At 38.5% G+C, this 72,089-nt stretch overlaps 1 protein-coding gene and 2 pseudogenes across 1 annotated transcript; all 3 read right to left on the bottom strand.

The window, feature by feature from the left end:
- Positions 1–20,839: 20,839 nt before the first annotated feature.
- LOC140859257 (uncharacterized) lies at positions 20,840–21,914 on the bottom strand (annotated as a pseudogene).
- Positions 21,915–23,374: 1,460 nt separating this feature from the next.
- On the bottom strand, positions 23,375–24,347 carry LOC140859199 (putative germin-like protein 2-1). The gene is made up of 2 exons (XM_073260834.1): positions 24,187–24,347; positions 23,375–24,068 (listed from the first exon to the last, which is right to left on the bottom strand). Exons 1-2 carry the CDS (start codon positions 24,296–24,298, stop codon positions 23,518–23,520), a joined length of 663 nt encoding a protein of 220 aa, XP_073116935.1. The 5' UTR covers positions 24,299–24,347; the 3' UTR covers positions 23,375–23,517.
- Positions 24,348–30,788: 6,441 nt separating this feature from the next.
- On the bottom strand, positions 30,789–31,798 carry LOC140859200 (putative germin-like protein 2-1; annotated as a pseudogene).
- Positions 31,799–72,089: the final 40,291 nt, after the last annotated feature.

Raw genomic sequence — 72,089 nt, forward strand, 5'->3', positions numbered from 1 at the left:
TGCCATTGATCCCCAATCATAGCTTCAAGTTGAGTGAGGTAAGTTCTCGAAATCCTCGCACTCCACTTCTTCCATGGAAGTCATCCCACTTCTATCTTGTTTATTATGTTCCATTAAACCTAGATGGGGTGTGGGCATGGAACATAGCACATGATGCAAGATTATGATGTGTATATGGTCTGGAGACTTGATATAAACTGATATAAATTTTTTAACGAATTGGTTAAGCCACTTATTTTGATCAACTCATTACAAATTAGTTGATATGTATGAATTGGGGTTATTTTGGTCAGTAAGAAACCATCCTATCACTGACTAGGTTTGGTGGTGCTTGCCACCACCTTCTCCTTACCACCTTTCCTCCCACCAACTGTCGGAGAGGCCACCACCTTTCCCTAATCACCTTCCACTCCCTATTTATACTGCTCGAGCATAGCCCTCCCTTATTGTTCACCTCTTCTCCCTCCATCTCTCTCCTCATCATTTTTCTCTCCTCCTCTTTTTCTTGGCATCTACGATTGCTAGGATTATTGAGCACTGCTACTTGATTAATGTCCATGCCTCCTCCTATTTCCATTTCTCTCAATCCTCTTTTTCTTTGCTTTTTGCCTAGTTGCTGAGACTGCTACTTCGCATTGGCATTGAGGGCCTTATAAGTGAGCCCGAATTCCTTTCTCCCCACTCTCTTCCCTTTGAGGTGTGCCAAAGACTTCTTTCCCTCTCGCCACTCAATCAGTGGATAGCATAGCCATCCCTTGTTTCCTGATTTGACCCCCTTTCTCTAGATCATTCTTTCTCCTTCCTCTTCCTCTCTCTCTCTCTTCCTTCTCTTCTCCCAAATGGATAGATCCAAGGCCTTGTTCTCCTCTTGCTCTCATTCTTCCCTTTTTCTCTCTTCTCCTCGATCTCTCTCTAACTCTTTCTTTACCTCTTTCTAAATCTCTTCCCCCATAACCCTTGAGTCTGGTAGGATTTGGTTCACATTCACCCTAGTATTGATCCTAGCAGAGGGTCATTCTCCACTTTACTCTTTCCCCTCTTTTTCAAGTTTAGGATTGACTTAACTATATAGGCGAATAGCAGTCAGAACCTCAAGAGGGAAAGCATGGGATCTCTTCCCAACCTATTAATTAAGGTAAAACATAGTCCATTAATTCCTTAAAATAATTATTTACTTTGATAGGAATGAACGATGAGAAATTAGTTTGGTTCATCAGAAGTAGAGGGTGGAAGAGGCAAGAAGAGGAGTCCTCTTGTTTGGTTGGAGTTTTAAGAGAAGAGAGAATGAAAAAATCTCTTATCATAGGAAAGCACTTTCCATATTTCATGAAGAGTAGAAATCTATAGGGGAGGTCCATTTTGGGACTTCCCATAGGATAGAAAGTGATGGCCCTTTTTTCTTTTTAAAAATATTTTGTTAAGATTTAAGACTTTTTAAAATATTAATAGATGGTTAAGATGAAATAGCGAATAGTGATATATTCTTAATATTTATATTAATATAACATAATATTTCTATTAATATAAATATTATAATATTTATAATATATTAATATTATTTTAATATTTATACTAATATAATATTTTTATTATATTAATATAATATTTATATAAATATATTAATATTTATAATTAACATAATATTATATTGAATATTATATTTATATCGATATTAATAATTTATTATATTAAAATATTAATATATTATTAATATATTAGTATTATATTAATATAATAAATTAATAAATTAATATTATATTTATATTAATTAAAGTCTGAAAGTAAAATGGTATGGTATTATATCTATTAAAGGTATAATAGATATTTTATATAATTTTTTAGAAAAATAGATGCACAACTGAATATAAGTCACTCTACAATAAGTCATTTTTCTATGGTCAATCAAAAATATTAAAATTATATCTCCAAGAAGTAACTTTCTAGAAAGTAACTTTACAGAAAGTTACCTCCTGAGAAGAAAAATTCTTCTCATGAATCAAATGAATCCTAGATTTTTGGAGCTGAGAAAATTGAACAATTAAGGCATAATTATTTAAGTTGATAACAAGGTTAGTTTCTAGATTTTGCAATGTCAAATATTGACTTTTAGCAAACCAGGTGCATTAGGTGTGGTGGGGGCCGAGTTGACACACTAGGTTGGATTTTGTTACAGATGGAGGTAATGATCTTAATTTGAATACGACCACTTGCATGATTATAGATATTTTGTATTATGTCTTAGTAATTATTAATATTTCATATTTACACATATCATAATATTATTCATTTTGAATATTTATGATATTATATATATTATGCTAAATTTTGCTAGATATATCGTGAATAAATAATTTATAGAAATAAAAGATAAAATCTTTGAAAGATTTAAAATTTGGGTATTTGGATTGGCCATGATATTGAACAAAGGCTTGCCATAAGAGAAGAAATATTACTATAGTTTGCTAGTCATGAGCTTGACTATATAATAGCTTCGCGGTGGATAGATATATACTTGGTACTATCATTTGCCAATCATGAATAAAGCGTAACCATGATTACTCCAAATATCGAAAAGTTGTATCCACTCCATACTAAACAAGAGATAATGATGATGATGAAAATCATGATGATGGCAATAATCATTAAAACAATAATAGTAACTATAATATAGTAATTCAACTAAATTGTGGCTAACTAGAGCTGCTGATATGCTGATATATTATTTGCATATCAAGAATGCTATTTTGACGATATATTGTACACATTTGAGTTTTTGTAAAGCTCGATGCGCATATTGGTTTGTTATAGGTGAAATATATGTATGCAATTGTTTTGTTATTAATTGTGGATGCATGAATCTTACTATTTTCTTAGTAGTTCTATATTTACTAAATATGGCTATCCTATTCATGTTGGTGCATGTGTGCGTGCAGAAAATTCTCAGCTATTAGCTCATATTATCAATTTATTTTTTTTAGAGATGCATGAAACTAAGTTTCATGGGATTAATCAGGGATTTTGGAGATAGCAGTGGTTAGGCTTTTGAATAGATATATCTAAAACCTACATTTTGGACAATCCTACTTATTAGTAATTAATGAAATCTTTTACTAATCTTAAATTTAATCTTCTGCTATTAAGTATTTTGGTTCTAAAGGTGCAAATGGGTCCAGTTGAATTGGGTCATGAGTGATCCCGACTTGACCCAATTCCTTGATAGGATCCTAATGTTGGATCCTGTTCCAACCCAATAAAAGATCGAATCAGGTTGGATCATATTCACAATTTCGACCCAATGGGTCACGAGGGTCAGGTCGAGTCGGGTTGGGTCCATATCTAATCAGGTCCCAACCTGAAAAATTTATGATCGGATTGGGTCTAGGATAGATCTGGTCAAACATATCTAACTACATTTTAATTATCATATAGTCAATTAAAATTAACTGCATAAAATAGATGATAAATAATGTTGCTCTCAAAATAAATTAATATATAAAAATAATTTTAAATCTATCTTTATGTTAAACACATTACTCATACAAGTCTTAAATCACAACTTAGAGGCTCAAATAGATTTGGATCCTAATGGTATGTTAGGTTTGGATCAGGTTGGGTCATAGAGTAAAAGATTCAAAATTGATTCAAAAATCTAATGGTTCAGATCTAGTCGAGTCAAATTCAATAAATTAACCCAGATGCGATCCAGAAAATAGAATGGTTCCAATTTTAGAATCCGACACAGCCATATGGATCCTTTAAAGTGGGTTTGGATTGGATCTAAGTGGGTCAAGTCGGGTCCGGTCATGGGTCAACCCGACCCATTTGTAGCCTTGTTTGGTTCAAATTATCTGGCCCTGCGGTTACATCCTAGGGTGTTGCTCCTTGAATTGATTTTGATGATTACAAAGTATTTGAGGGATTACTAATGATTCTGGCTTGGAAAAAGACTTATTACATTTCAGGGGCAAAATCGTAATTTTGTCAAGACCTGATTCAGAAGCCTCAAGAGCAAGAACTGAAGATGTACAATCTATTGGAGGAAATTTCAACATTTTTGGAAGTTATTTTGTAAGAAAATAGGTTTTTATTTTTGAGTCGACCTCATGAGTCGACTCATGGCTTAAAGGGCTGAACGGCACGCTAAAATTTTGGCTGGCACTCTCTGTGAGTCGACCCCATGGGTCGACCCTTTGGCATGAGTCGACCCTATGAGTCGACTTCTGCTGCTTTGCAGGCCAAAATTACAGAACAGTCATTTTCTGTTCTGTTCCACAGAGGTCGACCCTATGAGTCGACCCATGAGCATGAGTCGACCCTATGAGTCGACCTTGTGACGGAAAAGTTCCACAACGGCTAGTTTTTAACCCATTTCAATTGTATTTAATGCTCATTTAATGTGCTCTAACGGCTCTATTTCAGCCCAGATTACTCTCCACCATTATTTGAAGTTATATAAAGGGACTTAAAGGAGGAATAAAAAAAAAAAGGAGAGAGATTTTTGAAAAAGGTTCTTCAAGCATTCTTTACAACTCTAAGCAAGAACCCACTTAAAGCATTCAAGAAGCTTTTAATTTAAGTTCACCAACTCCTAAGTGCTCATTCAAGTCTCCAACCACCTTGAGAAATCAGAAAGGCTTTCTTCTAATTGTGTAAAGTATATTTAAAGCTTTATTCACTCATTAAAGGAGCTTCATCTGTATTTCTGTGCAATTAACTATAATACTCTTTTTGAGTTATTATTTTTATTTTGGAAAGGTTCCAAAATGTGGAAGGTTGATCCGAACCTTGAATCGGATTGTATTGGGTTGGCTTGTACCTGAAAAATAAGTGTTCTAGCTTGGAATAGCTAGAGTCGGAGATTCGACGAGTGTATTCAGGTTGAATACAATTTAGTGGATTGGAATTCTCAAGTAGGACCTTGGAGAGTGGATGTAGGTGCAAGGTTGGCACCGAACCACTATAAATCCTCTTGTTTGTATTGTGCTTAATTGCTCTCCTTTTAAACTTCTTTATTCTCTTGCATTCTTGCATCCAACCATTACCCTTGCATCAATTACACTCTCCTTACTTATCTTGCTATTGTTAAATATTCTTCATAAGTTGTAAGTTAAGTCTAAAATTTTTAAAGACCTAATTCACCGCCCCTCTTGGGTTGCATAGCTAGGCAACAAATGGTATCAGAGCCCGGTGCTCTAGCCCTACTTTGATTTAACCATCAAAGAGTTAAAGATCTATGGCAACTCAAGTTGGCACTTCTCTAGCTGAGGGGCAGTCCACTAACCGACCTTCACTTTTCAATGGGTCAAACTATACCTATTGGAAAGCTCGGATGAAAATCTTCATTCAAGCACTTGACTATGATATGTGGAGTATCATAGTAAACGGCCCTCACACACCCACTAAAATTATTGATGGTGTGGAATCAACCAAATCGAAAAAGAATGGGATGAGGTTGATAAGAAAATAGCTCAACTAAATGCTAAAGCCATGAATATTTTGTATTGTACCTTAGATGCTAATGAATTCAATCGTATTTCAACATGCATGTCTGCTAAGAAATATGGGATAGATTAGAAGTAACTCATGAAGGAACTAATCAAGTGAAAGAATCAAAATTAACATGCTCGTGCATAAATATGAACTTTTTAAAATGGAGCATGATGAATCTATAACTGAAATATTTACTCATTTTACTGATATTATAAATGGTCTGAAAAGTCTTGGTAAGTCTTATTCTAACAGTGACCTCGTGAGGAAGATTCTTAGGTCATTACCAAGAACTTGGAAGCCAAAGTGACCGCTATCCAAGAAGCCAAGAATTTGAACATCCTACCCTTGGAAGAGCTTCTAGGATCACTGATGACACATGAGTTGAGCATAAAACAACATCAAGAAGAAGAAGTCAAAAAGAAGAGGACAATCACCCTCAAATCCACAGCTCAACTTGATGAAGAAACTGATGATACGAAAAATGAAGAGCAGGATGAAGAAATGGCTCTCATTACTAGAAGGTTTAAGAAATTTTTGAGGAAAAGAAAATAAGAATGAGGAAGAGGCCACCCACAAAAAGAGAATATAGCAAAGAAAAGGATAAAGACCAACCCCTTATTTGCTACGAATGCAAGAAATCGAGATATTTTAAGTCTGAATGCCCACAACTGAAGAAGGATCCCAAGAAGTACAAGAAGAAGGCCATGATGGCTACTTGGAGTGGAAGTGATGAGTCAAGTTCTGAAAAAGAAGACTCAAATGAACAAGCCAACTTATGCCTTATGGCACATAAAAATGAGGTAAATTCTGAAACTCCTGTTGACTTTACCTTTGAAGAACTTCATGAAGCCTTTTATGATTTAATTGATGAACTAAAGAAGCTAGGGGTAAAGAACAAAGAGTTAAAATTAAAGAATCAATCTTTACTAAAACAAAATGAGAGCATTTCAAATGAAAAATCTACCCTGCTTCAAGAAAATCTAAACTTAAAGAATGAAATTGCCAAGCTAAAACCAATAGTTAAAAATTCACCTTAAGTTCTAATAAACTTAATATGATTCTTGAAAATCAAAAGGCTGTTTATGATAAGGCTGGTCTTGGTTACAACCCCTTAAAGAAATAAAAGTTTCTAAAAAATATCTATGTAAACTCTTCAAACAACAAGTTCTCAAACATTACTTACTTCAAATGTAGTAAAGTAGGTCACAAGTCATACATTTGTCTCTCTAACAATTTCTTAAATTCTAATGTGAAGAAAATATGGGTTCCAAAAGGAACCATTATGACTAACCAAAAAGGACCCAAGAAAGCTTGGGTACCTAAAGTAAAAACTTGACTTTTGCTTGCAGGTGTGTCTAGCATCCCAAGGAGCAAATCGAAAATGATATCTTGATAGCGGATGCTCGAGACACATGACTGGTGATGAATCTCAATTCATCACACTTGATGCTAAAAATGGAGGGATGGTCACCTTTGGAGACAATGGCAAAGGAAAGATCATCGGTATAGGTAACATTGGTATCACTCCCTCCAAGTACATTGAAAATATTTTATTAGTAGATGGTTTAAAATATAATTTATTAAGCATCAGTCAATTTTGTGATAAAGGATACAAAGTTATTTTTGAATCTTCTGTATGCATTGTAACTAGTCCTGTTAATGAAGGCATTAAATTTGTTGGGCATAGACATGGCAATATTTATATGATAGATTTGAATGATCTATCCAAAATAAACATGCAATGCCTAGTATCCTTAAATGCCAAGATTAATGAGACTAGTTGGCTTTGGCATCGTAGACTTGCACATATTAGCATGCACTCACTTTCAAAACTCATTAAGAAGGAATTGGTTATTGGTTTACCCAAATTGAACTTTGAAAAGGATAGAATTTGTGATGCATGCCAACTAGGTAAACAAACAAGAGTTTCATTCAAATCCAAAAATATTGTTTCAACTTCTAGGCTATTAGAACTATTGCATATGGATTTATTTGGACCTACTAGAACTACTAGTCTAGGAGAAAATGATATGGCTTTGTAATTATTGATGATTTCTCTCATTTTACATGGGTTTTCTTTTTGGCACACAAGGATGAAACTTTTCAAGTTTTTTCTAAATTTTATTGAGAAGTCACAAATGAGAAAGTTTTTCAATTCAAAATATCCGAAGTGATCATGGAACTGAATTTGAAAATTAAAATTTTGAAAAGTTTTGTGATGAAAAAGAAATTAACCATAATTTTTCAGCACCTAGGACACCCCAACAAAATGGAGTAGTAGAAAGAAAAAATAGAACCCTTGAAGAAATGGCCCGTACCATGCTATGTGAAAGCAACCTTCCAAGATACTTTTGGCGGAAGCAATTAACACAGCATGTTACATATTAAATCATGCTTTAATTAGATAAATTTTAAAGAAAACTCCTATGAGCTTTGGAAAGGAAGAAAACCAAACATTACATATTTTCATATTTTTGGTTGCCGATATTTTGTGTTAAATAATAGTAAAGAAAGACTAGAAAAATTTGATGCTAAATCCGATGAAGTAATTTTTCTTGGTTACTCTTTCTAGTAAAGCCTTTAGAGTTTTTAACAAAAGAACCTTAGTAGTAGAGGAGTCAATACATGTTGTCTTTGATGAAACTAACGATCTTCCTTCAAGAAAGAATGAATATTTTGATGATGCAGATCCTTTCATAGAAGGGATGAAGGAGATCACTCTAAAAGATTCAACAATTCAAGATGATGAAGAACATGAAGACAAACAAGATGAGGAAGGTGAAGAACGATAAGAACAACCTCAAGGTACAAACAATCTACCCAAAGAATGGAGGTATGATCACAATCACCCCAAGGAACTAATCATTGGTGATCCTACACATGGTGTAAGAACTCGTTCTTCTCTTAAAGATACATTCAATCATTGTACTTTTGTCTCTCATCTTGAACCTAAAACCATAGATGAAGCTGAAAAAATTTTAATTGGATTAATACAATGCAAGAAGAACTTAATCAATTTGAAAGAAATAATGTATGGACCTTAGTATCAAGACCTAAAAACTATTCAATAATTGACACAAAATGGGTATATAGGAATAAATTAGATGAATATGAAAATGTGATAAGAAATAAAGCAAGATTGGTTGCAAAAGGTTATAATCAAGAAGAAGGAATTGATTTTGATGAGACTTTTGCACCTGTTGCTAGATTAGAGGCAATTAGACTTCTACTTGCATATGCTTGCTTTATGAAATTTAAATTATTCCAAATGGATGTCAAAAGTGCCTTTTTGAATGGATATATTGCTGAAGAAGTTTATGTAGAACAACCCCAGGTTTTGAAAATCATGCTTTTCCTAATCATTTTTTAAATTAAATAAAGCTCTATATGGTTTGAAACAAGCACCCAGGGCTTGGTATGAAAGGCTAAGCAAATTTCTACTTAATAATGATTTTTCAAGAGAAAATGTAGACACAACTCTTTTCATTAAAAGAAATCAAGATGATATATTAATTATACAAATATATGTTGATGACATTATTTTTGGGTCTACTAATGAAACTCTTTGTCAAGATTTTGCAAAGCTCATGCAGGGGGAGTTCGAGATGAGCATGATGGGAGAACTCACATTCTTCCTCGGACTCCAAATCAAACAAACGAAGGAAGGAATCTCCATCACCCAAACCAAGTACACAAGAGAACTACTCAAAAGATTTGGAATGGAGAACTCCAAAGCAATTGGCACACCCATGAGCCCATCATGTAAGCTTGCCAAGGACGAAGAAGGTAAAAGTGTAGACTTAAAATTTTATAGAGACATGATTGGTTCTCTATTATACTTAACTGCTAGTAGACCTGATATTATGTTTAGTGTTTGCCTATGTGCTCATTTTCAATCAAATCCAAAAGAATCACACTTGAATGCAGTTAAAAGAATCCTTAGATATTTAAATGGTACACAAACTCTAGGATTATGGTATTCTAAGAACTCATTAATTGACTTAATAGGATATTCAGATGCTGATTTTGCTGGATGTAAATTAGATAGAAAAAGTACTAGTAAAACTTGCCAATTTTTTGGAGTTAACCTAATCTCTTGGTTTAGCAAGAAACAAAATTCGATAGCACTGTCTACAGTCGAGGCTGAATACATTGCAGTCGGAAGTTGTTGTGCTCAAATCTTGTGGATTAAGCAACAACTCGAAGACTTTGGTATCAAACTTAATGAAACTCTAATAAGATGTGATAACACTAGTGCTATAAATCTCACTAAAAATTCAATTCAATATTCTAGGTCAAAACATATTGAAATCAGGCATCATTTCATAAGAGAACATGTCCAAAATAAAGATATAATTCTTGACTATGTCTGTACTGAAAAATAATTAGCTGACATCTTTATCAAGGCCTTAAGTGAAGATAGATTTTATAAAATTAGGAGAGAACTTGAAATCCTTGATCCATCTGCTTAGGTGTCTCTCTGATTCTAAGGTATCAATGCCAAAAATTCTTTTAGCTTAATTCTCATCTTTTTTTTGTGCTCAAAAGCCCAAAATAAATATTCTCATGATCAATTTTTGGGTAAACATCTTTCTCCTAATATTTCAAATTTTTTTGAAATTGTTTCATCATTTTTCTGAATTTCTCTGTGCCATAAGTCGACCCCCAGAGTCGACCCTAGGGTAAACTTGTAATATTGACTAAATCCTTCGGGCGCTTTCTTTTTATTGGAAAACCTCCCGTGAGCTGACCCAACTCTTCATCTTCTTCCTTCCACCAAGCCAAAAGACTCCCTCTCTTCTTTCTCAAACCCAAGTTTTTCTCCAAAACTCTTCTCCCACCATCTCTCACCTCTCTAAATCGCCCTCTTGGAACCAAGCTCCTCCCTTTTCTCCTTCTTCATTTGGAAAAAGTCGAGCTTGCCCTAGACTCTACCCGTCTTCTCCAAATCGGCACTCCTCTTCTCCAAAATTCTTATCCTTCCCCTAAAAACCCTTTATCTCTCCCCACATTTGCTCACCTAAGTTCCTTGCTAGCTCTGCTTGTGCAAATGGCTCTGAAGATGAAGCTTCCACAGAGGAGGAAATCAGTTCGCAGGTTGGAAGAAAGTGTGCGTCGGAAGAAACAAGCAACCGAGACCACTTCAGCTTCAAACCCTACTCCTGCATCTGCTCCAGCTACATCTCAGTCTCCAATCAGCCCCAGTAAGGTACCCCTTTCCGATAGGAAGGTAGAGCCGGCAAAAACATTGATTTCAGATTTTTTGAAAGGGAAGGGTTCTCTATCGGATCAAAAATTAAGGATCAAGGTTGGAATTCTACTGCTCCCTAAAAGAAAATATTTATGTGGATCTTGTTAGAGAATTTTATTTGAACTTGGGTTACAGCAATGAAACAGTAAAATCCACAGTGAAGGGTGTAGAAATTAACCTAGATCCTATGCTCTTGGGGGAAATTCTTCATTTACCCTATGAGGGATACACAAACATGAAACTCCCAGTTAAGGAGGAGGGAATAAATGTTATTCTAGGGAGAACCTTCACTGGAAGCCTAAACAAATTAGAGGCTAAGATCCTTTCCATTGAGATGAGGCTGCTACACCAAATGGTAACTAAGTTATTTTTTCCTAGAAGTGGTAGACATGATCTTCTCTCTGGTCGGGACATCTGCATTATGTATCATGTTATTACTCAAACCCCCCTGAACCTCCCACATTGATGATTGAGGCTATGAGAGAAACCTTGAATAGGTCCAAGGCACATTTGCCTTTCGGTATGGCTCTCACTTTAGTATTTAGGAGGTTTGGAGTTAGCTTTGAGGGGGAGGCAGTAGCTAGGCTTTCTCACTCTGACACTATCAACCGCCATACTCTGCACCGCATGGATTTTCCAAGACTGATGGTGGTTGGACAAAAGGTGTGGAAGAGAGAGCTGAGGACAGAGCAGAGGAGGAAGGACCATCATCACCTCTCCGTGATCACAGGGCTATATCTTCAGATATTCAATTTGTTTCTGACCATGAGGCTGGGCCGTCAGAGTCTGTGAGGAGGCACACTTCAGTTCAGCAGTCGGACAGCAGAGCACATCCTTCAGAGATCAGATTGGCTGATGATCAGATAGAGATGATATCTTAGCGTGTAGCTTCCATACTATCTCGTCAGATGGGTACTTCAGCTTTTGCTCAGAGATCGACATCTCACGATGTATCTGATCAGACACTGATCCCCCACATCTCCACTGTGTTCCAGATGATTTCTGATCAGTCAGTACGCATCGAGCAGCTTGAGGGTTGTGTAGTGAGACTGACTGGCAGAGTATTTGACTTGCAGAGGTAAGTATTAGCTCTAGCCCATCCACAGCCACATGAGGACATCATTGAGGTCTCAGACCTATCTGCGGAGGCAGCCAGACTGCGAGGAGTCTTAGAGAGTGATTTTGACTTTTGAGGAGAGAGATCAGGGGCTCAAGTGAGCATGCTTCCACTCAATTCACTACATTGCTACAATCTATTTCGAGAGCCTTGAACCTTCTGGACACCATCAGACTCTCACTCGTAGCACAGTCCTTTGCTTCTTAGGCTTCAGGATCTTCTCACCCTTCCACTCGTGCTGGCACCTCTACCCGTGGCAGAGGCAGACACGGTCGAGGTCGAGCTCGTGGACATGATCCTTCATCTCCTCACTCTATCTCTGATTCATCAGACTCTGATCCATCCAGTCATGATATCTATTAGATCCAGTGTAGTCTGTCTTTTCTTTAGTTTTTGTCTAGGATCTCTTTTGTAGGTCATGTAATGCAATGTTGACTGATTGACTCTTGGATAGTTTCTATCCATATCTTTTGTACTCTAAGTCAACACTTATGTATTGAAACATCTTTGTACTCACTCATCTTTTGGATATATATATATATACTTTAACTTTCAATGAATATCTCTGATCAAATGGAGTTACTTTTAAAGTCCGAAATACTTGAATAGCAATATCTTTTCAATGAGCAAATTGATATATCTTTTACGATTGCTATATTGAGGGGGAGTAAAATAATAAGCAATAAAGAAACAAGCAATCAAAGAAGGAAGCTAAAGAAGTAAAATTGATCCCATCAAAAGGAAGGAATAGAGAAAATTATTCAAAAAAAAGGGGGAAGTAGAGAATCTCAATTGATGCTGTCAAAAAGGGGAGTAGAGAATCAAGATTGAGATTGAGCAATAAGAGCAATAAAGATTGAACATTAAGCAAAAATCCAAAAATCGAGATTGAGATTGAGCAATAAGAGCAATAAAGATTTAACAATAAGCAATAAATAAAGATTAAGAAATAAGCAATAAAGAATGAGCAATAAGTAATTTGTTAAGCAAATGGGCACATGTGTCATATGCCAAAAAATCAAAATCAGCTTTTTCTTTCCAGGCAAATGCACTTATAAGCAAATTTCAAATTTGTCTTTAAATTGCTTATGATGCATTTCGTTCCAATACTTGGCTATAATATTTAAGTGATGCATCTTCATAAATTTGAAATTCATGTTCAATGCTTTATATATGCTTTTGCTCAAGTATTTTGTCATCATCAAAAAGGGGAGATTGTTGCTCTTTGAATTGATTTTGATGATTACAAAGCATTTGAGGGGATTACTAATGATTCTGGCTTGGAAAAAGACTTATTGCATTTCAGGGGCAAAATCATAATTTTGTCAAGACCTGATTCAGAAGCCTCAAGAGCAAGAACTGAAGACGTACAATCTATTGGAAAAATTTCAATATTTTTGAAAGTGTATTTTGTAAGAAAACAGGTTTTTATTTTTGAGTCGACCCCATGAGTCGACTCATGGCTTAAAGGCTGAACGGCACGCTGAAATTTTGGCTGGCACTCTTTGTGAGTCGACCCATGGGTCGACCCCTTGGCATGAGTCGACCTTATGAGTCGACCTCTGTTGCTTTGCAGGCCAAAATTATAGAACAGTCATTTTCTGTTCTATTCCACAGAGGTCGACCCTATGAGTCGACCCATGAGCATGAGTCGACCTATGAGTCGACCCCTGTGACGGAAAAGTTCCACAATGGCTAGTTTTTAACCCATTTCAATTGCATTTAATGCTCATTTAATGTGCTCTAACAGCTCTATTTCAGCCAGATTACTCTCCACCATTATTTGAAGTTATATAAAGGACTTAAAGGAAGGAATCAAAAAAAAAAGGAGAGAGATTTTTGAAAAAGGTTCTTCAAGCATTCTTTACAACTCTAAGCAAGAGCCCACTTAAAGCATTCAAGAAGCTTTTAATTCAAGTTTACCAACTCCTCAAGTGCTCATTCAAGTCTCCAACCACCTTGAGAAAATCAGAAAGGGCTTTCTTCTAATTGTGTAAAGTGTATTTAAAGCTTTATTCGCTCATTAAAGGAGCTTCATCTGTATTTCTGTGCAATTAACTGTAATACTCTTTTTGAGTTATTATTTTTGTTTTGGAAAAGTTCCAAAATGTGGAAGGTTGATCCGAACCTTGAATCGGATTGTATTGGGTTGGCTTGTACCCGAAAAATAAGTGTTCTAGCTTGGAATAGCTAGAGTCGGAGGTTCCAACGAGTGTATTCAGGTTGAATACAATTTAGTGGATTAGAATTCCCAAGTAGGACCTTGGGAGTGGATGTAGGTGCAAGGTTGGCACCAAACCACTATAAATCCTCTTGTTTGTGTTGTGCTTAATTGCTCTCCTTTTAAACTTCTTTATTCTCTTGCATTCTTGCATCCAACCATTACCCTTGCATCAATTACACTCTCCTTACTTATCTTTCTATTGTTAAATATTCTTCATAAGTTGTAAGTTAAGTCTAAAATTTTTAGAAACCCAATTCACCCCCCCTCTTGGGTTGCATAGCTGGGCAACATAGGGTAATATGCAGCTATGCCATGTGCAAAGACCAAGTAATGAGTTTGGAATATGATACTTTCTTACTTCCAACCTTTGGTTATTTCCTTGTACAGAGGCTACCAACCAGCACCTTGTTTGTGATTATTCAAGATGGTTGGCACCCAAGAAATCCATGTAATGTGATAATGGGACAGACTCCCATGGGAGATGGATCCACCTAGCTAGCAGTAGGGCCAGCCAATGACCTCAAATCTGATAGGCCACCCGAAGAAGCATATACACCTCAACTTTCAAAGCTAGAATTCATTATGACTTCAAGAGGGCTCATGTGTGCAGGATTAAGAATTATGGTGAATTCAAGTATCTTGCAAATAGATCCTATGACCTCATTGTTGGTGCAATGGTGACACATTAATGATTCAAATTTCTTGCATCAACCTAACTGTTGGTCAATTGATTAAATGCATAAATTTCTGAGATTTCTCATGACATCATTCATGAAACCATGATAAGTAGGGGTAAAATCCATGCTTCACATGAATTCGTATAATTTAGGCATTAGGTATTTCATGTCTCATGAAGCTGAGTCCTATGGGGCATGCATGTCTAATGCGGCTACGGCCCTTTCTATCATGCCTCGCTCGTCGGGAATAAGAAATTTTTTGTTAATTTATTATTGGATTTGCATAATCCAAAAATTTTTGCATTAGATTTTAAATAGAAATTTCTTGCTTTATTAGTTATTAAATAGAAATTTCTGGGTGTTTTATGTTGGATTCATGTAATTCAAGCATCAAGTGAAGCAGACAAGTTTTACAAGATATGCATTTGTTTTTCACTTGCCTAGCTTATGTACAGCTTGAAAATTTCATTTCTCTTACTCTTGCATGTCACACCCCGAGCGTAATAGACACTGCATGCCTGCAAGGCGGACCCCACAAACATGCAAGGCAACCTAAAAAAATCTAACTATTTCATAATAATTTTAAATCAATCCCAAAACAATCTTAATCCTTACAAACTAAGATCTCTTAAATATTTCCTACAAACTAGCATGCTCCCCCAAATCCAGAATCTGAAAAATAAAGAAAGAATAATAATGAGACTAGCCTAGTAAATGACAAAGTACTTCAAGGTGGGTCAAAGCATGTTAATTTGCAATAAAACTAAACATATATAACTGATGGGACAAAATTCAATAATAACAAATATCAGAGAATAATGCTTTTTTTATTTTTCAAAGCATGCTTTCCATAAAATAATACTAGCTTTGATGTTTGGCTACGGCCATTTAATCCAACAGGCATGGGTCAGATAACTGATAATGGTGCCCAAATACCACTATTCTAATCATCGGTGGTACGGTATCGAAACTAATTTTTCAGATTTCAAGTCGAAAGATCTAACATATAATCCTCATTGGCGGGGCTAGAATAGATCATAGCCATGCGGAATATGCACAAAAGTAATTTCATAAGTTATCTAGTCACACTTTGTAGAATCATTATTTAGAATAGATTATATATCAAACTAATTTATTTATGGAGCTATCAAAATACATATTTAATTCATATTCAAAAAATAAAACTAACATGCTTGATCACTTAATCAGATAAATGTAAAAATTATTAAATTATTTATAAGTACATTGAGATGCATTACATCACTTACCTCGCAAATGGTAAGAATCAATATAAGTTTAATCTAGTGACACAGATGTTTCGAGTTCTGGCAATCCAAAACTGCACATGTACGTAGGTTTGTTCAATGATATGTCAATATTTCAAAATAATTTCTAAAATTTTCAAAGATCTGATCAATCTCTAATTTTCTATGGGGGAATGGATACCAATTTTACCTTGCTTCTTATCATAAGGTGTTAGGATTTGATGCCTCGAGATTCAGCCCACATTGAGCCTACAGCGAGGTTCGCGATGAAAAACAGAGTCCAACGAGATCAAGATCACCTGAAACGGAGCTCGGATGGAGGAGATACGAGCTTTTGAAGTCGGCATGAGATTCGAGGTGGCGGAGGACCACCGATGACCGGCGGCGAGCGGCAACGGTGCGGCCGCAGGCGGCGGCGCGCGGGATGCGCGACCCAGGCCCACGCGGGACGTGCGACCCACGCGGGCGGGTGGCCCAGGCGGGCACGCGGCCCAGCGGGCGCACGGCCCAGCCGAGCGCGCGGCCCAGGTGCGCGCAGGCCCTCGTGGGGGAGCGGGCCGGCCCAGGCCCAGCGGCCTGCTGGCCCTTTGCCCCGGTCCACCGTGGATCGGGTGGTTCACGGTTGGGTCTGTGGACCGCGCGGGCGTTTCCCACGCATTTTGCGCGGTCCACGGCACTATTCCGTGGACCGATCACGATCGGAGGGCATGGGTTGATCTGTTTTTTGATCCGACGGTTCAGAACCTGATTTGGGTTGATTAAGGACTCTTAAACCTAATCTAATTAGGTTTTAACCCTTTAAAAGGGCCTGTGGATGAACAGTAAAGAGGGTGGTTCGTTTTTCTGCTGAGGCCGTACGGAACCCGAGAAGAGGAAGAAGAGAGAGGCGGAAGCGCTGAGAGAGAAGGAGCAGGAGGCTCCTGGACAGCGGTCGCCAGGTACTTCAAGGTTCAGGGGGTCTTCCAAGAGAGAGAGAGCTTTTGTGAGGGGAACTTCTAGTGAGAGAGAATTGGGTGTACAAGGTTGAGGGTGAGGTCTCCTCTTATAAAATTTTTTTTTCATAGTGAAATTTGCATGCCCCGTGGAGGCGAGCCCTTTTGTGGCTGATCCACGTATTTTTGATTATTTTTCTTTTATTTTGTTTCTTCTTTCTTCCTCTGCATCACGTGGTACTGAAAGGATCTTGAGAGGTGGTGTCCTGGCCAGACATCCACCCAACAAGTGGTATCAGAGCAAGGCAGTACAAGGACGCAGATTGCAGTGGTGGTGAGCAAGACTGGAGATGGAGAAGACAGGAACAATAAAGATGGAGATCAATAAGTTTGATGGTAAGAGCAATTTCTCCTTGTGGCAGGCAAGGGTGAAGGACGTGCTCATCCAACAGGGGTTGATCGATGCTCTCTTGTGCGATGAGAAGCCGACCACCATGGAGGTGCGGGATTGAAAATGGCTACAGATGCAGGCGGTGAGTACCATCCGCATGTACCTGGCGGATGAGGTGGTGATCCATGTGCTGAGCGAGACTTCCCGACGGTGCTGTGGTCGAAGCTCAGGAGTTGTACATGGCGAAGTCTCTCACCAACACACTTTTCCTCTGGAGGCAGTTTTACCAACTACGGATGACTGAGGGACAGAGCGTGCAGGAGCATTTGAGCCACTTCCAGAAGATCCTCACCGACCTCCTCAGCGTTGGCGAGAACGTTGAGGAGAAGACCAGGGCGCTGGTTTTGCTGGCATTGCTTTCCCCTTCGTACGAGTCCTTGGTGACTGCTCTTCTAGTGGGAAGAGCACTATCAAGATGGACGAGGTCACCGCGGCGATACTCCAGAACGAGGTTCTCAGGAGGGAGAACCCAGCTTCGAGCTCAGGTGGCGATAGCTCAGCTTTGGTGGCTTCTGGAGGAGCAGGAGGCGGTAGACGGAGCGACAGGAGATCGCAACGAGGGCGGTCCAAGTCCAGGAGGGACTTGAGCAAAATCAGGTGTTACCGGTGTGAGGAGTTGGGGCATCTAGCCAGAGATTGCCCTCAACTCAAAAATCGGACGGTGGCTGCTGTAGCGACGCCGGCAGTGATTCAGATGGAGATGTCCTGGAGATATCTGACGAGGTATCTACTTCTTCCAGCAGTGGATATTAGATTCTGCATGCCTCTATCATGTGTGTTGCAGAGAGAAGCAGTTTGACTCCCTGGAGAACAGTGAGGGCACTGTATATCTGCGGATGGATCGAGCTGTGCGATCAAAGGCATTGGGACGGTCAGCTGGAGGACACATGACGGTGCAGTGAGGAGATTGGGGGAGGTCCGATACATACCCGATTTTAGGCAAATCTTATCTCACTTAGCAGACTGGATTCGAGAGGCTACAGGATGGTAGCTGGTGGAGGAATCTTGAGGGTGCTATGCGGCGATAGGATTGTGCTGGAGGGGAAGAAGGGGAGCAGAGGACATTATTACCTGCGGGGAGCCCAGTGCGAGGTGGAGCTTCAGGAGCCAGTGGAGCCCAGAGCGAGGTGGAGCTCCAGGAGGCGGATCGGGCACAAGACAGGAGACTCGGGAGGATGAGAGGTGACGTCGCAAGGTGAGATTCCTATTGCCGCAGGACAATCCCCGAGCAGGTCTCAGGTCAGGAGGAGCACAGTATACGACGAGATGGGATCGAGCAGCCTGGCTCGACTCCCATGTTTGCCTATCCATGATCAGCAGGCGATTGCCCCAGGGCATGGGGGCGAGGAGATCCAGAAGCTCTCGAGTCTGGAGGAGGCCGAATATCGAGTCGAGATAGAGATTGTTAGGATTTGACATCTCAAGATTCAGCCCATATTGAGCCCACAGCGAGGTTCGCAGTGAAAAATGGAGTCCAACGAGACCAAGATCACCTGAAACAGATCTCGGATGGAGGAGATACGAGCTTTTGAAGTCAGCACGAGATTCGAGGTGGTGGAGGACCACCGGCGACCGGCGGCGGGCGGCAACGGCCCGGCCGCAGGCGGCGGCGCTGGGATGCGCGACCCAGGCCCGCGCGGGATGCTCGACCCACGCGGGCGGGGCCCAGGCGGGCGAGCGGCCCAGCCGGGCGCGGGCCCAGGCGCGCCAGGCCCGCACGTGGGAGCGGGCCGGCCCAGGCCCAGCGGCCTGTTGGCCCTTTGCCCCGGATCCGCCACCGTGGACCGGGCGGTCCACGGCTGGGTTTGTGGACCGCGCGGGCATTTCCCACGCATTTCGCACGGTCCACGCACTATTCTGTGGACCGGTCGCGAATGGAGGGCGTGGGTTGATCTGTTTTTTGATCCGACAGTTCAGAACCTGATTTGGGTTGATTAAGGACTCTTAAACCTAATCTAATTAGGTTTTAACCCTTTAAAAGGGCCTGTGGACGAACAGTAAAGAGGGTGGTTCGTTTTTCTACTGAGGCCGCACGGAACCCGAGAAGAGGAAGAAGAGAGAGGCGGAAGCGCTGAGAGAGAAGGAGCAGGAGGCTCCTGGACAGCGGTCGCCAAGTACTTCAGGGGTTCAGGGGGTCTTCCAAGAGAGAGAGAGCTTTTGTGAGGGGAACTTCTAGTGAGAGAGAATTGGGTGTACAAGGGTTGAGGGTGAGGTCTCCTCTTGTAAAATTTCTTTTTCATAGTGAAGTTTGCATGCCCCGTGGAGGCGAGCCCTTTTGTGGCTGATCCATGTATTTTTGATTATTTTTCTTTTGTTTTGTTTCTTCTTTCTTCCTGCTGCATCGCGTGGTACTGAAAGGATCTTGGGAGGTGGTGTCCTTGCCAGACATCCACCCAACATAAGGTGGGAGTAGAAGTGACAAAGCCCCTCTGAGGCTCGCCTAGAGATGAAAAGGAGAGAGGTTTTTTGGGAGGGTGAGAATGTATGGGAGAGAGAAAGCGCATGACAGGGAGATATCTATGGGAGAAAAATGCAAGAGCGAGAAAGAGATTGGGGAAACAGAAGAAGATAGAGAACAAGAGGCCGCAGGTTGGGTCATACGTGATAAGGTGCAATCACCCCATTCGGCCCTCTATTTTTTCCCCCCTTAGCATGGCCTTGCGTGATAAGAATGCATGTCCACTCCCCCACGCCCACCACCACACACACCCCACCACCCCCTTCCTGCTGTTGTCCACATACCACCTAACAGGCGTTACCACCTTGGGATAAAGGCCTGGGCCCAAGTTCACTGGGTTCGGGCACGAGTATCACATCCTCCCCCTCCCCTTAATTAAATTTTATCCTCCAAATTTAGCATAACTTAATTATCAATGAATGCACACACATGCTAACACAACTATAAGTCATCTATCCAAATATCACATTCATCATTGATACTGCTTCAGGCAAACTTTAAAATAACTTAACCCATCATACTTCCATTACACACTCCAGTCTAACTCACAAAATTTCTTCAAGTTCTCTAAATAGTTTTTGACCACATATTATTCTACACTAAAACTAAGAAGATCCACAATTTCAACTTTATAATAGAACCCAAACAAAACTTTGAGTCTTTCTTCCTAACTTACCTCGAACATACCCCATCATAATTAACCTTTAAGTTTGTTATCATATTCAAAACTATTTCATAACTAAGTGCTATATTATAAACTAAGTTATTCGTAATTTTTGGCATTGGACGCATGTGTATCTTGCGAAATTAGTCATAGACACAGTACTAAGTGTGTGGTCTGCCCTCCTTCTGTTGCTTGTGAGAAATGTTTGAGCTACGTGAGTCTGTGCAGTAGGAATTTGAGCAGCCGAAGGTTGATATGATCGAGTCCTAAAACATTGTGGTCTCTAAATTGATTAAGACCCTAAAATATTCTATGGGCACTTGGCTATCTTATGGCCCTGTTAGCCACACTTGAAATAAGTTCCATTTGTTCTCCTGCATTTCTTGGTATTATAGATACTATCACACACAGCACACTTAAGCCTGTCTTGTTGGTTAACATTATCATAAAATCCTTGTTTCTCCCGATGGAAATCAGTTGAATATTCAGAACCTTCAGTTGCTCGAAATTTTATAGATCCCCTAAAATTCAATTTATTCTATCCAGCACAAGCCTCAAAATCTCTATCTCTTTTCTTTGGCTTTTCTTCTTCTATATTTTGGGTTTTCTTCCGGATAATTTCAATGCTCTTAGCCTTGTCTACTAGATCATCATAATTTGTTGAGTGCACTGTAGCAAGACCCCTTTGAATATATGGTATCAATCCCTCCTCAAACCTTCTCATCTTGGACTCATCATCCGCAACAAGGGTGAGAGCGAATCGGGATAGTTTGTCAAATTCTATCTCATATTTGTCGACAGCCATTCCTCCTTATGATAAATTAAGGAATTCTCTTTTCAATTCTCTTAGCCGGCTGGCAGAAAAATATTTGGAATAGAAGATGGTGCCAAACCTCTATCATGTAACTGACCCATAGTCGGAAGTTAGAGTGCACTCCACAGATTTCCGCCAATGATGAGCTCTATCCTGAAGCATATAAGTAGCAAATTTGATCTTTCCTCATCGGTACATTCCATAGCTCTAAAGGCTTTTTCCATCTCATCTATCCAAGTCTAGCCTCCTGAGGATTAGTAATGCCCTTAAAGGCTAGAGGGATAATTTTTCTAGACTCTATTATACTCTTTCTATGATCGGATAGGTCAGGATTCTGTAATAGTGGGTGTAAAGACTACTGAGGTAACTCTCTTTATTGATGCACTAACCCCACAACCTCTTGAATTAATTCAAGCATTCGATCCAAATTTTCAGCTATATTTCTTGGTGGAATTACTGATTGGTACCAGATTGGTTGATTTGTAATCAGCTGATCAACTATCGCTTCTTGTTGAACATCAAGATTCATATTCTGATTTAAATGCTCTTGATCTTGTGGGTTTTTGGCCATCGATTCAGGAAGAACTTCATCCTGAGAACCTCTTATTAAATCACTTATTCTTCGGCTGTGACCACAGTGGAGCACATTCTTGATTTCAATAAAAATAAAATAAGCATCATAATAATATTTGAGACAAAATAATTAACATAAATTTATTAACAGGAAAGCATGCATAAACAGAGACATCTCATTACCTAATTTCCATCCAAGACTCTATCTTTCCAATGAACACTAAGGATCCTTGAATCTAGGCTCTTATGTCATTATTTCTCTCATAATTAATCATAAATCCTAGTGATCTTAAGCTTAGACTTTGATACCATTAAATCTGTCACACCTCGAGTGTAACGGACGATGCATGCCTGCAAGACGGATCCCACAGACATGCAAGGCTAGCTACCTAAAAAAATAATCTAACTATTTCATAATAATTTTAAATCAATCAAAAAATAACCTTAATCCTTGCAAATTAAGATCTCTTGAATGTTCTTGACAAACTAGCGCACTCTCCCAAATCCATAATCTGAAAAATAGAGAAAGAACACTTTTTCATGTTTAAACTTATTCCAACCCATTTAGCCAAAATTGAACACCTGATAAAATGATCAATAGAACCAAATTTCTCAAATTGGTTTCTGGCTGTTTTTGTAGATGATCAATTCAATTTTGATTTCAATTTTAAGAAATTGATTTAAATCAATTTAATTTAATTGTACCTCAAAATTGACCTAACCCGCTTCTTGCATATCCCTACCATCTCAGATGCATATGCACGTCAACTTTCAAAGCTAAAATTCATTACGACTTCGAGAGAGCTTATGTGTGTGTGGATTAAGAATTATAGTGAATCCAAGTACCTTGCAAATAGATCTTATGATCTTATATTTGGTGCAATGGTGACACAATTGTTCGAATTTCTCACATCAACCTTACTGTTGTGGTCACTTAGTTACATACATAATTTCCAAGCTTTCTCATGATATGGTTCATGAAACCATGATGAGTAAGCGTAAAATGCATGCTTCACATGAATTTGGATAATATTGGTATCAGGCATGCATTTCATATATGTCACGTGAGGCTGAGTCCTACAAGACGTGTGTCTCTCGTGGTGCTACGGCCCCTTATATATCATTCTCGTGAGGAATAGAAGTTTCTTGATAAGTTAATGTTGGATTTGTGTAATCCAAATAATTTTGTGCTGGATATATATTAAATAGAAAATTTTTTGTGGTGTTGCTTATTAAATAGAAAAACTTTTGGTGTTTTTTTGTTGGATTCATGTGATTCAAGTAGCTCGGGAGGAGGACAAGTTCTATAGGATATGCATCCATTTTTCGCTTACCTAGCTCAAGCATGCAACTTGAAATTTTCATTTCTCTTGCTCTTGCATGTGTAAAAATTATAGATATGGCCAAATATAAACTGAGGCTCAAACAAGTGTTTAAAGTTTTAGAAGTTGATGAAATAACTGAAACGATTGAGGAGTCGATCATCCACGATATATATTATTGTTTATTTGAACAGATATATAGGTATTGTTTGCTTATTCAAATAGCACAGTATAAATAATTCAGTCCAACTTTTACATCAAGAAATTTGTATGCAGTTTCTAGTTGTTGTTGTCCATCCAGAATTGGGCTTGGAGCCAATCTACAGTCTTCTTGTCCAATTGGAAGGCCTTGGCAAGAACATAATCGGAGATTGGTGGCTTCGCTCCAAAGACTGCATTGGCTATGGTGATGACGCCAGGGTTCTGGCTGCTGAGACCGGCAATAGCAACAGCATTTGTCTTCCCATAGTTGAATTGAAAATGGATGAGACCTTGAGGAAATACGAACACATCACCCTTGTTAAGGACCTTAGTGAAAAGCTGGTTGGGGTTAGATGTGACAAAGCCGACGTAGAGCATGCCTTCTAACACTATAAGGATCTCAGTTCCCCTTGGGTGGATGTGAGGAGGGTTGAGACCATAGGGTGCAAAGTCTAGGCGAGCTAGCGAGATACCAAGGGTGTTGAGCCCAGGAATTTGGTTCACATTGACTTGAGTCACATTAGAACCTAATTTGTTTCCCGTGTCACCGGGCTTGTCAAGGCCAGAGAAGAAGAAATCTTCGGGTTTGGCCATCTTCGGATCCTTGCAGACAAACCCATTCACGAACACTGCATCAACAATTGCAAGAAGGGTAAGTATAAATGAAGAAATGATAAAAACTACACAGCATGCTGGCTAATTGCATGTGCAGTAACTAATTATAAGATAGCTGTTGAAGAGGAGTACCATCTGATTTACGATCAGCAACACAGAAGTCTTGGAGTTGACTAGGATCAGAAGCAATGGCGTGAGATGAAGCCAGAGCAAGGAGGGCAAGGAAGAGAAAATGGGCAGCCATCTGCTCTCCCTTAATTTCTAGCTAGCAGAAGAATAGCCAAGGATATGGAGCAAGGTACGTAGTGTGGCCAAATAGCTTGGAGGAATTGGATATATATAGAGGGAGATGTACGTGCCTGTTCAGAGGCTTGAATTAGTCATGCAATTACTTTTTCACTAAAAGAGAGAGTATTCCCATGTTAGGTGACGGTTTTCTAATGTTTCCCATGTGTTTGTTCTTGTCCAACTTTCATTTAGACAAAGTCGTAGCGTCTAGGCGATAATATGTGTGGATGGAAGACTGTGACAAAGTAGTTTAGAGACAAGAAAACACGATATTGTTATATCAATCCGTCCACCCATTGGTTAAGGTTTGTCTCGTTCTCTTACAATATTTTCTTATATCAATCAATGGGGATCTTGGTGCAACCAATACCAAGCCGTTAGAGAACTGCAGTCCATGGGCAGGTATGTATATTATATTCAACTAAGATTTTGATATGGTCGCAATAAGCAATCATCAACCGACCTATTAGCTCACGCTGCTGTGATTTGCCAGGGAGAATGACGTGCTAGCACTTATGGTTTCCAAGGTAGCAGTTGAAGCCACCAAACTGGCTGAAATAGCCCATGTGATGGCAGGCTTTTGACTGATAGCTTTTTCTAGGGTGTCCTAATTGAACCCTAACATTTTTTAATTATGATGGGGATCTTCTGTTGGTTAAAGCCACTCTTTTTTTTTTTTTTTCTTTGTTGGTTTTTGGATGATTGACAAAAGCTATTCACGTATTATGAGAATTAGTAGTAGTGGGGGTAGTGCCTTACTCCTATCACTTTCACTTCAGGACAAAAAAAAAAAGAGATGAGAACTAGTTGGCTTCCACAAGATTGGAGGAATGCAAATTGTTTGTCTTATTTTTGGAAGGGTACTTTGAAAGCCAAGTATTTTTTTTTTATGAATTCTCCTCTATTAATTAGGCGATGTCAGGAACGTCGGATTCTGTAAAGATGGATGGCTGGGTGATGTCCGTCCTTGTTATCTATTTCCTTGATTGTTCCATAAAGTTAGGGGATCAGAATGTTTCAATGCATTTGGTTTTTTTCTCTTCTAATGTTTTGATCAGTTCGAATTTGGTATGTTTAAGGCATTTGGATCTGAGGAATTTATGTTTTATTGCATATTCTTATTTTCAGATTATATTATTATATCGGTGTGATATGAAAATTCTTACTGGGCTGTAAAGCTCACACTCTTTTATCTTTTTTTTTCTTCTCAGAGTTACAGGATGTTTATGATTGGCTATGGCTTGGATTTACGGATGAGCAGATGGATAGATAGAGTGTCATAGTACCTGATCAGAGGATTGAAGAAATTTAATTTGTAATTATGTAAATTTTACTAGTTATTGTTGAAATTAAATATTATGGATGTTGAGATTGTAATGAAATATTTTTGGCCTTGCATATTCTTTAGGGCTTACTCTAAGGAGTGTGCGGCCATCACGTATCCGATCCGGGTATTGAGTTCGAGGCGTGATAGTTTTTCTGTAATTTTATAATCTTAATGAAATGTTAATGGAAGTATTCTTCCATCTTTATTCTCAGAAAAATCATAAACAGTACTTTCTCTTCTTGGTTAAAGCATGTGCACACCCAATTTTTGTGATGGTTTAGGTGACAGTATTGTGAGCTTCTCTTATGAGCTCTCAAGTTGATATCCATCTCTTCCGAGCTCTCAAGTGGAGATTCATTCGTGCATGTGCGCTGACAAAATAGACCAAGTTCAAAACCACTTGCAAGCTAGACTAAGGTCTACCCAAAGTCAGTGCCATGCTCCTGCTCAAATCAACAGGCAATAAAGCGAGCTTTGTAACAAGTTATGAAAATCTTGTTAGTGGGAAGAGGAACAACATTCCCAAGTGCCTCTATGCTTAAAAGCATCAAGCATTTCAGACTTTCGTGCATGCCACTCCGAGATATCAACCACCTCTTTAAATGTCCTAGACTCCTGGTAAAAGTGAATAGTAGCAAACTATGGATTCTTCATCAAATGCCGACGCTAGATCTCTCATGACCTCACCTGCATTTTCTTTAAAATTTATTTCTCAGCATGCCAAGCAAGTCCATCAACAGCTCCACAGAATTGATGCTTCACCCTCTAGTCATGCATCTTAACACTCTATAGTTCTAAAGGTATATATTTCACTTGGATCTTGGACTCTAATGCATCCTTTCATTTGATGCCGCATCCTTCTTTTCTTGGTTCCGATTCACCTCTTCCTATATAGCCTCATACTGTCATGCCCCAAACTCAGCATCCAGATGAGGCACATGATGGCCGCACACTCCTTAGGATGAGGTTCTAAAGAATATGCAAGACCTACCTTTACATTCAAAAATATTATATCAAATCATACTTAGGCAGTAGTAGTAAACATAAATTCCTAATTTTATTGATTCAAATAAAATATAGTTCATCAATGTCTCATCATAATTAATATCAATATTTATTTAAAAATAAACTATGCATATATCTTTTAAGATCCTATGCTCTTGATTGCTCAGTCATAACCCCATATAATCTTCTAGATCTAAAATAAAAAAAAATAGAAAAGAGGGAGTGAGATTTATAGGCTCAGTAAGTTACTAATATCTTTGAGAGATTAACTATACGTAATTTTTAAAATATAATAATTTAACAATAATAAGTAACAATATAATTTTTTTTCAAAGCATGCCATGCATGTCAGTAAAATCCAAAAATCCTCTCTTAATCTATGGTGACTATAGCCATAATTAGCTCTTGATAAGGCCTAAAAGAGACTAGCCTCAAAAAATAAATATGCGACATATCAATGTGTGCCAGCAACTAGCCCCTACTAGCTATACTCTGATCCACATGATCATGATTAGTTCCATGACAGGATAAAGAAACTAGTTCTGAAATATAGACATAAGATATATTAACATGTGTCAGTAATTAGCTTCGACTGGCTAGGTTCGAAGAACAAGCTCTATCAGTGATTAATCCCGGCTGGTTAGGTCCGAAAGAAACTAGTTTTTGATATGTGATTAATGATCAGTCTCGTTGGCTAAATCTAAATCATAATCAATCAGAGAGTTTTTTTCATAATTTCATCATAACCAAATAATCAAATTTATTTCACAATAATATCAAATCAAGTTTTTCACATCTCATTTTCAGAAACAAAAAGATAATTTTTATTCAAACTTCATGCAAAGATAAAAATGAATAATCTTGTTTCTACAAATGATGCAATATTAAAACAAAGAAATCATCTTCTTTCAAATTTGTAATCATGCTAAAATGACACCATGCTTGATCTAATATTTTCAATTACTTTTTATGCATAAATGCATAGTTTCAAACTTTTATAATTTTTAAATATTTTAATAATTTTTATATATAAAATCTAATTTTTAAATATATAAATATGTATGAAAAAATTTGAAGATGAAAGAAAACTTCCTGTCAGTCGAATCCAAAAATCTCAATCTTTAAAACAAGGCTTGATCCTTAGATTCTGCTCCTTTCGATGTAGATCAAAATCTTTGATTAGATCTATTTAATTGATCAATTAAAAATTAGACTAATTAGACTCACCTGATCAATTAGTAAAGCTGTAAAGGAAAGAGCAATCAAGATCCAATCTATTTGATCAAACTCAACCAATATGGATGGAGAGATACTTAATCTAGATCCGTTGGACTTTTGGACTGGATTTGCTTGATTTAGGTCCAAATTAGGGGTCTAGATCTAGGCGGTCTAAGTTGGTCATTAAAAGATCAATTTAGATCTAATCAAATCAGGTCTTGGCTAAGTTTCCTCTCTCTCTCTCCCCCTCTTTCTCTCTCTCTTCCTCTCTCGCTTTCTCTCCCTCTCTTTCTTTTTCTTTCTTATTTTTCTTTCTTATTTTTCTTTCTTTATTTCTATCTCTCTTTCTTTCTTTCTTAGCTGAGCCCAAGATCTCTTGAGGGCTTCCTAAGGGACAATAAGAGGGTGGGGGTCAGCTGTGATGTAGCCAGAGTGACCAGCGGTGGTGGCATGACGACGTCTAGAGGCAGTGGTCTGGCTGATGGCGATAGGAGATCTGAAAGAAAAAAAGAAAAGGGTTACTCCCTATTGTGCCAAGGTGATGATACTGAGGGCCGAAAAGAAAAGGGAGAAAAATAGGCTTATCGGAGATGGTGGTAGCAGCGTGGTTTGGTCGGCGGGATAGAATTTGGTGGATCTCACACTCGAAGACTCTCCTAAATAGAGCTACGATGGTTTGAAGAGGAAGGGCCAGATTTTAGGGAGGAGATGATGTTCGAGAAGGCGGCACAGTGGCCATCAGAGACGAGGAAGAAGGAAGAGGTAGGTGGTGGAGGATTCAATGATGGGTTCGATCAAGAGGTGATGGGTTTAAATAGAAAAGAATGGGAAGGGAGTAGATTCAATTTGTCCATGGATAAAGCCGGCTTTTAGTATCGGTGTAATCAATCCAACAACCCACCCCCTTCGGTGTATGGTTCTATCAGGTCACTCCTTGTTGCCTTATCTTCTTCGATGGTTGAAGATCAAGCAGTGGATTAGGTTCCCCTATTCTAATTATCTTTTTTTTTTTAAAGATTGCGGTGAAGTCGGCAAGCCTTGCCGACTTCACACTGAATCGGGTCCAATTGGATCAGTGCTCACGCATACTATTACAGATGACGGTACCCATTTATGCACATCTCAATAGGGTGATCTTAAGACCACCAAATTTACTGCTTATTCCATCTGCTGTATTCCTCAATTATTTATTAATCTACTACCTATTGCTCAACTCACTGATCATGGTTGCTTTGTCTCTTTTGATACATATCCTATTGCTTTGTGCAGGACCAGCAAATCGATCATTTGGTTGGTGCTGGTCATTGCCATAATGGAGTATCTGATGGACTACTTGCATGTCGCTTGTTCTTTCGCCTTTGCCTTTGGTCCGTCCCCTTCTACTTTTGATATCTGGCATTGTCATCTAGGTTATTTTTATGGTTATCATTCTACTACTTTAGTTCGTAATGATGTCTTAGGCTCTATTTGTAGTTTAGATATGCTGCCTTATGAAGGCTGTGTTCTTAGAAAACAAGTGAGACTTCATTTTGCTTGAGTAAGTCCATAGTTATTTCATCCTTTGATTTATTTCACTTAGATATGTGGGTTCCTTCTCCTTCTATTTCTGAAGATAGAAACCGTTATTATGTTACATTCATTGATGATTATTCTTGCTTTACATGGGTTTATTATATGTAGTCTCACTCTCTACTATGCTAAATTTATAAAAAGTTTGCCACATAGGCTAATGTCTTTCACATGGCCATAGGTGAACAGTGGAAAATGAATATGTGAAACTCAAATCCAAAAAACTAGAGAGCCGAAGATAGAGTGTGCAGCCATCAAAGTTTGATAATGTCAAAATCTCGAAGCAGTAGTATAAGTGCAGCCATCAAAGTATGATGTTGTCAAAATCTCAAAGCAGTAGTATGAGACTTAGTCTTGAAGCTCATTTCAGAGATGGGAGGGAAGCTTGTTTTGGAGATGCATGAATGATCGATGAATATGCTCTGATACTGTGTTGTAGGATTAAGCCAAGAGAATGGTTGGCGAAGAACTCTCATTCTATCTTGGAATTGTATCAAGAGAGAACCACATATACATGGGGATCACAATAATCATGATGTAAGCTTAGCACCAAGGTTACGTGCATATAATATACACTATATACAATACGTAGTAGTCTAACATGTATGTACATATATATATAAAAATGGAAGGGTTGACAAGGATCCAGCGTATGGGTTTCTACTCAAATTCTGGAGTGGTTATGATTCAAGGATAGGGATCTAACATCAATGATCTGAACCACTGGATGTGACTTCGTATCTTTAAACTGCTTACAGATCAAAATCGTAGTATTTGGAGAGACTAGCCGCATCAAGTGGTTAAAAATACATATACCATTCTAATTATTTAAACTAATTTTTTGAGTGTAAACAATCTATATTGTAGAATTAATTATAGTGCATTGTCAGATACCAGGTGGTTAACTGAAAGCCCAACTGATCAAAGATTTTGATTAAAAACCTAAAGCTAAGCAGTGTCAAAATTGTCAATAATTTAAGAGAAATCACAGAAAACCTTAAACACAGATCGAGCAACTAAAATGAATGGACAAGCAGCGTTTACATATTGAGACGATATTTCTTAGACGATATTTCTTCAGCGTTTACATCTTCGTCCTCATGGCGTGACCACAAGGAGTGATCATGATTCCTAAAGAACTGAGTGCTTGCTTTGTTGGTATGTTTTGAGGTGAAGAAGTGCATGTTGAAGCTTTTGAAGTTGATGAGACAACTAAAACGAGCAGTCCCAGCCAATTACAACGAGAAGTCCATCCTGATCTCTATGCCAGAAGCAAGACAAATATTAACTGATAAAAGTATTTCTATTTACTAATAAAATATAGCAAACTTATTTTGGTTCAAACAAATATATGGAAACAAAAGGACAATGATTTCTTATCCAAACCAAACAATACAAAAAAATCAATCCTTAGCTCAAACAAATATGTGAAAACAAAAGGACAATGTTTGCCTATTCAAACCATACAATACAAAAAATGCCAATCCAAGTATCAGATATCAAGTAGTTCTCATGCAGTTGCCCAGTTGCTGGTGTCCATCTAGAATTGGGCCTGGAGCCAATCTACAGTCTTCTTATCCAACTGAAAGGCCTTGGCAAGAACATCATCAGAGATGGGTGGCTTCGCTCCAAAGACTGCATTGGGTACGAGGATCACACCGGGGTTCTGGCTGCTCAGACCAGAAAGGGCAACAGCATTGGTCTTCCCATAGTTGAATTGGAAGTGGATGAGACCTTGAGGAAATACGAACACATCACCCTTGTTAAGGACCTTAGTGAAGAGCTGGTTGTTGGGGTTGGATGTTACGAAGCCGACATAGAGTGTGCCTTCCAACACCGTAAGGATCTCAGTAGCCCGTGGATGGGTGTGAGGAGGATGACACCATTGGGTGCAAAGTCTAGACGAGCTAGTGAGATGCCAAGGGTGTTGAGCCCGGGAATTTGGTTCACAGCGATTAGAGTCACATTAGACCCAGGTTTGTTTCCTGTGTCACCGGCCTTGTCAAGTCCAGAGAAGAAGAAATCTTCGGCTTTGGCCTGCTTCGGGTCCTTACAGACAAACCCATTTACAAACACTGCAACAATTATAAAAACGATTAGTACTTGGAGAATGCATAAAACCATACGTTATGCATGCATAATTACAAATGTCACAACTCATAAAATTAATGGTTGATGAGCAGGAGTACCATCTGAGTTAAGATCAGCGACGCAGAAGTCTTGGAGTTGGCTAGGATCAGAAGCAATGGCATGAGATGAAGCCAGAGTAAGGAGAGCAAGGAAGAGGAAATGGGCAGCCATCTATTATCTCTTTCTAGCTAGCAGGAGAATAGCCAAGGGATATGGAACAAGGTGTCATGGGAGGAGTTGATATATATAGGGGGAGATTGGGAATAGGCCTTTTGCAAGGCTTGATTTAGTCATGCGACTTTATAAAAAGAAGAAAATCAAACCATGCTGTGTAAATTGCGTGCCATGGTTTCCTATTGACCAGGTAAAAGTTTGAAGAAGTCTCGCTGATGACAGTGGGTAGAAAATTATGACGGAGTGGTCCACACAAGGGAGAAGGAAAGGTTGCAGCGTCGAGTTAACCATCCACACATGGATCCTGGTTTCTTTTATTCTATATTATTATGTATAATTTCTGATCCCGTCTTCTTTCAACAAAGATACTTTGGAGTTGTTGGAGAATACATTGACGAGACCTTTTGTGCCATACAACCGCATTTTTTCCAAAGCAATAATGATGTGACGACACCTCATCTTTTTTTTTTGTGGTATCCGACACCTCATCTTTTTGATTTTCTCAACGACACCTTGCTTTTTACATGAAAAATTTTGAGCGTTCGTTTAATTCAAAAACACAACGGCGAGTTAACTAGAGTGCAATCCATGTTACAGCAATACAAAAAAAAAAAAAAAAAAAAAAAAAAAAACAAAAACAAAAATAAAAATAAAAATAAAAATAAAAAATGAAAAACTAGAGTGCAATCCAACCGAATCAAATTGAGTAGTTGAAAATTTAGGCTCGACTTAATTTAAATATTCGGACTTTAAACTCATTCAAGATCCATCGGGTGTTAATATTCCAAACTTCGACTTTATAAAAATAGATAAAATTAGAAATCGATTTCGACTCGACTCGACTCGATTCGACTCGAATATCAACCAAGTTATATTCAAACTTGAAATCAAATTTTAACCTATTAATAATATATTAGGATTTGATGCTTCAAGATTCGGTCCACATTGAGCCCACAGCGAGGTCCGCGACAAAAAACGGAGTCCAACGAGACTAAGATCATCCCAAATAAGTCTGGATGATCGAAGCTGGCACAAAGTTCGAAGCAGTGGAGGATTAGCAACAGCCGGTGGCGGGCCAGCGGAGCGACGGTGGCACGGCGTGTGCGGCAGCGTGCGGCCTGGGCGTGCAGAGCCCGACCCAATGCGCGGGGCGGGGCCCTAGCCCAAGCGCACGAGCATGCGGGCACGGCCCAGGCCCACGGGAGCGTGCAGGTTCAGGGCCCAGGATTGCCCGATCCACGGTGGACCGAATAATGCACAGGAGAGCGAGTGGACTGCATGGGCATTTCTCATGCATTTCTCACAGTCCACAGACTATTCCGTGGATCAATGCGCGATCGGAGGGCGTGGGTTGCTTCTGATTTCAATCCAACGATCTGGAGAATTGTTTGAGTGCTCTAATGATTCCTAATCCTATTCTAATTGGCTTTTAAGCCTTTAAAAGGCTGATCAAGGAACAGAACGATGTAGTGGTGGCCTGGTGGTCGCGCACAGTTTCGTCAATTGCGAAAAACCTAAATCAGAGAGAAAGCAGACATCATATCGAGAGGAGTGAGGCTCCTTGACAGCAGACAGCGATCACTTCAGGGGTTCAGGGGGGTCTTGCTAGGGAGAGAACTTTTGTTAGAGAGAACTTTCTATGAGGGAGAAATTGGATGTACGAGAGTTGAGAGTGAAATCTCATCTTGTAATATTTCTTTTCTCATACTGAAGTTTGCATGTCCCGTGGAGGCGAGCTCTTTTTTGGCTGATCCACGTGTTTGGTTGTTTTCTATTTTATTTCTTCTTTCTTCTTGCTGCATCGCACGGTATCGGAAAGGTCCTGCGAGATGGTGTCCTGGCCAGACATCCACCTTACAAGTGGTATCAGAGCGAGGTGGTACAAGGACGCAGATTGCAGTGGTGGTGAGTAAGATTGAAGATGGAGAAGACAGGATCAATCAAGATGGAGATCAACAAGTTTGATGGAAAGAGCAATTTCTCCTTGTGGCAGGCAAGGGTGAAGGAGGTGCTCATCCAGTAAGAGCTGATTGATGCTCTCTTATGCGAGGAGAAGCCGACCACCATAGAGGTGCAGGATTGGAGACGGCTACAGATGTAGGCGGTGAGTACCATCTGCATGTACCTAGCAGATGAGGTGGTGATCCATGTGCTTAGCAAGACTTTTCCGACAGTACTGTGGTCGAAGCTCGAGGAGTTGTACATAGTAAAATCTCTCACCAATACTCTCTTTCTCTGGAGACAGTTCTACCAACTATGGATGACTGAGGGACAGAGCATACAGGAGCATCTAAGCCACTTTCAGAAGATCCTCACCGACCTCCTCAGCGTTGGCGAGAATGTTGAGGAGAAGACTAGGATCCTGATTTTGCTAGCATTGCTTCCTCCTTCGTATGAGTCCTTAGTGATTGCTCTTCTTGTGGGAAAGCACCATCAAGATGGACGAGGTTACTACAGCGATTCTCCAGAATGAGGTTCTCAGGAGGGAGAACCCAGCTTCGAGCTCAGGTGGCGGTAGCTCAGCTTTGGTGGTTTCTGGAAGAGTAGGAAGCGATAGACAGAGCGACAGGAGATCGCGACGAGGGCGGTCTAAGTCCAAGAGGGACTTGAGCAAAATCAGGTGTTATCAGTGTGATGAGTTGGGGCATCTAGCCAGAGATTGCTCTCAACTCAGAGATCGGACGATGGCTACTGTAGCAACGGTCAGTAGCGATTCAGAGGGAGATGTTCTGGAGATATTTGATGAGGTATCTACTTCTTCTCAGCAGTGATTTTAGATTTTGCATGCACCTATCATGTATATTGTAGAGAGGAACAGTTTGACTCCCTGGAGAGCAGTGAGGGCACTATTTATCTGCTGGATGGATCAAGCTGTGCGATTAGAGGCATTGGGATGGTTAGCTGGAGGACACATGATGGTGCAGTGAGAAGATTGGGAGAGATCCGATACATATTCGATTTCAGATGAATCTTATCTCACTGAGCAAATTGGATTCGAGAGGCTACAGCATAGTAGCTGTGGAGGAATCCTGAAGGTATTACGCGGCGATAGAATTATTCTGGAGGAGAAGAAGAGGAGGAGAGGACATTACTCCTGGCGGAGAGCCTAGTGCGAGGTGGAGCTTTAGGAGCCAGAAGGAGTTCAGAGCGAGGTGGAGCTCCAGGTGGAGGTGGATCGGGCACGAGACAGGAGACTTGAAGGATGAAAGACAATATCGCAAGGTGAGATTTCTATGGCCATAGGATGATGCTTGATCAGGTCTCAAGTCAGGAAGAGCACAGCATACAACGGAGATGGGATCGAGTGGTCTAGCTCGACTCCCATGTTTGCCCATCCATGATCAGCAGACGATTGCCCCAGGGTATGAGGGCGAGGAGATCCAGAAGCTCACAGAGTTAGGAGGAGGCCAAATATCAAATCAAGTGAAGATTGTTAGGATTTGATGCTTTAAGATTTGGTCCACATTGAGCCCACAGCAAGGTCCGCAATGAAAATGGAGTCCAACGAGATCAAGATTACCCCAAACAGAGTCCAGATGGTCAAGATATGACCGATCGAAGCTGGCATGAAGTCCGGAGCGATCGAGGATCGACGGCGGCCCGATGGAGCGGTAGTGGTGCGGCTGCATGCGGCGGTGCGCGGCCCAAGCATGGTAACGCATGGCCTGGGCATGCAAAGCCCGACCCAATGCATGGGCGCGGCCCAGGCCCACGTGCGCTCGCACGCGGGTTCAGGGCCTAGGATTACCTGGTCCATGGTGGATCGGACGGTGCACAGGAGAGCGCATGGACTGCAAGGGCATTTCCCATGCATTTCTTGCAGTCCACGGACTATTCCATAGATCGATGCATGATCAGAGGGCGTGGGTTGCCTCTGGTTTCGATCCAACGGTCTGGGGGAATTGTTTGAGTGCTCTAATGATTCCTAATCCTATTCTAATTGGCTTTTAAGCCTTTAAAAGGCTGATCAAGGAATAGAACGATGTGGTGGTGGCCTGCTGGTCGTGCGTGGCTTCATCAACTGTGGAAAATCTGAACCAGAGAGAAAGCAGACGCCGTACCGAGAGAAGGAGTGAGGCTCCTGGACAGCGGACAACAGTCACTTCAGGGGTTTAGAGGGTCTTTCTAGAAAGAGAGTTTTTGTAAGGAAGAACTTCTCATGAGAGAGAAATTGGATGTACGAGGGTTGAGGGTGAGATCTCCACTTGTAATATTTTTTTTCTCATAGTGAAGTTTGTATGCCCCGTGGAGGCGAGCCCTTTTTTGGCTGATCCATGTATTTGATTGTTTTCTGTTTTATTTCTTCTTTCTTTCTGCTGTATCGTGCGGTATCGAAAAGGTCCTGAGAGGTGATATCCTGACCAGACATCCATCCCACATAATATTATATATATTATAAATAAAAATAATATTATTAAAAATATATAAATTTGAATAGGTTTACGAGCTTTTGAGCCGAATATCCTATTATTTAATCTCAACTCATTTGCAATCTTAGTATTAAATAATGTTGTGAGAACACAATTTTGAGCCAGGCTAGACTGACCCAAAAAAGAAAAACTCACGTATGATGTGTACGTGAGGGAGGGAGTGGGGAGGAAGACTTCCATCACATGCTCATATCAAATGAAAACCCTAAAAAATCTCTATAAATCACCTTTTGACTCACCATCGAAAAATTCCTTCTAGAGTCAATGATTTCGAGCTTTTGACAGAGAATTCTTTTGGTGTTATTAGGAGATTTATTCTTCTCCTCCCTTTTCTGGTTTCTAGACCATCGTAACCAACCTCATTCCCATCAATGAGTCACGAAAGTAATGATGGAATAGGATATCCCTATTTTGGGTTCCTTCTTTTGTTTTGTCGTCCACCACCAACCATTGCTTGATGCTATGGCTTCTCCTACTCCCTTGAATTTTCTATGGTGGGTATGTTTATTTCCGTGTGAATTAGCTAGTCTCCTTTTAGAGCTAGGCAGTTGGAACTGATTTCTAGCACATACTATTTGATGACATATTTTATTTTCAAGAGTCAGTCTCTTTCGAGCTTTGTTATGGAGCTGATTATATAGTTGTAGTTGTAAAGACTATATATGAGTGGATGGATTATGTATATTTGATTGTATATACTTGATTAGATGAAATAAATATTTTAAATAAAAATTTCAATTTTTGATTAAATGCATCTAATACTTAGAAAATTATCTTGGTATACATATTTTTATATAAAATTTTATTCTATTTTGACAAGATATTTTATTGACAATTTGAAATTCTGTACCAAAAAAAAAGTATTTCTTATATATATATATATATTATATATATATATATATATATATATAGTTGTAAAGACTATATACTAGTGGATGGATTATGTATATTTGATTGTATATACTTGATTAGATGAAATAAATATTTTAAATGAAAATTTCAATTTTTGATTAAATGCATCTAATACTTAGAAAATTATCTTGGTATACATATTTTTATATAAAATTTTATTCTATTTTGACAAGATATTTTATTGACAATTTGAAATTTTGTATCAAAAAAAAAGTATTTCTTTTATATAATATATATATATATATATATATATATGTCACGACCCAAACCCAGCACCTGAGTTGGGCACGTGACACGGCCACACAAACCCTAGAGCAGCGCCCTGAGGATCATGTAAGGCCTAATAATTTAACACTTCAAAATTTTAAATAACCAAGTAAATACCAAATCAATCAACCGAGTCACAACTTCAAATCAAATGTAAACTTATTCAATACAATTATTCAAATGTTCATTGGTATCAGAGAATTTAAGCTAACTGAATTACTAAGGCTTCAGTTCTCATTTGCTCTCGCCCAAACCATCCAAACTAAGCATCCTGTGAGTCTGAAAAAAAAAATAAGAAGAAATATGAGCTTCTCCAGCTCAGTAAGAATCACTGCACATGTACATCAAGCCAGTAGATAAAAATAATATTTCTGAAATCAATACAATTTATGAAGACTCATATGTATATAATAACTGAAATATTATCATAAATATGCATTAATAATATGGATCATCATATATCATCAAGTGAAGTCTTCATTCATTGTTGAATTATATGTTGCATCTTTTCACATTTTTGGTTTGTCAATCTTTTATCCCTTTTTGGCTTTGGACTGACCCAGACCATACCTCAATCTCTTTCCAATCCAATTTTTTCTTTCATATAAGCCTTTCAAGGCTGTCCCAGGATGAGCTCCTGCCGGCTGTCCCACGTACGAAAGCCCGTGAGAGGCTGTCCCAGGCATAAGCTCCTGACGGGCTGTCCCAGGCATGAGCTCCTGGCCGGCTGATCCATATGTCGAGGCTAGTCCAAACCATATTCTTTTCATTTAATTCTTGATTTTATCAAATTATTTCAAATTACAGAATGATGAAATTGATAAATCATATCCATAAGACTCATACCATCAATCACAAAATCTTTTCATAATATACTCATATAAAAAAAAAATTCATATAAGCTATATATCAATGTCTCGAGCATAGAAAACTCATCGATTATAAATTCAATATTGCAAACTTAACATATAAGACAACAAATAAATAGCATATATATAGTGATGATCATGTACAGAATTCTTACCTCGATCAATGAGAAATCAAATTCACAGCCTTATAGTCTGAAAATCAAAACCCTACTCGATGTCCCCCTGGTCGTTGGACTGTTCTCCTATCAAACAAATTAATTTAAGCAAATTAATTTTTTAAAAAAAATTATATATTGAGGTTTATCGAAACTCTTACCTATGTCCCCCCTTTTTATTTATTTATTTATTTATTTATTATATATATATTTATATATATATAATTTAATTTTTATTGAGAGAAGAGAGAAGAGGCTTCTTCTTCTCTTCCCCATGATAAAAAAATAGGGGACCCGAGCTCTTCCGAGTGCCTCCCCCCTCATCCGGCCAGGTAGGCCATCTCCGGCCACCCTCCCCGGCAACCTCAACGACGGCGAGGCCACCGTCCCGGTGGCAGCCCCACCCCTCCTTGCTGCCGACGATGGAAGGAGAAAATCAATGCAAACAGGGGTGTCCCTGTTTGAGCCCGAACCGGCACCTCGCCGGCTTCCAAGCACACCGATAGCTGGAGAATCGATTCGAAAAGAAGGGAGAAGGAACATACCTTGTTCCGACAGCCAAAAATAGCTCCGGCTCCCTTCTCTTCCGATCAACGCTCACGGTGCTTCCTTTGAGAAAATCCCACAAATCCCTCAAATTTCTTCGAAATTTTTTTGTTGAAAGATCCTAAGGGAGGAAGGGGGGTCTTTATAGTGAAGGTTTCCTACCCTAGCCGAACTCTTCGAGTCCGATTTCATCGAAAACGGGAAGGAAGAAGACTCCGATTAGGAGTCTTCCTTCTTCTGTAATTTTTTTTTTTTTTGTTGGGCTGCCAAAGGTTTACAGGCCCAAGTAACTGGGCCGTTACAATCTCCCTCCTTAAAATAATTTCATCCTCAAAATTTACATACCTGAGTTTTCGAAGAGTTGTGGATACTTGATCTTCATTTCTGTCTCGAGTTCCATGTAGCCTCTCTCTCACTATGATTGCTCCATTGGATCTTCACATAAGGAATACTTCGATGCCGTAACACCTGATCCTTCTTGTCAACAATCCGTACTGGATATTCTTCATAAGTCAGATCCTTCTGAAGATGCAAGGGTTCATAACTCACCACATGACTTGGATCTGGAATATACTTTCTCAACATTGATACATGAAACACATTATGTACACCAGATAAAGCCGGCGGTAATGCTAACCGATATGCAACCTCTCCAACCCTGTCTAAAATTTCAAAAGGACCAATATACTTTGGATTCAACTTACCACGAACTCCAAATCTCATTACACCCTTAATAGGAGAAACTCTTAGAAAAACATGATCGCCTACTTGAAATTCCAGCTCCCTTCTTCTATTATCAGCGTAGCTCTTTTGCCTGCTCTGAGCTATACGAAGTCGTTCCTGGATCATGTGTACTTTTTTCACTGTCTGTTGCACTATTTCTGTCCCAACAGTTTTCTTTCTCCCACCTCATCCCAACAAATGGGCGATCTACACTTCCTTCCATATAATGCCTCGAAAGGAGCCATCTGAATGCTTGCTTGGTAACTATTATTATAAGCAAACTCAACCAATGATAAGTGATTATCCCATGCTCCACCTAAGTCCATAACACAAGCCCTTAACATATCCTCTAGGATCTGTATGGTTCGTTCTGATTGTCCGTCAGTTTGAGGATGAAAAGCTGTACTGAAATTTAACTTGGTACCAAGGGCTTTATGAAGACTCTTCCAAAACTGAGAAACAAATCTACTATCTCGATCTGACACAATAGTAACTGGTACTCCATGCAGTCGTACTATTTGCTCTATATACAAGCCTGCCAATCTTTCTAAGGAAAGATCAATCCGAAAGGGTAAAAATGTGCTGATTTTGTCAATCGGTCAATAATTACCCATACAACATTATTATTTCGAAGTGTTTTAGGTAACCCAGTCACAAAATCCATAGTAATATGCTTCCATTTCATTGAGGAATAAGAAGAGACTGTAATGGTCCTGCTGATCTTTGATGTTCGGCTTTTACTTGTTGACATACCAAACATTGGGCTACAAATTATGCGATATCCCTTTTCATACCAACCACCAAAAATTTCTTTTCAAATCTTGATACATTTTTGTGCTTCCAGGATGCATGGTGTAAGCCGAACAGTGAGCCTCCTCCAAGATCTCGTCCCTTAATCCTGGAATCTTGGGAACACATAGTCTGTTATCAAACCTCAATGACCCATCCTCATGTGTCCAAAATTTTATCTGTATACCGGATTCCACTGCTTCTATGACCTTTTGTAACTCTGAATCCTCCTTTTGAGCTGCCTTAATCTTTTCAATCAAAGTAGGCTGTAGTACAAGATTTGCAAGCTGAACTTGAGAATCATGTAGTCGTATTTCAATTCTTAATTTCTCCAAATCTAGCAATATAGGCTTTTGTGAGGTAATTAGAGCAGCCAATTCATCAGAAAATTTTCTACTTAGAGCATCAACTACAACATTCACCTTCCCGGAATGATAATTTATTGTCAAGTCATAGTCCTTCAATAGTTCCAACCACCTTTTTGTCTCAAATTTAACTCCTTCTGAGTAAAGATATATTTTAAACTTTTATGATCTGTGAAAATCTCGCAATGCTCTCCATATAAATAATGCCTCCATATTTTTAAAGCAAAAACCATAGCTACTAATTCTAAGTTATGAGTAGGATAATTTCACTCATATGACTTCAATTATGGAGAGGCATAAGCTATCACCTTTCCTTTTTGCATCAAAACACAACCGAGACCTTTACGAGAAGCATCACTATAGATAGTGAAACCTTCTGTCCCGGATGGAATGGTTAAGATTGGAGCAGTCACCAATCATCTTTTTAACTCTTGAAAGCTTTGCTCGCATTCATTTGTCCATTCAAACTTTACTTGTTTCTGTGTAAGACGAGATAGAGGCATGGCAATACAAGAGAAACCTTCCACATACCTTCGATAGTAGCCAGCCAACCCCAAAAAGCTACGTACCTCTGATACATTAGTAGGTCGGCTCCAATCAACTACTGCCTCCACTTTCCTTGGGTCTACTGAAATACCATCCTTGGAGATGACATGTCCGAGGAAAGTAACACTGTTCATCCAAAATTTACATTTTTGTAGCTTTGCATACAGCTTCTTTTTTCTCAGAGTTTGTCATACAATCCTCAATTGTTCTTCATGCTTGAGTGAGCTTTATGAGTAAATCAAAATATTATCAATAAATACAACTACAAATCGATCCAAGTATGATGCAAACACTCGATTCATAAGATCCATAAAGGCTGCCGGTGCATTGGTCAAACCAAATGGCATGACTAAAAACTTATAATGCCCATATCTAGTCCGAAAGGCTGTTTTTGATATATCTCCAGCTGTATCTTCAACTGATGGTAGCCAGAATGAAGATCAATTTTTGAGAAGACCTGTGCCCCTTGCAACTGATCAAACAAATCATCGATTCGTGGTAAAGGATATTTGTTTCGCACTGTTACCTTGTTTAATTCTCGATAGCCTATGCAAAGTCGAAGGCTACCATCTTTCTTCTTCACAAAAAGTACTGGAGCTCCCCAAGGTGATACACTAGGTCTAATAAATCTTTGTCCAACAGCTCTTGTAATTGCTTTTGTAATTCCTTCAATTCTGCTGGAGCCATTCGATAAGGGGCTTTAGAAACTAAACTCATACCAGGGATCAAGTCAACAGAAAACTCAATCTCTCAATCAAGAGGTAGTCCAGGCAGGTCATCTGAAAAAACATCAGCAAATTCCTTCATGATAGGAATATCCTGTAACTTGAGCTTATTATCTTGAGTGTCTAATACAGTGGCTAGAAGTCCTTCACATCCTTTTCTAAGAAATTTCTGGGCATGGATAGCTGAGATGAACTTCTGGTGAAAGAAGGATTTAGTATTCATGAAACTAAACTCTGACTGATCTAAATTTGAAATCTTATTATCTTTTTGAAGCAATCAACTATAGCATGATATGCTGCTAACCAATCCATCCTCAGGATTAGGTCAAAGTCCTTCATCTCTAAGACTAATAAGTCTGCTTTCATCTTCCTATCTTCAATACTCAATATACAATCTTTGCAAATTGAATTAACCAAGATCACCTCTCCACTTGGTGTGCAGACACAAAGATCATTTTCTAAAGGTGTAGGAGATATCTCATCGGTCTTCTTAATAAAACTAGTTGCTATAAAAGAGTGGGTAGCTCCAGGGTCGAATAAAGCATAGACATCGTTGGATGCTATTTTAATCATACCTGTCAGATATTTACATAATATTCATTTATCATTCAGGGCTATATGTCCATATATATCTAAGCATATAATATTTCATGACATATATATAAAAGAACTTTTAGGAGATCGGTTCAATACCTGTCACCACTGAGTTAGAAGCATTAGCATCTTGTTGTGTAAGTGCATAGACTCGTCCTTGGGTCTTTGATTTTTGTTGTCCCGCATCTTGTCTTTGTACATCTTGGGATGCCCGATTTGCGGGGGTATTCTGATAATTTTGAGGCATCTGCTGTCTCTGTGATTCTCCTCCACTGTGGCATACAACTGCTTTGTGGCCATCTCGTCCACATTTGTAACATTGTCCCCCAGGCCATGTGCGATCTCGTTTAAGATGGGATCCTCCACATCTATAACATATAATGCTCCCCTGAGATTGAACTTTACTTTCAATGGCAGTCTGGCTTGGTTTTGGGGTTTTTGGTTTGAAGGCTTTGATACTTTGACCTTGAGAATCAATTGCTCGACCTCTTTTTTTCATACTTTTCTCTCTTGCTGCTTGAGCATCATTGAGTTCTTTTTCTATTATTAAGCATTTATTTACAACTTCTTTATAAGTGGGCAGCTCAAAAACAGTCACTAGTTGTTGGATTCTCTCTCTTAATCTATTTTCAAATTTTCTGGCTCGAACATTTTCCTCAGCTATCAATGCAGGGGCATATCTCGATAATTCTTTAAATTTGGCTGCATATTGAGCAACTGTCATGTGGCCCTGAACCAGTCGATCGAACTCTCAAAATTTCTGGAATCGGATACTCTGGAGAAAATACTTCTCATAGAAGACCTTTCTAAATTCTTCCCATGTAAAAGGTACATCATTTGGTCCCAACTTTTCAATTTCCATCTCCCACCAATCGGCTGCCTCACCTTGTAACATAAAAGTGGCAAAAGTGACCTTATCTTAAGCAGGACATCTCAAAGCATGGAAAATTTTCTCTATTGCTTTTAGCCAGCTTTCAGCTTCCATAGGATTTGAGGTCCCTGAGAATGTCGATGGTGCATACTTTTTGAAATCTAATAAATTGATTTGATGTTCATACTGGTTTTTAGCTCCTTGTTGCTGCTGGGACTGTCGCTCCTGAAATATTTGTTGTATGATCTGCTGTTGTTGTTCTTGCTGTACCTCTAATATCTTCCTCATATCTTCCCTTGCAGCCACTTGTTGTTAAACCAGTACTTGCATTAACTGAGCTGCAGTAACTTATTCCCCAAATTGAATTTCAGGTTCTCCTGGAGTTTCTTCCCCGGGAGTGACCTCTGCAGGCTCAGTAGGATGTTCATGTTGTGGTGCATCATCATCCGATGAGGGTGGAGCATTTTCTTGTTGCATAGCTGGCTCCCAAGCATTAGAGCCATCCGCAAATCGAGTAGGTCTCCGATTTCGCCCACGCTCAATCCCTCGTGCCATGACAACCTACACAGTTTCACTTTAGTCAGAAACTTAAGAAAAAATATCTCATATTAGTCAATTTCCATCTAAAAGTCTACCCATATATTCTTTCTCTGAAATGAATCTTAGGATTCCTAAACCTAGGCTCTGATACCACTCTGTCACAACCCAAACCCAGCACCTGAGTTGGGCACGTGACACGGCCACACAAACCCTAGAGCAGCGCCCTGAGGATCATGTAAGGCCTAATAATTTAACACTTCAAAATTTTAAATAACCAAGTAAATACCAAATCAATCAACCGAGTCACAACTTCAAATCAAATGTAAACTTGTTCAATACAATTATTCAAATGTTCATTGGTATCAGAGAATTTAAGCTAACTGAATTACTAAGGCTTCAATTCTCATTTGCTCTAGCCCAAACCATCCAAACTAAGCATCCTGTGAGTCTGAAAAAAAAATAAGAAGGAAATATGAGCTTCTCCAGCTCAGTAAGAATCACTGCACATGTACATCAAGCCAGTAGATAAAAATAATATTTCTGAAATCAATACAATTTATGAAGACTCATATGTATATAATAACTAAAATATTATCATAAATATACATTTAATAATATGGATCATCATATATCATCAAGTGAAGTCTTCATTCATTGTTGAATTATATGTTGCATCTTTTCACATTTTCGGTTTGTCAATCTTTTATCCCTTTTTGGCTTTGGACTGACCCAGACCATACCTCAATATCTTTTCAATCCAATTTTTTCTTTCATATAAGCCTTTCAAGGCTGTCCCAGGATGAGCTCCTAGCCGGCTGTCCCACGTACGAAAGCCCGTGAGAGGCTGTCCCAGGCATAAGCTCCTGACGGGCTGTCCCAGGCATGAGCTCCTGGCCGACTGATCCATATGTCGAGGCTAGTCCAAACCATATCCTTTTCATTTAATTTTTGATTTTATCAAATTATTTCAAATTACAGAATGATGAATTGATAAATCATATCCATAAGACTCATACCATCAATCACAAAATCTTTTCATAATATACTCATATAAAAAAAAATTTCATATAAGCTATATATCAATGTCTCGAACATAGAAAACTCATCGATTATAAATTCAATATTGCAAACTTAACAGATAAGACCAACAAATAAATAGCATATATATAGTGATGATCATGTACAGAATTCTTACCTCGATCAATGAGAAATCAAATTCACAACCTTATAGTCTGAAAATCAAAACCCTACTCGATGTCCCCCTAGTCGTTGGACTGTTCTCCTATCAAATAAATTAATTTAAGCAAATTATTTTTTTTAAAAAAAATTAGATATTGAGGTTTATCAAAACTCTTACCTATGTCCCTCTCTTTTTTTATTTATTTATTTATTTATTTATTTATTTATTATATATTATATATATATATAATTTAATTTTTATTTAGAGAAGAGAGAAGAGGCTTCTTCTTCTCTTCCCCATGATAAAAAAACAGGGGACCCGAGCTCTTCCCGAGCACCTCCCCCCTCATCCGACCAGGTAGGCCATCACCGGCCACTCTCCTCGGCAACCTCAACGACAGTGAGGCCACCGTCCCGGTGGCAGCCCCACCCCTCCTTGCTGCCGGCGATGGAAGGAGAAAATCAATGCAAACAGGGGTGTCCCTGTTTGAGCCCGAACCGGCACCTCGCCGGCTTCCAAGCACACCGATGGTCGGAGAATCGATTCGAAAAGAAGGGAGAAGGAACATACCTTGTTCTGGCGGCCAAAAACAGCTCCGACGGCCCTTCTCTTCCGATCAACGCTCACGGTGCTTCCTTTGAGAAAATCCCACAAATCCCTCAAATTTCTTTGAAATTTTTTTGTTGAAAGATCCTAAGGGAGGAAGGGGGGTCTTTATAGTGAAGGTTTCCTACCCTAGTCGGACTCTTCGAGTCCGATTTCATCAGAAACGGGAAGGAAAAAGACTCCGATTAGGAGTCTTCCTTCTTCTATAATTTTTTTTTTTTTTTTGTTGTTGGGCTACCAAAGGTTTACAGGCCCAAGTGTTGCCCAGCTATGCAACCCAAGAGGGGGGGGTGAATTGGGTTTTAAAAAATTTAAGCTTAACTAATTACTTATGAAAAGTATTTGTTAAAAGCTTGATGAATGAGGAGAAATGCTTTAGTTCAAGATTAATTACCTAAAGCAAGAATGCAAGGATATAATAAAGAAATAAAGAGAAACAATAAAGCACACCACAAACACAAGGATTTATAGTGGTTCGATGCCAACCTTGCACCTACATCCACTCCCCAAGCTCCTACTTGGGAATTCCAATCCACTATACTTGTATTCAACCCGAATACAAACGTCGGAAACTCCGACACTAGCTATCCCAAGCTAGTCCACTTGTTTTTCGGGTACAAGCCAACCCAATACACTCCGATTTCAGGTTCGGATCAACCTTCCCTTATTTTGGAAACCCTCCAAAAACAAGAACAATTACTCACAAAGAGTAAGACAGTTTAGAGCATAAATAAGTACAAGAATAGCTCCTTAAATGAGCGAATATAACATTAAATGTACTTTACTCAAATGAAGAATCCCCTTTCTTTTTATTTCCTCAAGATGGATGAAGAGTTGAATGAACGCTTGAGGAATAGGTGAGCTTTGATTGAAGACTTCTTGAAGGCTTTGAAAGAGCTCTTGATCAGGGTTGAAAAGTTGGCTTGAAAAACCCTCTCTTTGAATGCTCTTGAATGCCCTTTTGAACGCTCTTGCTTTTCTCTTTCAAAATCTCTTGTATGTCTCTTGTGTATATTGTAGATCCCCTTTTTGTTTTTCACTTTTTGAAACCTTTTATAGCTTTAAGAAACAAGGAAAAATATTTTAGGCAGAAAAAGAGCCGTTAGAGCATTTAACGTGAGCATTAAAGGCAACTAAAATGGGCAAAAAACTAGCCGTTGCGGACAATTTCCGTCGCAGGGGTCGACTCATGAGTCGACTCATGCTTCAGGGGTCGACTCATGAGTCGACCTCTGTTGCAAAAATCAGAGATTTGGGTTTCTGGATATTTTGGCCCAAAACAGCAGAAGTCGACTCATGAGTCGACTCATGCCTTGTGGGTCGACTCATGAGTCGACTCACAGGTCGTGCCAAGCCAAAAAACCAGCGTGCCAAGGGAAATTTTAGCGTGCCAAGCAGCTCATTGTGCCATGAGTTGACTCATGAGTCGACTCATGCACTTCAAACATTCATAACTTCAAAAATATAAGACCAAAAATAATGAAATTTTCACCAATAGATTATAAATCATTTGTTCTACCAAATGATACTATCAAATCAGGATTTTAGTAAAATTATGATTTTGCCCCTGAAGAGCATAAAGACTTTTTCAAATAAAGATATTTGTATCCCTTCAATCTGCTTTGTAATCATCAAAATCAATCTAGGAGCAACAATCTCTCCCTTTTTGATGATGACAAAACACTTGAACAAAAGCATTTATGTGAATGCATTATAGATTTATATGCTTGAAAAGAGTATGAATCTTTTGGCATGTGGTATAAATGGTCATATGCAAGAATAGTTTGCCCATTTGCTTAAAGATTTGAAGATATGCTCATTGGATTATGTGATTTTGGTGTTAGAGCAGAAAACTTATTTTTGTTATCAGATCAAGCTGTATTTTGAAAATTTGCTCATTCTCATTTGATTTTAGTTTTAGCATCAGAGCAAAAAAAATAATTGTGTGCCAAAGCATGTTTAAGAGTTGATTTGGAAAGTGTATTAGATCATTTTGAGTTTAAGATGTATCAGAGCAAGAGAAAAATAAATTTTGCAATGTATCAGAGCAAGAAAAATAATTTTACAATGTTATCAGAAAAAAATTTTACAATGTATCAGAGCAAGTTAAAAATTTTAAGATGTATCAGAGTAAGTTAAATTTCTTAAGATGTATCAAGGCAAGTTGAATTTCTTAAGATGTATCAAGGTAAATAAAATTTCAAAAGATGTATCAGAGCAAGTTGGAATTTTGAAGTATATCAGAGCATATTTAAATTTTTAAAGCAAATCAGAACATATGTAAAGAAGTAATTTAAAAGTTACTTATTTGCATTGTACTTAGCATTGTACTTTTGATATTGTTCTTTAAATTCTCCAATTCATTCATTAATTTCTCATAATTTGTAATTTTGCTTTTGATGGGTTGCTTTTTCTTTAATTGCTCATAATTTATGGTTTTGCTTTTGATGGATTGCTTTTTCTTTAATTGCTCATAATTTATGGTTTTGCTTTTGATGGATTGCTTTTTCTTTAATTGCTCATAATTTATGGTTTTGCTTTTGATGAATTTTTTTTTTTGTTTAATTTCTCTCCCTTTTTGACATCATCAAACATGGTAAACTCCTCCTTTTTCTGAAACATTCTTTAATTTCTCCCCCTTTAGAGTTTATCACAGATGTTTGCTCCCCCTTAATACAGCAATTATTAACAGCAAACAACAACAAAGAGAAGACAATATTTCAACAAGGAGAATATATATAACCAAAATATGATCGACATCATTACAAAAGGTAGAAATATAAGTAAAAGATGATACCATAAAACCATAATTGTTTCAATACATAGTTCATAATAGAAAAGTCAACCAGCTAATTGTCAATACATGGTCCCAAAATACAGATCCTAGAACAAGACACTAACACCTAGGATCTAGTAATGATCATGAGAAGTCAAGAATCGGAGTCATCAGATATGGGATGAGGAGCTGATGGATCTTGATCAGAAGTGCGTCCTCTACCCCGTCTGCCTCTGGCATGAGCAGGAGAGCGAGATGAACTGGGTGGCTGAGAACACTGAGAGGCTAAGGACTGAACAGAAAGGGTGAGTCTGATGGAATCAAGTACGTTCAGTGCTCTGGAAACAGACTGAAGTAGAGCAGTGAACTGAGTGGATGCATGCTCACTCGATCCTCGGATTTCTCTCCTCAGTAACTCATATCCACCCTCCAATGCTCCTCTGAGCCTGCCAGCCTCTGCAGTGAGGTCTGTGACCTCAATAGTGGACTCCTGTGGCTGAGGATGGGCCAAAGCAAGGACTTGCCCCTGCAAGTCAAGAACTCTGCCAGTCAGTCTCCAGACAGTGTCCTCAAGCTGCTGAATCCGGATGGACTGATCTGATATCATCTGAAACACAGTGGAGATGTGGGGAGTCATGATCTGATCAGAAGAAGTGGCTCCTGGTGCAAAAGTAGTACTGCTCCACTGACTAGATAGCAAAGAGGCCACACGCTGTGATATCTGCTCGATCTGATCGTCAGCCAGTCTGAACTCTGATTGAGGTGCTCTGCTCTCTGGCTGATACACTGGTGTGGGCATCCTAGTAAACTCTGAAGGGCCAGCCTCTGTATCAGGAATGAACTGGATATTTGGTGATGCTGCCCTGAAGTCATGGATAGGAGATGATGGACCTTCTTCTTCTACTCTGTCTTCAACTCTGTCTTCAGCTCTATCTTCAGTTCTCTCCCCAGCTCTCTCCTCAGATCCCTTGATCCAACCACCATCAGTCTTTGTAAATCCCATTCGGTGCAGGGTGTGTTGGTTGAAAGTGTCCACATGAGAGAGCTTAGTAGATGCCTCCCCCTCACAGCTAACTCCAAACCTCCTAAATACTCGAGTAAGGGCCATACCAAAAGGCAAGTGTGCCTTGGATCTGTTCAAAGTCTCTCTCATGGCCTCTATCATAAGTGCAGGGAGGTTCAGGGGGGTCTGAGTGATGACATGAAACATGATACATACATCTCTGCTGGAAAGTAAATCATGCCTACCACTCCTAGGAAAGAAGAGCTTCGTTACCATCTGATGTAGGATCCTCATCTCAATAGACAAAATCTTTGCTTCCAATTTATTTAAACTCCTTGAATAAGTTCCCCCTGATCCCCTCTTCTTTTACTGGGAGTTCCATATAAGAGTAACCTTCACTAGGCAAATGAAGTATTTCTCCCAATATACTAGAATCCAAGCAAATATCAATACCCTTGACTGTTGAAGTCACTGACCCATTTCCATAATGTAGATTCTGGTAGAATTCTCTAACTAGGTCAACATAGGTGACTTCCTTAAGGGAGCAGTAGAAACCCCATCCTTGGTTTTTAATCTTGGTGGCAAATATAAAACCCTCTTTTTCAAAGAACCGAAAATCTATATTCTTCCCGGTTTCAACTTTTCTATCAGATAGAGGATTCTTACTGGGGCTTAGGGAGGATTGAGGGGGACCTTGAGCAGATACTGAAGCTGGAGTGGGAGCAGTGGAAGACTGAGCAGCTTGCCTTTTCTTTCGGATATTTTCTTCAAGCTCACGGACTGACTTTCTTCTTTGGGGAAGCTTCATCTTCGGAGTCATATTCACTACAGTAGCAGGCAAGGAGACTTGGAGGAACAAGTGAATGAGTGGAGGAGGGATCACAAGAGAGAGAAGAGGGATTTTGGTGGAGAAAAGAGGTGGATTTGGGAAGAACGGTGGAGTGCTAGGGCACGCTCCAACCATGCCAAACAATGGGAGAAAGCATAAAAATCCCTTTCCAAGGTGGCGATTTTTGGTGGAGAGGAGGAGGGAGAAGTGCCTCGAGCTAGATCCTTGGATTTGGAGCAAAAGGAAATGGGGAAGTCGGCTTTTGGAAGGAGGAAGATGAAAGGATGAGTCGGCTCACGAACAGGATCCCATATAAAAACAATGAGCCCGTGGGAAGTTTGAGGAAATAACAAGTTTGCCATTGAGTCGACTCATGGGGGTCGACTCATGAAGTTCAGAAATTCAGAAAAAATATGAATAAATTTCAGAAAAATTTGAAATTTTGGGAGAAGGAGTTTTGCTCAAAGATAAATTTTTAAAATGATAAACTTGAGCTTTTGAGACCAGGATAGATGTTAGAAATTGAGCTCTAAGAATTTTTGACATCAATTCTTGGAAATTGAGAAAAATTTAGGCATATGGATCTAGAATTCCTAGATTTCTCCTAATTTCACAGAATCTATCCTCACTAAGGGCCTTTGTAAAGATATCAGCTAATTGATTTTCAGTGCAAACATATTCAAGAATTATATTTTTGTTTTGAACATGTTCTCTTATAAAATGATGTCTTATTTCAATGTGTTTGGATCTTGAGTGTTGAATTGGATTTTTAGATAGATTTATGGCACTTGTGTTATCACATCTTATTGGTGTTTCATTAAGTTTGATTCCAAAGTCTTCGAGTTGTTGCTTAATCCACAAGATTTGAGCACAACAACTTCCGACTGCAATGTATTCGGCCTCAGCCGTAGACAGTGCCACCGAATTTTGTTTCTTGCTAAACCATGAGATTAGGTTAACTCCAAAAAATTGGCAAGTTCCACTTGTGCTTTTTCTATCTAATTTACATCCAGCAAAATCAGCATCTGAATATCCTAATAAATCAATTTGTGAGTCCTTAGAGTACCATAACCCTAGAGTTTGAGTACCATTTAAATATCTAAGGATTCTTTTAACAGCATTCAAATGAGATTCTTTAGGATTAGATTGATATCTAGCACATAAACAAACACTAAACATGATATCAGGCCTACTTACAGTTAAATATAATAATGAGCCAATCATACCTCTATAGTATTTTAAGTCTACACATTTACCTTCATCATCCTTGTCAAGCTTACATGAGGGACTCATTGGTGTGCCAATTGGTTTGCAGTTCTCCATTCCAAATCTTTTGAGTAGTTCCTTGGTGTACTTGCTTTGGATGATGGAGATTTCCTCTTTTGATTGTTTGATTTAGAGTCCGAGGAAGAAGGTGAGTTCTCCCATCATGCTCATCTCAAACTCCCCCTGCATAAGCTTAGCAAAGTCTTGACAAAGGGATTCATTAGTAGATCCAAAAATTATGTCATCAACATAAATTTGTATAACTAGCATATCATTTTGATTTCTTTTAATAAAGAGGGTTGTATCTACATTACCTCTTCAGCAATATATCCATTTAAAAATGCACTTTTAACATCCATTTGAAATAATTTGAATTTCATAAAGCAAGCATATGCAAGTAGAAGTCTAATAGCTTCTAATCTAGCAACAGGTGCAAAGGTTTCATCAAAATCAATTCCTTCTTCTTGATTATATCCCTTAGCAACCAGTCTTGCTTTATTTCTAATTACATTACCATGCTCATCTAATTTGTTTCTAAAGACCCATTTTGTGCCAATTATTGAATAATTTTTAGGTCTTGATACTAAGGTCCAAACATTATTTCTTTCAAATTGATTAAGTTCCTCTTGCATTGCATTAATCTAATTATGATCATTTTCAGCTTCTTCAAAAGTTTTAGGTTCAAGATGAGATACAAAAGCACAATGATTAACTACATCTCTAAGTGAAGAACGGATTTTTACCCCATGCATAGGATCACCAATAATTAACTCCTTAGGGTGGTTGTGAACATACCTCCATTCCTTGGGTAGGTCATTTGTACCTTGAGGTTGTTCTTGAATTTCTTCACCTCTCTCATCTTGTTTGTCTTCTTGATCCTTGTCTTCTGGAGTTGCTGAATCTTTCAGAGTGATCTCCTTCATACCTTCTATTAGTGGATCTGCATCATCAACACCCTCATTCTTCCTTGAAGGAAGATCCTTAGATTCATCAAAAACAACATGTATGGACTCCTCAACTACTAAAGTTCTTTTGTTGAAAACTCTAAATGCTTTACTAGTGGAGGAGTAACCTAGAAAGATTGCTTCATCTGATTTTGCATCAAATTTACCAAGTCTTTCTTTGCCATTATTTAATACAAAACATCGGCAACCAAAAATATGAAAATATGCAATATTTGGTTTTCTTCCTTTCCAAAGTTCATAGGGGGTTTTCTTTAAAAATTGTCTAATCAAAGCACGATTTAAAATGTAACATGCTGTGTTAATTGCTTTCGTCCAAAAATATCTTGGAAGGTTGCTTTCACAAAGCATGGTACGGGCCATTTCTTCTAAGGTTCTGTTTTTCCTTTCAACTACCCCATTCTGTTGGGGTGTCCTAGGAGCAGAGAAGTTATGGCCAATTCCATTTTCATCACAAAAATTTTCAAAGTCTTGATTTTCAAATTCAGTTCCATGATCACTTCTAATATTTTGAATTGAAAACCCTTTTTCATTAGTGACTTTTCGGTGAAATTTAGTGAAAATATGAAAAGTTTCATCTTTGTGTGCCAAAAAGAAAACCCAAGTAAAACGAGAGTAATCATCTATAATTATAAAATCATATCGTTTTCCTCCTAGACTAGTGGTTCTAGTTGGTCCAAATAAGTCCATATGCAAGAGCTCTAAAGGTCTAGAAGTTGAAACAATATTTTTGGATTTAAATGAAACTCTAGTTTGTTTACCTAATTGGCATGCATCACAAATTCTATCCTTTTCAAAATACAGTTTTGGCAAACCAAAAACTAATTCTTTCTTAATTAATTTTGAAAGAGAATGCATGCTAATATGTGCAAGTCTACGATGCCACAGCCAACTAGTCTCATTAACTTTAGCATTCAAGGATACTAGGCATTGCATGTCTAATTTGGCTAAATCATTCAAATCTACCATATAAACATTGCCATGCCTATGTCCTATAAATTTAATGCCATCGTTAATAGGACTAGTCACAATGCAAACAGATGATTCAAAAATAATTTTATACCCTTTATCACAAAATTGACTAATGCTAAGTAAGTTATGCTTTAAACCTTTAACTAACAAAACACTTTTAATGTATTTGGAGGGAGTGATACCAATGTTACCTATCCCGATGATCTTTCCTTTGCCATTATCTCCAAAGGTGACCATCCCTCCATCCTTAGCATCAAGCGTGATGAATTGTGATTCATCACCAGTCATGTGTCTCGAGCATCCACTGTCAAGATACCATTTCTTGTTTCCTCCTTGGGATGCTAGACACACCTGCAAGCAAAAGTCAAGTTTCTGTCTTAGGTACCCAAGCTTTCTTGGGTCCTTTTAGGTTAGTCAAAATGGTTCCTTTTGGAACCCATATTTTCTTTATAGTTGTGTTTGCAGATTTGTTAATAAGGCATGTGTATGATTTATGTCCTATTCTACCACATTTGAAACAAGTAATATTTGTAGACTTGTTACTTGAATAATTTACATAAATATTCTTCAGAAATTTTTGTTTCTTCAAGGGGTTATAGCCAAGTCCAGCCTTATCATATACAGCTTTTTGATTATCAAGAATCATATTTAGTTTGTTTGAACTTAAGGTGAACTTATCTACTATAGGTTTCAGCTTGTTAATTTCATTCTTTAAGCTTTGATTTTTTTGAATCAAGATGGATTTTTCAATTGAAAGGTTTTCAGCTTGTTTCACTAAGGACTGATTTTTCAATTTCAGTTCTTTGTTTTTCATCCCTAGTTTCTTTAATTCATCAATTAAATCATAGAATGCTTCATGCAATTCTTCAAAAGTAAATTCACTAGGGGATTCAGAAGTTACCTCATTTTCGTGTGCCATAAGGCACAGGTTGGCTTGTTCTGTTGAGGTTTTCTCATCGGAGCTTGAGTCATCACTCGCACTCCAAGTCTCCATCATTGCTTTCTTTTTGAACTTTTTGGGACCTTTCTTCAGTTGTGGACATTCGGATTTGAAATGTCCCGGCTTCTTGCACTCGTAGCATATAAGGGGTTGATCTTTCTCTTTCTCTTTGCTTTGTTCCCCTTTTGTGAATGACTTCTTTCTCATCCCCTGTTTTTTTTTTCTTAGAAACTTCTTAAATCTCTGGGTGATGAGTGCCATCTCTTCATTCTGTTCTTCATCTTCAGTGTCATCCGTTTCATCATCAGGCGAAGCTGTGGATTTGAGGGAAATGGTTCTTTTCTTTTTGACTTCATCCTCTTGATGTTGCTTCATGCTAAGTTCATGAGTCATCAAGGATCCAAGAAGCTCTTCTAGAGGTAGAGTGTTCAAGTCCTTTGCTTCTTGGATGGCAGTCACCTTGGCTTCCCAAGTTCTTGGCAATGACCTGAGAATCTTCCTTACAAGCTCACTGTTATTATAAGATTTGCCAAGACTCTTCAAACCATTAATTATATCAGTAAAACGAGTAAACATAGCAGTTATGGACTCATCATGCTCCATTTTAAACAATTCATATTTATGCACAAGCATGTTTATTTTAGACTCTTTTACTTGATTTGTTTCCTCATGGGTTACTTCTAACCTATCCCATATTTTTTTAGCAGATGCACAAGTAGAAATGCGATTAAATTCATTTGCATCAAGTGCACAATAAAGAACATTCATAGCTTTAGCATTTAATTGTGCCAATTTCTTATCAACCTCATCCCATTCTTTCTCGGGTTTGGTTGACTCCTCACCATCTATAATCTTGGTGAGTGTGTGAGGACCGTTCACTATGATACTCCACATATCATAGTCGAGTGCTTGTATGAATATCTTCATCCAAGCTTTCCAATAGGTGTAATTAGATCCATTGAAAAGTGGAGGTCGGTTGGTAGATTGCCCCTCGGCTAGAGAAGTACCGACATGGGTTGCCATAGATCTTTGGCTCTTTGATTGTTAGATCAAAGAAGGGCTAGAGCACCGGGCTCTGATACCACTTGTTGCCCAGCTATGCAACCCAAGAGGGGGGGTGAATTGGGTTTTAAAAAATTTAAGCTTAACTAATTACTTATGAAAAGTATTTGTTAAAAGCTTGATGAATGAGGAGAAAGGCTTTAGTTCAAGATTAATTACCTAAAGCAAGAATGCAAGGATATAATAAAGAAATAAAGAGAAACAATAAAGTACACCACAAACACAAGGATATATAGTGGTTCGGTGCCAACCTTGCACCTACATCCACTCCCCAAGCTCCTACTTGGGAATTCCAATCCACTATACTTGTATTCAACCCGAATACAAACATCGAAAACTCTGACACTAGCTATCCCAAGCTAGTCCACTTATTTCTCGGGTACAAGCCAATCCAATACACTCCGATTTCAGGTTCGGATCAACCTTCCCTTATTTTGGAAACCCTCCAAAAATAAGAACAATTACTCACAAAGAGTAAGACAGTTTAGAGCATAAATAAGTACAAGAATAGCTCCTTAAATGAGCGAATATAACATTAAATGCACTTTACTCAAACGAAGAATCTCTTTTTTTTTATTTCCTCAAGATGGATGAAGAGTTGAATGAACGCTTGAGGAATAGGTGAGCTTTGATTGAAGACTTCTTGAAGGCTTTGAAAGAGCTCTTGATCAGGGTTGAAAAGTTGGCTTGAAAAACCCTCTCTTTGAATGCTCTTGAATGCCCTTTTGAACGCTCTTGCTTTTCTCTTTCAAAATCTCTTGTATGTCTCTTGTGTATATTGTAGATCCCCTTTTTGTTTTTCACCTTTTGAAACCTTTTATAGCTTTAAGAAACAAGGAAAAACATTTTAGGCAGAAAAAGAGCCGTTAGAGCATTTAACGTGAGCATTAAAGGCAACTAAAACGGGCAAAAAACTAGCCGTTGCGGACAATTCCCATCGCAGGGGTCGACTCATGAGTCGACTCATGCTTCAGGGGTCGACTCATGAGTCGACCTCTGTTGCAAAAACCAGAGATTTGGGTTTCTGGATATTTTGGCCCAAAACAGCAGAAGTCGACTCATGAGTCGACTCATGCCTTGTGGGTCGACTCATGAGTCGACTCACAGGTCGTGCCAAGCCAAAAAACCAGCGTGCCAAGAAAAATTTTAGCGTGCCAAGCAGCTCATTGTGCCATGAGTTGACTCATGAGTCGACTCATGCACTTCAAACATTCATAACTTCAAAAATATAAGACCAAAAATAATGAAATTTTTACCAATAGATTACAAATCATTTGTTCTACCAAATGATACTATCAAATTAGGATTTTAGTAAAATTATGATTTTGCCCCTGAAGAGCATAAAGACTTTTTCAAATAAAGATATTTGTATCCCTTCAATCTGCTTTGTAATCATCAAAATCAATCTAGGAGCAACACCAAGTAACTGGGCCGTTATAATATATATATATATATATATATATATATATATATATATATATATATATATAAATATAATATGCTTGAGCCTACAAGAAGTAAAAGATGACTTATGGGCTCTAGCTCACTCACCTTCCATTGATTTTTTTTTCCAAATGCCGAAAAGTAGTTGGACAGAACTGATGGGCTAAGCAGAAAAAAAAATTAGAGTTTAGTTGCTTTCCCAAGTATCTTATTTAAACAAAAAATTCATTTTTTCTTGTTTAAATAGACTATCTAATTTGAACTCGTGCCAGGCCGGCTGAAGATGAGAAGCGCTGGTGGGGTAAATGGATGGTTGCCGCCTTTGACGCTTACAATGGGCCAGCTCCATGGACGTGGTCTGTTGCTGTTTTCATCGTGATCGAGTCCAGCTAAAGTTGGTATAATTTAACAATTTATTTAATTTTTGTCATTCTATGCTAGTACTGATACATGTGATACATTGTGGAAGGACAGCCCATTTAATTCCATATTAATTATGAATCAAGAAGGACTCTGACTTATATAAGAAAGAATCATTCTTTCCATATAAGACATCTTTTGAAAGATAAAACCATGAAGCTCATGGACAAGAGTGGACAATATTTCACATATCGAGCCATAAGTTCTTGACCATAACATGATAGATTTCGTAAAAATTAATAGATTAAAAATCTTACAAAATACTGCTATACGTGTAAAAATTAATAGATTAAAAGTTGCCAAGCATGGGAGGGCCAACATTTTGCTTCTGTGAAGATAGTTTAAGCATAGCCAATAAATCATAAGAGTTTGGATGAAAACGTTCCTGCTCAGATCGGAGCACTGGATGCAAACTCATAAGAGAGCATGCAGTGGCCAATCCAAATGCGCCTCTCCTCCTCTACGTACAATTAGCTTTACTCTTAAACACTAACAATGGGTCCCCTGAAACTTGATGACCGACTTATTAAATAAATTGAACTGATTAATTGAGCTTCCATTGAGAAGAAATTGATAAGCCATATCAGAGTACATACATGGAGGCTTCTGTATGCCAATTTGCACAGTTTGATAGCACTGTACTTGCTTTTCAAACATGCATATTAAAAGTTTCAGCAGCACTTGAGAGAGAAAGAGGTACACCTGCTACTAAATAATAACTGGAGACTCAAAACAGTTGCACAAAGCATGTAATTAAGTCAAATCAATTACACTGAATTCACAGCTAAGAGGTAATGAACTAAAAGCCAAACTGATCAAACATTTAAGTTAAACAAAGAAGACCCATTGATAGGTTTGACTCTATCACGCCCCGAACTCAATATTCGAATCGGATACGTGATGGCCGCACACTCCTTAGAGCAAGTCTTAAAGAATATGCAAGGCCAAATTAAATCATTACAACCTTATCAATCATAATATTTAATTTCAATAATAATTCATAAAACTTACATAATTACAATTAACATTCCTTCAATCCTCTGATTAGGTATCAACGGTACTCTATTTATGCATCCGCTCACTCACAAATCCATACCATAGCCAACTATGGACATCTTATAACTCTGAGAAGAAAAGAAAGATGAAGGGGTGTGAGCTTTACAGCCCAGTAAGAATTCTCATATCACACCAATATAATAATATAATCTAAAAATAAAGATAAGCAATAACAAATAAAAGTCGATATTCACTGTCCAGAATACTGCAAATATTTATAGATTATCTGTTTTATCAAAAGAGATGCATTATCATATGTTAATAAGTGAAACAATTTTATTCAACGATTGTTTCATGTCTTATCTTTCTATTTTCTTCTATTATCACATCATCTTTAATCTTTTTCTTTTTGGCTTTGGCTTTGGACTACCAGGATTATGCGACGATCTTTTATTCGGATCAATTTCTGTGATCTTCCTCGGATCGAAATATTCATGATCTTTCTCGGATCAAAGTGGCCATGATCTTTCTCGAATCAAATCGTTCATGATCTTTCTCGGATCAGATTCTTCCACATATAAGCCTGTGGGGGCTGTTCCAGGCATAAGCTCCTAGTAGGCTATTCCACATGACAAGGTCAGTCCAAATCATATTTCTCTTTCTTTTCATTTTCATGAAATTATAATATTTGACTTCATTAATCAATTCAAATTTTACAGTGTAATAAATATATCATACTCATATAATCATGCCATCAATCATTGATACATATGTATTGATATCACATACTCATGCTCAAAATCACATAAATAAATAACAGTATCTCAGATATAACAAATTCATCGTTCTCAAATCCAACGATGCAAAATCAATGAGATAAAACCAACGGTAAAATAACATGTATAATGATGATCATGTATAGGGATTCTTACTTTTACCGATTACTGATCCAGGCACAGAAATCAATGTTCTTCTTTGATTTATGAATTTTTTTAACAAAATATTCCACTCGATATCATATGCAGATAATCATCTCTTTATAATTCTGATGAAATATAAAAATCATATATAGAGAAAATTATCCGATAATCAATCCTAATAACACAAATCTAGGACCTCTCTCAGGATTAATCAAAATTAGGATTTGTCTAAGTATCTGGATCCTCCACTGATCCATAAGATTTCTAGAGAGAGAAAATCCATGAAGAGAGAAAAAATTTTAGATAAAAAAGTAGAGAGAGAATCTTCATATCCTTCAAATAAGATAATCATGATCGAGATCATCAGAGATCATATCAGGATGACTTAATATGAATTAACCATGATTGATGTTATCAATTTCGAATATGGATCGGATCAGAATCTGCATGAATTTTGGAGCAATCTCAGGCATCATATTTTCATATCAATTTTATCCTAGGATTCGTGATAAATCAGAGAGAAAAAGACACTAGAGAGATAAAATCCATAAAGAGAGAGAAGTCTAGAGAGAAAATATAGAGAGAATGTAGAGAGAGGAGAGAGGAAAGAGAGAGAAAGAAGGGAGAGGAGAGAGAAAAAATTTCTCTCTCTTCTTCTTTATTTTATTTTATTTTATTTTAATTTTTTTCTTTCTCTTTTTCTTTTTTTTCTCTTTTTCTTTTCTTTTTCTTCTTTCTTCTTCTTTCTTTTTTTTTTCCTTTTCTTCCCACGGCCTCCCTTGGGCCGAAACAGGGGATGGACGAGGGGGCTCCAGCGGAGGGGCGACAGCTTTGTCGGAGGTCCGACAGCAGGTGGAGGTGACGGTGGAGCAAGGGATGGCCGGCGGCAAGGTTCAGCCGGCGAGAAATCAAGAAGAGATCGAAAAAATAGGGGATCGCTACTTTTTCTTTTATTTTTTGATCATTGGCCAGTCACCGGTGGCCAATACCTTCAGGGAAGAGATATAAAGGAATGAGGGTCCTATCCTAAGGATGAGATGCCACAACCAATGGTGTCGGTGGCCGAAAAAGAGAGGAAAGGGCCCGGCTGAAACAGAGCAAAACAGGATTCACCCTTTCATAGATTTTTCGATGATCTCGAAGGCCGGCGAGGGTGCACGAAGCCATGGAAAAGGAGAGGAAGGAAGAGAGGAAGGAGAAGAAGAGTGTACCTCAAGCTTCAGTAGCATCGTTAGCTCCGATTTCCACGAACATGGGTACGAGAGGCCTCGACTTCAATTAGAGAAAAATAAGGAGAAAGGAGAGAGAGAGACTAGTGATCATCGTGGGTTGTTTAGGAGGGGCAGAGGGGGTCTTATAGAGTGGAGGGGAGGTCGAATCTCCCTCGGATTCGACTTCTCCTCCAGTGATTTGGGTGGAAGAAGACTCCAAGCGGAAGTCTTCTTCATTCTATTTTTTTTTTTATATGGGCTTTGGGCTTTTGGGCTTGGTCCAGGGCCCAAATGGGCTAGGTGTTACATTCTCCCCTCTTCAAATAATTTCATCCTCGAAATTAAGTTATGTCGTTCGAGATACATATTTCAAAGTATACAATCTTCATGTCATTCTCAAGCTTATAATAATATCTTATATATTATTTATTTCTCATGATCTTGTTATAACAAAAATTATTTAAAATTTTAAATTCATCTCCTCTTATTGATTTCTCAACTTTTTGAAGAACTGTAATATTTTGAATTGTATTAATATACCACATTATTTGGCTAATACATTCCACTCGAAATTCATAATTATCTCAGACTACCCTTGATAGAAAAATAAATAAAGGTCAAACATTGGGCACTCTTCACAATCTTCAATTTCTTTCTTCTCTTAACCTTCCAACAAATTTTATATGTAGACTCTCATCTTAAGAAAATCTCAATCTTCTATATCAGTTCAAGTAACAATATTAAATTTTAAAAAAATATGAGATCTATGTCAGGACATTCTAAATTTGAACTAATATCAGAACTATCAAGTTGTTAATAAACTTGAGATATCTAGAATTTCTTGGTATTATCTACAATAAAGCAACCTACTGACAAAAATTATCCGACTATGATCAGATTAGATCAAAATTTATAGCATCCTTTCATTATCAATAAAATCTTCCTTATTTGCAACTAATGTATTTCATCCTAATATCTTTTGATTTAAAAGATTAATATTTCTAATCAATTTAATCCACCATGCTTTTGCTGCGCACTCTGATCTTAATTTATCAAATTATATAAGTCTATCAAAGATAAAAATATCCTTATATGTTAGATCAATCTAGGATAGATCCAACCTTCAAATTTTATATAAGACTTAGGGCAAAATTTTAAGTTTCTTTATCTTTACTACTTTGGGTATAGCATATAAAAATTAAATCTTGATCCACTTCCTATGTTTGAAATCATTGTATAAGTTTCATCACTCTTCAAGAATCCAACATGTCTAGAATCAATTGGAGTTAACCTTAGATTTACCTTACAATCATTTAAATAATTTTTAAATCAATCTTCCTTTTTAAAAGAATTAATTCTAACTTGACAAACTAGAAGAACTCAAGCCAACATCTTTAAGTAGAATCAACTTGATTATTTCTTATAGAGCTCCCTTCATCACAACCCTTAATATTAATCAATAAATCCATACAAAATCTTGTCCTTGTATAAGTCATTCAAAATTTAACACTAGCAAGATGTCTTAGTTCAATTTAAAAAAAAATCCAAACTTTGACTTGAATAATTCATACACTTCACCATCTTTAACAATCACAAGAAAAAAAAAAAAAAACTAATCCACAGATAGTAATATGAATTATTAAAGATTTCATCATAATCTGTATATCATACTCTGACAAAATAATTTTTTTTCTTTAATTTAATGACAATATCAAAATACTTTTGATCCACTTAGAAAAGTAAGCTTTTGTCTTGAAATTTAATGCAACTTGAAAGATCAAGGAATCATATTCAGAATATGATATTTTGAGTAACCAAAGATTTCACCAAGATGTGTATCTCATATTCTCATAATAAAATTCAAGTATATTTTTCATCTAAGATTGAGTTTCATATATGATCCTCTTATAGGTTCAATGCTCAAAAATATTTCTCTCTCATATGATGAAATTTCTTTTTAGACCATATCCTAACTTCTTTTTGATAAATTTAAAATTTATAATGCTCAGATAATTAACATCAAAATCAAAAAAGTTATCATGATTTTCTTCCATATAAGTTTAGCATTCCAAAATCATTGAGTATACTCAACATAACATATCAATACCTCCCGCTTCCTTCCAGGGTCAACTTTTCTTATATTCAGGCCACCCTACTAATTGAAATCCAAGATATAACTCGTCAATTCTATTATAGATATCATATGCCACTTATGCATAAATTTATCTTAATATCTATTGATTCAAAATCTAAATATTGAATCTTCTCTTTTATATCTATCATGTTCCTCATGATCATAACCTAAGTTCAGAAATCACTAAAATTATAATTTTGAATAATTGTAACCTTAAACTCAAATACTACTTAAATCATATTTTCTAGTGATCATAACATAAACTCTAATATCATTCTATCATATCTTTAATGATCATAATCTTAAACTCTGATATTATCGATCATACTCTATTGATTATAATCTCAAAGTTTTGATATCACTTATATGACAATCCCTAGTGACCTTAAACCTGAGCTCAAGTACTGTTCTATCATATTCTCTGATATCACTGTGTCACATCCTATTGATCATGCATAAAGTTTTGATATCACTTCATAATCTCTAGTGACTTAAACTTAAGCTCTAATATCATTTTATCAAATCCTAATCACTTATATCATAATCCCTAATGATCATAACCTAAACTCTGTTATTACTCTAAAATATTTAAATCACTTATATTATAATCTTTAATGATCATAACCTGAGCTCTGATATCACTTTGTCATGCCTCGAACCCAACATCCGGATCAGATACGTGATGGCCGCACACTCCTTAGACCAAGCCCTAAAGAATATGCAAGGCCAAATTAAATCATTACAACCTTATCAACCATAATATTTAATTTCAATAATAATTCATAAAACTTGCATAATTATAATTAACATTCCTTCAATCCTCTGATCAGGTATCAACGGTACTCTATCTATACATCCGCTCACTCACAAATCCATACCATAGCCAACTATGGACATCTTGTAACTCTGAGAAGAAAAGAAAGATGAAGGGGTGTGAGCTTTACAGCCCAGTAAGAATTTTCATATCACACCAATATAATAATATAATCTGAAAATAAAGATAAGCAATAACATATAAAAGCTGATGTTCACTGTCCAGAATACTGCAAACATTTATAGATTATCTGTTTTATCAAAAGAGATGCATTATCATATATTAATAAGTGAAATAATTTTATTCAACGATTGTTTCATGTCTTATCTTTCTATTTTCTTCTATTATTATATCATCTTTAATCTTTTTCTTTTTGGCTTTGGCTTTGGACTACTAGGATCATGCGATAATCTTTTATTCGGATTGATTTCTGTGATCTTCTCGGATCAAAATATTCATGATCTTTCTCGGATCAAATCATTCATGATCTTTCTCGGATCAGATTCTTCTACACATAAGCCTGTGGGGGCTGTCTCAGGCATAAGCTCCTGGCAGGCTATTCCACATGATAAGGCCAGTCCAAACCATATTTCTCTTTCTTTTCATTTTCATGAAATTATAATATTTGATTTCATTAATCAATTCAAATTTTGCAGTGTAATAAATATGTCATATCCATATAATCATGCCATCAATCACTGATACATATGTATTGATATAACATACTCATGCTCAAAATCACATAAATAAATAACAGTGTCTCAGATATAACAAATTCATCGATCTCAAATCCAACAATGCAAAATCAATGAGATAAAACCAACGGTAAAATAACATATATAATGATGATCATGTACAGGGATTCTTACCTTTACGATGATTGATCCAAGCACAGAAATTAATATTCTTCTTTGATTTATGAATTTCTTTAATAAAATATTTCACTCGATATCATATGCAGGCAATCATCTCTTCATAACTCTGATCAAATATAAAAATCATATATGGAGAAGATTATTCGATAATCAATCCTAATAATACAAATCTAGGACTCTCTCAGGATTAACCAAAATTAGGATTTATCTAAGTATCTGGATCCTCCACTGATCCATAAGATTTATAGAGAGAGAAAATCCATAAAGAGAGAGAAAATTCTAGAGAGAAAAAGTAGAGAGAGAAAGTGGAGAGAGAATCTTCGTATCCTTCAAATAAGATAATCATGATCGAGATTATCAGAGATCATATCAAGATGACTTAATATGAATTAACCATGATTGATGTTATCAATTTCGAATATGGATCGGATCAGGATCTATACGAATTTTGGAGCAATCTCAGATCATCATTTTTTCATATCAATTTTATCGTAGGATTCGTGATGAATTCAGAGAGAGAAAGACACTAGAGAGATAAAATCCATAAAGAGAGAGAAAGGTCTAAAGAGAGAATCTAGAGAGAGAAAATATAGAGAGAATGTAGAGAGAGGAGAGAGGAAAGAGAGAGAAAGGAGGGAGAGGAGAGAGAAAAAATTTCTCTCTCTTCTTCTTTTATTTTATTTTATTTTTATTTTTCTCTTTCTCTTTTTCTTTTTCTTTTTCTCTTTTTCTTTTCTTTTTCTTCTTTCTTCTTCTTTCTTTTTTTTTTTCTTTTCTTCCCACGGCCTCCCTTGGGCCGAAACAGGGGACGGACGAGGGGGCTCCAGCTTGGCTCCGGCATGGGCGACGGCTTCGTCGGAGGTCCGACAGCAGGTGGAGGCGGCGATGGAGCAAGGGATGGCCGGCGGCAAGGTTCGGCCGACGAGAAATCAAGAAGAGATCGAAAAAATAGGGGATCGCTACTTTTTCTTTTATTTTCTGGTCATTGGCCAGTCACCGGCGGTCAATACCTTCAGGAAAGAGATATAAAGGAATGAGGGTCCTATCCTAGGGATGAGATGCCACAACCGACGGTGCCGGTGGTTAGAAAAGAGAGGAAAGGGCCCGACTGAAATAGAGCAAAATAGGATTCACTCTTTCATAGATTTTTCGATGATCCCGAAGACCGGCGAGGGTGCACAAAGCCATGGGAAAGGAGAGGAAGGAAGAGAGGAAGGAGAAGAAGGGTTTACCTCAAGCTTCAGCAGCGTCGTCGGCTCCAATTTTCGGCGAGCATGGGTATGGGAGGCCTCGACTTCAATTAGAGAAAAATAAAGAGAAAGGAGAGAGAGAGACCAGTGATCATCATGGGTTATTTAGGAGGGGGAGAGGGGGTCTTATAGAGTGGAGGGGAGGTCGAATCCCCCTCGGATTCGACTTCTCCTCCAGTGATTTGGGTGGAAGAAGACTCCCAGCAGAAGTCTTCTTCGTTCCATTTTTTTTTTATATGGGCTTTGGGCTTTTGGGCTTGGTCCAGGGCCCAAATGGGCGGGTGTTACAGACTCCGCATAACTTTTAGGTCTTCTTTGTTTTTTTTTCTTTTTTTTGTTTCCAAAAAAAAAACAAAGAAGACCTAAAAGTTATGTGGAGTCAAACCTATCAGTAGTTTAAGAGAAATTTCAGAACATCTATAGTACAGAACAACTAAAAATGATAGGACAAGAAGCCTTTACATTGTTAGATGATGGTACTTTCAGAGCAGATTTATCTTGCATCTGTCGCACAAAGAAGTATGAAGAGATCCACCTATAACATTTCATCCTTATGCTGTGCCTATAAGGAGTGATCATGATGTTGGAGGAGCTTTCTCAGGTTGTGGACATCAGGAAACAGCAAGGATTTGATCATGAAGGTCCTTGAAGGCCAATAACCAAGCAAAATAAAAACTGCCTTCAGGATTTTAGCAGCCTTGTAAATTCTGTCGACAGGATTTCTTTCTGCGATTTGAATCCCTTCTCCACTAAATCTGAAACTTATTTTTTGAGACCTGAAAGTACTCTTGATGAAGCCTCCAAAAAATAAAAGATGAGACCTGAAACTCCTCTTGGGCGGTCAAGAAGAGGCGCACAAACAGGATGGCATGCACAAACGGGGGGCGCTGGTTTCTAGCGCCTCCTTTCTTTCCTTTTTGGGGTGGCGGCCAAGAAACCCTAGGTTTCTTGCTTCTAGGATGTGGAGAGGACTAGAGAAAGAGAGGAAATAAGAGAGAGAAAGTTAAGGTGAAAATGATTTTGTATTCCTTTCGATTCATCGAGTCCAAATACAATGTATGTTTATATACAGGATCAATGTGACCTAATCCAAAAATTCTCCTGGCTAACTCAATATAAGATTGTGCTCACCCAAGCCCATGCATACCTATGGCTTGACCCAATCTCATAATCTTGGACTCAATCCTAGTCCAAATATAAGTTAGCCCCTCAAGGCCCAAAATTTCTGGACCTCAAGACCTGAAGGGCTGACAGTCTTTCGTCCTAGGACCCAAACTAGCCCTAGAAACCCCATGACCATCTCATGGACTTTGGACCTTGGCCTTAGCCTTGGTCCCTTGAGCCTTGGGAGTACCACATAAGACCTAATAATCTCCACCTTGGTGCTCCAAGGCCTCAACCAACTCTATCCTGTCCATCAAATACATCAATGTCACACATTTTTGAAAGCTGTCCCGTGGAAGTACCTTCATCAGTGCACCACTGGATTCTCCTTGGTGTGGACCTTCACTAGCTCCACCTCACCTTCTTCCATAAGTTCTCTGATCCGATAATACTTGATATTGATGTGCTTCATCCTAGTATGGTAGACAGAGTTCTATGCAAGTAACAGTACACTCTGACTGTCGCAGTGCATCCTGACGGCCTCCTGTGCAAGGCCCATCTCCAACACCAAACCCTTCAGTCATAAGGCCTCCTTCGTTCCCTCCATAACACTAATATATTTTGCTTCAGTCGTGGATAAGGCCGTGATGTGCTGCAAGCACGATCTCTACGAAATGGGACCTCCAAATAGGCTAAATACAAAACCTGTCGTCGACCATCAGGTATCCACATCTCCATCAAAATTCGCATCCACGAACCCTCTTATCAGCCTCTGAGCCTCTTTGGATGTGTTGGAGAGTCCCTTAGTACCTCCTCACTGTTCGTAGTAGATACCGACTCCAACAGTACCTACCAAGTATCCGAAGATCTCCTTCAGTGCTCGCTAGTGCTCCCTGCCAGGCTGCGCCAGAACCTGCTGACCTGGCTCACTGCGTAGGTGATATTTGGCCTACAACACACCATGGCATACATAAGACTCCCCACACCAGAGGCATATGGCACTCTCTCCATCTCTAAACCTCCACCTCAATCTGTGATGACATCATCTTCGAGAGTCTAAAGTGCCTGACAAGTGGCAGCTCCATCGATTTTACATCATTAATCTCGAACCTCTCCAAGACCTTTTGATGTAACCTCACTAAAATAAATGCAATGCCCTCTTGGCTCGATCTTTGAATATTTTTATGCTTAAGATCTTCCTCGTAGGCTCCAAATCCTTCATCTCAAACTCCCGAGACAAGGCTGCCTTAAGTTCCTGCACAACCTTCTTACTCTTGCATGCTATAAGCATGTTATCCACATACAAGAGTAGAAACACCCTAGATCCATACTCTAAAGATTTAATATAAACACAAGAGTCATACTCGTACCTGGAAAGTCCGATGCTTCCACATAAGAATCAAACCACTTGTACCATTGCCTCGATGACTGCTTTAGCCCATACATCGATTTTTGCAATAAACAGACCTTCCTTTCTGCTCCTGACCCTTAAAACCCAAGTGGCTGCTCCATGTAGATGCTCTTCTTCAGATGCCCATGAAGGAATATCGTCTTGACATCCATCTACTCCAGCTCCAAATCCTGAGCTGCAACGATGCTCAGCAGCACCCTGATGGAAGTATACCTGACGATGGGAGAGAAAACCTCATTGAAACTGATGCCTTTCTTCTGAAAGTATCCCTTGGCCACTAGCCTCACCTTGTACCTGATACCTCCCTGCTCTAAAGGTCCCTTCTTGCATTGGTAAACCCATTTGCAACCAATGGATTTCTTCTCTTGTGGCAATTGCACCAATCGTCACATCTCGTTCTTGTGGAGAGACTGTATCTCCTCAGACATTGCTTGGACCCACCTCTCTCTATCCTGGCTCTCCATAGCCTCTTCATAGGTGTATGGATCTCCATTCTCTATCATCAAGGCATATGACACCATCTTTTTGAAGCCATATCGTTCTGGTTGCCTGACATTCCTTTAGAGCTTGTGCAATGCAACCCCGATATCCATCCTAGGTCTAGATTGCTCTTGTCGGACCTCCTAACTTCTTTCATCTATCCAAGCTCTCTCCACCTGTGGAGACACCTTTAGAGAGTGCTCTACCTGAATACCATGTCCTCCCGATGCACCTACAAGTAGCAAAATAGAATAGGATATTAGTTGTCCAATGCTGCCCTACTGGACCTCCTACTGCTCCTCCATGCCATCTCACCTTTGGAGAACTAAATTTTCATCAAAGGTGACATCCCTACTGATGACAACCTTCTTCTCTAAGGGATCCCACAACCGGTATCCCTTAACTCCTTGTGGATATCCTAATAACACCATCTTTCATGATCTGACATCCAATTTACTCCGCTCACAAGCACCAATGTGCACAAATACCGTGCACCCAAATACCCTTAGATGGCTCAGTTCAATCTTTCTTCCAGACCATTTCTCCTCTGGAATACCACTATCTAACTTAGTGTAAGGTGACCGATTCACCAAATAATAGGTTGCATCCACTGTATTAATCCAGAATACCTTAGGAAGCCCTACCTGCAGCCTCTTGCATCGTGCCTTTTCCATAAGGGTTCTGTTTATTCTCTCAGCCATCCCATTTTGCTAAGGAGTCTCTCTCACCGAGAAGTATCTTTTGATGCCACACTCCTCACAAAAAATTTGAAACTCCTTACTGGTGTACTCCCCACTATTGTCAAACCGTAGACACTTTTCATATCTTGAATTTGGTAAAGACTTCTGATTTCTCCTTCATGAAGTAGACCCATACCTTCCTTGAGAAATCATCTATAAAGCTCAAGAAGTATCTTACCCCATTTCTGACTGAAATTGAGGCCGGTCCCCACACATCAGTGTGAACTAGTTCTAGTGGGGCTGCACTGCAGGCTGAACTGCTGGCAAACTGCACTCTCCTCTGCTTTTCCATCTGGCATGGCTCACATACCTCTGAAATACCTCCATCCAGATCTAGAATCAGACCATGCTTGCTTAGTTCCTTCATCTTACGATCTCCCATGTGGCCTAGGTGGTAGTGCCACAATCTGTGAGTCCTCTGCTGATCCTGTGCTACTGCTGTTGCATCAGATTCTTCAGTCACCACAGATCCTTCCATCCTATAGAGGCTGTTCTCCATCCTTCTACCTCTCATCACTACTATGGCTCCATTTGAAATGTTCAACATCCCACTCCTGGCACGACTGCTGAAGCTGTAGCCGCTCCGCTCCAGGTAACCAAGTGATATAAGATTCTTCTTCAAATCAGGGACATGCTTCACATTAGTGAGTGTCGGCACCATCCCATCAAACATCCTCACCCAAATGCTCTCAATACCAACAACTAGACATGGGTGATCATCTCCAAGTGTCACACTCTCTTCATCCGTCTTGGTGTATGTAGTGAACCAAGACCGGTTTGGGGTGTGCTGATGCAAACAGGTTGAATCCAGGGTCCATACATCTGTATTTTGCCTATGACCATCTGATACTACCAAGAGATCATCCTCCACCTCACTATCAGCCATCGTACTCAGCACATCAAATCTTCTCTTATCTCTCTTCTTATTCTTCCACTACGGGCAATCTCATTTGAAGTGCCCGATCTTCTTGCATTTATAGCACCTAACTTCCTTCTTGCTCCTGCTCTTCCAGACTTTGACCGTCCTCTTGACTTATCTCTTTCCCTTCCTCTTCTAGATCTCTCCCCCATGGCCAAGCCCTCTTGGGGAGCACCTTCCTTAGTCAACTTCTTTTGTTGTTCATTAGACTGCAACATCGAGACCATGTCTTCATACTCCAAGGTCTCCTTGCCGTAGAGCAGCATCGTCACCAATGGATCATAAGAAGGGGGCAGCGAGCATAGTAGTAGTAATGACTTATCTTCTTCCTCTATCTTCATCCCGATGTTCAGCAAATCATTTCACATCTGGTCGAATTTTTGGATATGACCCAAGATATCTCGATCTTCCTGCATCTAAAGGCTATATAGTCTCTTCTTCAGCATCAACTTGTTGCACATATTTTTCTCTATATACATGATGTGCAACTTCGACCACAAACCTTTCGAGATCCTCTCCTCTAATACTGAATAGAGTGCTGCATCCACCAAATATCTTCTAATCACAGAACAAGCCTTCTTCTCCAGAGACCTTCATTGATGATTCATTATTCCTTCAGGCTTCTCCTCCAATGCCTGATTTAGATCTGCTTGAACCAAAAGATCTTCTATTCGAACTTTTCACATGAAATTTTTTTTTTTCCATCAAACTTCTCAAAATCAACCTTCATGTTGCTTCCCATGGCTGGATCCAAACTAAAAACACAATAAAACTCCAAGCGATTTGAGAAATACCTTGACAGGGTCCTTGCTGAAATTTCAGCCTTTGAAGATCTTCAACTTCTGGAGTCTCTTTCTTTCTCCACATAATCTGTGCTTTGATACCAATTGTTGAAGCAGCTTTCCTAGGTTGTGGACATTAGGAAACAGTAAAAATCTGATTGTGGAGGTCTTTGAAGGCCAGCAATCAAGCAAAATAAAAACAGCCTTCCGGATTTTAGCAGCCTTGTAAATCCTATCAGCAGTATTTTTTTCTATGATTTGAACCCCTTCTCCACCAGATCTGAAACCCACCATTTGAGACCTGAAAGCACTCTTGATGAATCCTTCAAAAAATAAAAGATGGAACCTGAAACTCCTCTTGGGCCGCTAAGAGGGTGCGCACAAATAGGGGGGCGTGCACAAAGGGGGGTGCTGGTTTCTAGCGCCTCCTTTCTTTCCTTTTTGGGGTGGCGGCCAAGAAACCCTAGGTTTCTTGCTTCTAGGACGTGGAGAGGACCAGAGAGAGAGAAAAAGGAAGAGAGAGAAAGTTAGGAAGAAAATAATTTTGTATTCCTTTCGATTCATCGAGTCCAAACACAATATATATTTATATATAGGGTCAATGTGATCCAACCCAAAAACTCCCCTGGCTAACTCAATACAAGATTGTGCTCACCCAAGCCCATGTACACCCATGATTTGACCCAATCTCATAATCTTAGACTCAATTCTAGTCCAAATATAAGTTAGCCCCTCGAGGCCCAAAATCTTTGGACCTCAAAATTTGAAAGGCTGACAGCCTTTCATCCTAGAGCCCAAACGAGCCCTAGAAACCCCATAACCACCTCATGGACTTTGGACCTTGGTCTTAGCTTTGGTCTCTTGAGCCTTGGGAGCACCACATAAGACCCAACAATG

The sequence above is a fragment of the Elaeis guineensis genome, chromosome 7 (genome assembly GCF_000442705.2).
Source record: "Elaeis guineensis isolate ETL-2024a chromosome 7, EG11, whole genome shotgun sequence".
Classification (NCBI taxonomy): domain Eukaryota; kingdom Viridiplantae; phylum Streptophyta; class Magnoliopsida; order Arecales; family Arecaceae; genus Elaeis; species Elaeis guineensis.

Excerpts from the sequence above, each read along its gene's own strand:
- LOC140859199 (XM_073260834.1), bottom strand. The coding sequence starts at position 24,298 with ATGGCTGCCCATTTTCTCTTCCTTGCCCTCCTTGCTCTGGCTTCATCT. Across the intron at positions 24,069-24,186 it reads TGCTGATCGTAAATCAGATG|TGTTCGTGAATGGGTTTGTC; the intron begins GTACTCCTCTTC and ends TTGTTGATGCAG.